At 44.3% G+C, this 72,089-nt stretch overlaps 1 protein-coding gene across 1 annotated transcript; it reads right to left on the bottom strand.

The window, feature by feature from the left end:
• Nucleotides 1–12,782: 12,782 nt before the first annotated feature.
• On the bottom strand, nucleotides 12,783–57,106 carry LOC129823550 (protein APCDD1-like). The gene is made up of 7 exons (XM_055882373.1): nucleotides 56,540–57,106; nucleotides 29,881–30,067; nucleotides 22,329–22,539; nucleotides 21,878–22,054; nucleotides 20,118–20,261; nucleotides 17,365–17,686; nucleotides 12,783–16,659 (listed from the first exon to the last, which is right to left on the bottom strand). The coding sequence occupies exons 1-7, from the start codon at nucleotides 56,577–56,579 to the stop codon at nucleotides 16,190–16,192; spliced, it is 1,551 nt and encodes a 516-aa protein (XP_055738348.1). The 5' UTR covers nucleotides 56,580–57,106; the 3' UTR covers nucleotides 12,783–16,189.
• Between the last annotated feature and the right edge of the window lie 14,983 nt (nucleotides 57,107–72,089).

Genomic DNA, 72,089 nt, shown 5'->3' with positions numbered 1-72,089 from the left:
AGTCCTCAACCCCAGGCCAGGATATAGTAGCCTGGCCCTAACCTCCAGTCCTCAGCCCCAGGCCAGGATATAGTAGCCTGGCCCTAACCTCCAGTCCTCAGCCCCAGGCCAGGATATAGTAGCCTGGTCCTAACCTCCAGTCCTCAGCCCCAGGCCAGGATATAGTAGCCTGGTCCTAACCTCCAGTCCTCAGCCCCAGGCCAGGATATAGTAGCCTGGTCCTAACCTCCAGTCCTCAGCCCCAGGCCAGGATATAGTAGCCTGGTCCTAACCTCCAGTCCTCAGCCCCAGGCCAGGATATAGTAGCCTGGTCCTAACCTCCAGGCCAGGATATAGTAGCCTGGTCCTAACCTCCAGTCCTCAGCCCCAGGCCAGGATATAGTAGCCTGGTCCTAACCTCCAGTCCTCAGCCCCAGGCCAGGATATAGTAGCCTGGTCCTAACCTCCAGTCCTCAGGCCCAGGCCAGGATATAGTAGCCTGGTCCTAACCTCCAGTCCTCAACCCCAGGCCAGGATATAGTAGCCTGGTCCTAACCTCCAGTCCTCAACCCCAGGCCAGGATATAGTAGCCTGGTCCTAACCTCCAGTCCTCAGCCCCAGGCCAGGATATAGTAGCCTGGTCCTAACCTCCAGTCCTCAGCCCCAGGCCAGGATATAGTAGCCTGGTCCTAACCTCCAGTCCTCAGCCCCAGGCCAGGATATAGTAGCCTGGTCCTAACCTCCAGTCCTCAGCCCCAGGCCAGGATATAGTAGCCTGTCTTGTCTGTTTGCGCTGTCTTGTTCTGGTCAAAAGTAGTGCCCTAGGGAGTAGTGCCCTAGGGAGTAGTGCCCTAGCGAGTAGTGTATCATTTGACACCTCGAGTCACCGTGGGCCTGAAGCAGTGGAGTAAACCAAGTGTTCTCTGTCTGTTGTGTTAATAGGAGTTGAATGGAACGTCTTTTGTCAATGTTATTTTAATCATTTTAAGATAAAAAGGAGCGCACTACTTCTTCAATCGTCAAATGCCGACCACCTTACTACCTGTTGCATGGCACCCTCTTTTATAGTGCGCTGCTTGTGACCAGAGCACTATGGACCCTAGTCAAAAGTAGTGCACTATACAGGGTCGCAGCCATAGACTACTTAATTTGTTCTGTTTGTAATTTCTCCACTTTTTTTCCCCTCTGGGGAATATTTCAGTTCCATCTGGGATATAATAGGTGCCTCTTTCCTCCCTTTCCTCCCTCCCTTTCCTACCTGTCTTTTCCTTCCTCCCTTTCCTACCTGTCCTTTCCTTCCTCCCTTTCCTACCTGTCTTTTCCTTCCTCCCTTTCCTACCTGCCCTTTCCTTCCTACCTGCCCTTTCCTTCCTACCTGCCCTTTCCTTCCTCCCTGTCCTTTCCTTCCTCCCTTTCCTACCTGTCCTTTCCTTCTTCCCTTTCCTACCTGTCCTTTCCTTCCTCCCTTTCCTACCTGTCCTTTCCTTCCTCCCTTTCCTTCCTCCCTTTCCTACCTGTCCTTTCCTATCCCTGACAATACAAGTGTAGACTTTATATTATTATTGTTGTTTTTCTCAGTACAAATCATATTATAATCCTTCCTTTCCATTTTTGAGTCCAATGAAAACCCAAGAAGGTCTCCTTCCAACCCTGTCCCTCCCACGGTTTTAAACATTTGAAGAAATAAAACTGAAAACAATGTGTGTTTTGATAGTGTTTCGTCTTCTTTCGTAGTCTCTGAGAATATACTGTACACTCCTCATACAACACGTCACCATGTAGCCAACATGTTTGTTTTGCAACGTGGAATTAACATTGTAGGGACCATAACCCAAACACCTAGCGACCTTTATCAAGAGGTTCGGATCTCTTGATGTTAAGGTCTTGGCTTGATAGTCGCTGGACCAGGGTTCGAATCCCAGTCCAGGCTATGCCCTGAATTCGCTACGTTGGTGTCAGTAGTGGGACTAATCATTACGCACATAAACTAATCATTATGCTCATAACCTAATCATTACGCTCATAAACTAATCATTACGTTTATAACAACCTAATCATTACGTTTATAACAACCTAATCATTACGCTCATAACCTAATCATTACAAAACTTATATTCCAGAAAATAAGCCATAACATTTTTGTTGACCAAATATGACACTCGTTGACCTCCATACAAAAACCACCACCTGCTGGAGGAGAGAGATTTTAGGTCTGGTTACCCCTCTCACTTCTCCTCTTCCTCTGACACACCACCTGCTGGAAGAGAGAGATTTTGGGCCTGGTTACCCCTCTCGCTTCCCCTCATCCTCTGACACACCACTTGCTGGAGGAGAGAGATTTTGGGCCTGGTTACCCCTCTCGGTTCCCCTCATCCTCTGACACACCACCTGCTGGAGGAGAGAGATTTTGGGCCTGGTTACCCCTCTCACTTCACCTCTTCCTCTGACACACATTGACCACCACTTGCTGGAGGAGAGAGATTTTGGGCCTGGTTACCCCTCTCGCTTCCCCTCATCCTCTGACACACCACCTGCTGGAGGAGAGAGATTTTGGGCCTGGTTACCCCTCTCACTTCTCCTCATCCTCTGACACACCACCTGCTGGAGGAGAGAGATTTTGGGCCTGGTTACCCCTCTCACTTCACCTCTTCCTCTGACACACCACCTGCTGGAGGAGAGAGATTTTGGGCCTGGTTACCCCTCTCACTTCACCTCATCCTCTTAGACTCTCCAGAAGGAAGGGGATAATGTAGCAACCTTAACCCAATACATAGCGAACTCGCGTCTAAAGGTTCGGACCTCTTGGCATAGCAGGTCAATTTGTTGGCTTGACAGTGTGATGGTCCTGCTGGTAGATTAGACTACTGGTGGATTAGACTGCTACAGGTGGTGTGACGGTCCTGCTGGTAGATTAGACTGCTACAGGTGGTGTGACGGTCCTGCTGGTAGATTAGACTACTGGTGGATTAGACTGCTACAGGTGGTGTGACGGTCCTGCTGGTAGATTAGACTGCTACAGATGGTGTGACGGTCCTGCTGGTAGATTAGACTACTGGTGGATTAGACTGCTACAGGTGGTGTGACGGTCCTGCTGGTGGATTAGACTGCTACAGGTGGTGTGACGGTCCTGCTGGTGGATTAGACTGCTACAGGTGGCGTGATGGTCCTGCTGGTGGATTAGACTGCTACAGGTGGTGTGACGGTCCTGCTGGTGGATTAGACTGCTACAGGTGGTGTGACGGTCCTGCTGGTGGATCAGACTGCTACAGGTGGTGTGACGGTCCTGCTGGTGGATTAGACTGCTACAGGTGGTGTGACGGTCCTGCTGGTGGATTAGACTGCTACAGGTGGCGTGATGGTCCTGCTGGTGGATTAGACTGCTACAGGTGGTGTGATGGTCCTGCTGGTAGATTAGACTGCTACAGGTGGTGTGATGGTCTGGCTGGTGGATTAGACTGCTACAGGTGGTGTGATGGTCCTGCTGGTAGATTAGACTGCTACAGGTGGTGTGATGGTCCTGCTGGTAGATTAGACTGCTACAGGTGGTGTGATGGTCCTGCTGGTGGATTAGACTGCTACAGGTGGTGTGATGGTCCTGCTGGTGGATTAGATTGCTACAGGTGGTGTGATGGTCCTGCTGGTGGATTAGACTGCTACAGGTGGTGTGATGGTCCTGCTGGTGGATTAGACTGCTACAGGTGGTGTGATGGTCCTGCTGGTGGATTAGACTGCTACAGGTGGTGTGATGGTCCTGCTGGTGTGACGGTCCTGCTGGTGGATTAGACTGCTACAGGTGGTGTGACGGTCCTGCTGGTGGATTAGACTGCTACAGGTGGTGTGATGGTCCTGCTGGTGGATTAGACTGCTACAGGTGGTGTGATGGTCCGGCTGGTGTGACGGTCCTGCTGGTGGATTAGACTGCTACAGGTGGTGTGATGGTCCTGCTGGTAGATTAGACTGCTACAGGCGGTGTGATGGTCTGGCTGGACCCGTGGGTCGCCAGTTACCAATCCCTGTTTTAGATAAATGTACAAAAAAAAAAAAACGATTGAATAAAAACTCCACAAGAAAGTCTGTTGGCCAGTAAAAGGATTCTTAGCAGTTGAATGACATTTATTCAGCGCGTGCAAGAAAACCACACCTGTTAAGCTGTTACCCAATGCTTCCCAGTCGAAACATTTAGCGAAACATATATTATGACATTTTGTGCCGTTTTTTTGTTGGTTTCGGTCTTCGGCAGGGTTTTCCTTTGTGGAGCGATGGGTAACGATGCTTCGTGGGCGACCGTCGTTGATGTGTGCAGAGGGTCCCTGGTTCGCGCCCGTGTCGGGGCGAGGGGACGGTTTAAAGTTATACTGTTACATCACTACTTCTAGTAAGAGTGAGAACATGAAGCGTTTTCTGTCGTTCAACGAGAGACGACTAGTTTTCGTGCACATTTTAATACTTGAGAATTACTGCACCGAACATCTTAGCAAGATGTAAAATTCGCACGACTAAGACTCTCGGCAGAAACGTGAGTGATTTCTTGATGTATCTTAGATTATTTTTGACTATTTTGAGGAAGTGTTTTTGGCTATGTGGTTCTACGGTGGCATAAGAGGGACAAAAAAAATGTAATATTATCTGAATATCAACTGCTGATTACAGACTCATAAGTTTAATAAATTGTGACAATAAAATAATAACAAAGCTCATAAGCAATAGAATGGCTAAAGTCTTACCAGATTTGATACATATCAACCAAACAGGGTTTTATTAAAAATAGACACAAACTAATACAAGAACATGGTAAAAACAATACGCGAAAATATATGGCTTTATCAACAATGGCTGTTGATGCCGAAAAGCCTTTCGACCATCTTGAATGACCATTTCTATTCAAAACTTTAGAAGCGTTGAACTTTACAGCTAAAATAATACATTTTATAAAAATATGATATAAATTTCCTAAATCAAAAGTATACACACATAATACACTGCTCAAAAAAATAAAGGGAACACTTATTAAACAACACAATGTAACTCCAAGTCAATCACACTTCTGTGAAATCAAACTGTCCACTTAGGAAGCAACACTGATTGACAATACATTTCACATGCTGTTGTGCAAATGGAATAGACAACAGCTGGAAATTATAGGCAATTAGCAAGACACTCCCAATAAAGGAGTGGTTCTGCAGGTGGTGACCACAGACCACTTCTCAGTTCCTATGCTTCCTGGCTGATGTTTTGGTCACTTTTGAATGCTGGCGGTGCTTTCACTCTAGTGGTAGCATGAGACGGAGTCTACAACCCACACAAGTGGCTCAGGTAGTGCAGTTCATCCAGGATGGCACATCAATGCGAGCTGTGGCAAGAAGGTTTGCTGTGTCTGCCAGCGTAGTGTCCAGAGCATGGAGGTGCTACCAAGAGACAGGCCAGTACATCAGGAGACGTGGAGGAGGCCGTAGGAGGGCAACAACCCAGCAGCAGGACCGCTACCTCCGCCTTTGTGCAAGGAGTAGCAGGAGGAGCACTGCCAGAGCCCTGCAAAATGACCTCCAGCAGGCCACAAATGTGCATGTGTCTGCTCAAACGGTCAGAAACAGACTCCATGAGGGTGGTATGAGGGCCCGACGTCCACAGGTGGGGGTTGTGCTTACAGCCCAACACCGTGCAGGAGAATTTGCCAAGATTGGCAAATTCGCCACTGGCGCCCTGTGCTCTTCACAGATGAAAGCAGGTTCACACTGAGCACATGTGAAAGACGTGACAGAGTCTGGAGACGCCGTGGAGAACGTTCTGCTGCCTGCAACATCCTCCAGCATGACCGGTTTGGCGGTGGGTCAGTCATGGTGTGGGGTGGCATTTCTTTGGGGGGCCGCACAGCCCTCCATGTGCTCGCCAGAGGTAGCCTGACTGCCATTAGGTACCGAGATGAGATCCTCAGAGCCCTTGTGAGACCATATGCTGGTGCGGTTGGCCCTGGGTTCCTCCTAATGCAAGACAATGCTAGACCTCATGTGGCTGGAGTGTGTCAGCAGTTCCTGCAAGAGGAAGGCATTGATGCTATGGACTGGCCCGCCCGTTCCCCAGACCTGAATCCAATTGAGCACATCTGGGACATCATGTCTCGCTCCATCCACCAAGGCCACATTGCACCACAGACTGTCCAGGAGTTGGCGGATGCTTTAGTCCAGGTCTGGGAGGAGATCCCTCAGGAGACCATCCGCCACCTCATCAGGAGTATGCCCAGGCGTTGTAGGGAGGTCATACAGGCACGTGGAGGCCACACACACTACTGAGCCTCATTTTGACTTGTTTTAAAGACATTACATCAAAGTTGGATCAGCTTGTAGTGTGGTTTTCCACTTTAATTTTGAGTGTGACTCCAAATCCAGACCTCCATGGGTTGATAAATTTGATTTCCATTGATAATTTTTGTGTGAATTTGTTGTCAGCACATTCAACCATGTAAAGAAAAAAGTATTTAATAAGAATATTTCATTCATTCAGATCTAGGATGTGTTATTTTAGTGTTCCCTTTATTTTTTTGAGCAGTGTACATTATCTGATGAAATTGCTTTAGAAAGAGGCACAAGACAGGGATGTCCCCTCGCCCCCTTCCTGTATGCACAGGCAATTGAACCGCTTGCAGAAAGAATTAGACAGGACCCAAACGTAACAGATATCAGTATTGGTAAACTTATTTGCCGATCTCCTGATATACCTGACCAATATTGAAAACTCAATTCCCCCTTGCTAAAAAATTATTTCAGAATACTCTTAAAATCTCAGGATATAAAAAAATGTACGTGGAAAAAAATCAGAAATAATGGCAATAGACAAAGGAATAACTCATGATGTATAGCAATCCTTTAAATGGACCACAAAACATAAGTACTTAGGATGGTTAATAAGTGACAAACAAATAAGATATAACTTCATCCCATTACTCAACAATATGAAAGCAGATCTAATCAAATGGAACAATCGTCCCATAAATCTTACAGGTAGAATAAACCTCTTCAGAATGCCATGACTCCCAAAGTTATTTTTTCTCGATAATACCAATTACCCCACTGAAAACATTATTTTTTTTAAGTATACTGGGTCTAAAGAGACTTTTTATGTGGACAAATAAAACTAAAATGGAGTAAAATGGAAAGTTTTGCATCTCCCTAAGTCGGACGGGGGATTTAACCTTCCAAGACTGTAGCAACTCGCTACCCAAGGCTTTTACTCGAGACATATAGTTAAATACACAAAAGAGGAACAATGCGTACCTATTGAAGATGTACATGCTCAACCTCAGAATCGTTTTATGTGTCTGTTTTCAAAGGATAAAGACAAGAAGAACTTCATAAATAGGAACCCTATAACAATCTGGGGGAAAAAATGAAATGTACTCTACAAGAACCAATATCACTCCCTAGAAACACAACCTCCTGGAACAATCCTTGAATAGTTTTTCAGAATTCACCGATAAATTGGTCCACATGAAAAAAACTAAAGGCATAGAAATCATAAATTACTTGGTAATAGGAAATACATTTATTTCCATGTGTTACGTTCCCCAGTTTCTATGTTCTGTTTTGTATTTGAGTGTGTGTTTCAGGAGGTGGCTTCCTGAAGTACTCCCCAACCAGCTGATTGGTCAACCCCAGGCTAATTGGTGATTGGAGCTGACCCCGCCCCCTCGTCAAGAAGCAGCTGACACTAATCACCATTGCCACCTGAAGATAAAAGCCAGTGTTCTGCCCCAAGAGAAAAGAAGAGAGGAGAGAGATGAGATTTGGAGTAGAGATTTGAAGATTGAGAGAGAATTGAATATTTTGGAAAGATCGAGAGAAATTAGATTGTGATATAGTGTTGGTTGTGTATCAGAAAGTGTGGTATGTACTGTTGTTGTTGGTAGCAGTTTTTCTATGTCCTGTGTTTGTGAAATTGTTAATAATTACTCTGTTTCGTTTGTTCCCAGGGGGGAAGGAGAAGGCACTTTGGGAGTGCTTAGGCAAGAGGCCCGAGGGCATACATATACCCGTAGTATATTTACTGTCTAGGCACACTAGGTAAGACCTGGGCGGACCACCCCCTGTATTTTGGTTAGGGCACCAGGCGGTGTTAAGTTAGGTAAGTTAAGTGGGTAGGCAGGTTAGATAGGAGAGGGGGAACTTTGATATTTACTTTCTTTGCTTTGGTTCCGTCCAGCCCCTTTTCCCCATATTACCGTGTAAGAAAATAAATTCTAGTAAACGGTAATTCTGCTTTTGTGTCATCCTTACTCGCACCTACAGTCCATACCTCTTGCACTTCAGAGAGTTGAGTTGTAGCAGGGAGTTGCGTTCCCTCTTCTCAGAGGCGTGCGTAACACCATGATAGAATTAAAAAGGTAATTCTAGATTGACTAAAATGTAGATATTTTCAAATACATGCAACTGAAAAGTTTCATATCAAGACATTTCGGTATGAAATCTTTTGATACCAGAGCAATCTTGAGGGAATCCTATTTGAGTCAAATTAGATTTAAATGATAGGTAAGCTATACAAAACCTTGCAGAGAGCCTATTCAATTGACAATCCCTTTCGTACTTACACAACATACACAAACACCGACTACATCTCATCTGCCCGAAATGCTCACGCTCCCATCCCTAGTGCCTGCATTATTGTTTGCCACATGGTATTAAATTGTAACAATTTGTCACCCATGCTATTTCAGTATTTAAATAATAAATCATTATTTTTATTTTGTGTTAATGATGGCGATTTGATTGAATTCCAGTTTTTTTTTGTACGATTTTTTTCAAGATGAGTGGTAAGAGAATCGTCCAACCAATTGGGTATCTCACTACACCCTCACATGCCATGTTTTGAAATAAGCAGACAGACAGACAGCTTACACTGTAATACTTCTGACAGCCAACTTTCTAGCTCCGCCCATAACTTTATGACGTCATAACATTCCCAGAAAGCATGCATTGAGTCATTGTTAGTTTTACACTTAAAACTTCTTGTCAATAGGGGGGCGCTGTTTTCACTTTGGAAAAAATTTGATGAGAAGGATCCCGGATCCGGGATGGGTATTAAGTAAATTAACTTGTCAGAAATATTACAATGTAAATATACTTTTTAATCAGTCTGCGTATTTCTCAACATGACATATGAGGGTGCAGTGAGATACCCGATGGGTCGTACGATACTTTTCTTGTCAATCATCTTGAAAAAAACGTACACTTAAAAAAAAAACTGGAAATCGACCAATCCGCCGTTAAGACAACGGAAAAGGTAAAATGCTTTATCTAAATGAATGAAAGTGGAGAGAAACACGGAGAGAAACAAAATGATGCAGTTTGAGGCCATGAGGTGGAGAGTGATGCGGGCGCTGGAGATGGAGGGTGGGGGGAGCAGGTGGGTCTGGGTAGGGGTGATGTTGTGGATTGTTTTGTGTGCCTCTGTATGCTGCTGTTTTGTATTGTTTAAAATGAATACCAACTACTGATAAGTACACAGGAAAGGCTTACATTTCTTATGTCTGAATCGGCCCCTTCATTAGAACTGGTGACCTTTCACTATATTGTACATGGATTACACAACGCCTAGTGTCCCAAATGACACCCTATTCCCATAAGAACATATCAAAAGTACTGCACTATATAGGGAATAGGGTGCCATAGGACTCTGGTCAAAAGTAGTGTACTATATAGGGAATAGGGTGCCATAGGGCCCTGGTCTAAAGTAGTGCACTATATAGGGAATAGGGTGCCAATTTGGGACTATTACAAGGTCATGCCCGTGACCAGGTTACTCCCCATTTTAAATCCAGAATATAAATTGGACAGATTAATATTCTGAATGGATGTCGAAGTGGATTGAACGTGAAAAGGGAAATAAAACCTATTCTGTTTCATGCTCGGCCTCGTCTTCCCCTTCAAGATCTTAATTTTATATATATATTTTAAAATATATATATATATATACATAAATAAATATATCAGGGGGGACCTGATCCTAGATCAGCACTCATTTCCCGAGGCGCTTTATGAGGCCCAGTGAATAACTCCCACAATCAGACGACCAGGTTTCAGGTCAGACCCAGATGCAGACTGGGTTGAAGTAACAATGTTTATTACAGCAACAACAAGGGGAAGGAAAACGACAGGTCAAAGCACGCAGGGGTCAATAATCAAGAGGACAAAGGCACAGGACTGCAGGCAGGCTCAGGGTCAGAACAGGCAAAGGTCAAAACCAGGAGAGCGAGAAAAAGAGAGACTGGGGAAAAGCAGGAGTAGAGAACAAAAACACCGGTTGACTTGAACAAACAAGACGAACTGGCAACAGACAAACAGAGAACACAGGTATAAGTATCCAGGGGATAATGGGGAAAATGGGTGACACCTGGAGGAGGGTGACAACGAGCACAAGGACAGGTGAAACAGATCAGGGCATGACACAGACAAGATAACCTTAAATGGTAAGGTAAGCGTTCTGGGTGGTCGTGGTGATAACATGGTGTAAAGGTATAAACCTCTCCAGCTGTAGAGGGTTTGATCCGGGCCAGCTGTCCCTAGATACCCTCTAGGCTGTAGAGGGTTTGGACCGGGCCAGCTGTCCCTAGATACCCTCTAGGCTGTAGAGGGTTTGGACTGGGCCAGCTGTCCCTAGATACCCTCTAGACTGTAGAGGGCTTGATCCGGGCCAGCTGTCCCTAGCTACCCTCTAGGCTGTAGAGGGCTTGATCCAGGCCAGCTGTCCCTAGCTACCCTCTGGGCTGTAGAGGGCTTGAACCGGACCAGCTGTCCCTAGCTACCCTCTAGGCTGTAGAGGGTTTGGACCGGGCCAGCTGTCCCTAGCTACCCTCTAGGCTGTAGAGGGTTTGGACCGGGCCAGCTGTCCCTAGCTACCCTCTAGAATGTAGAGGGTTTGAACCGGGCCAGCTGTAGAGGCCTTGAACTGGGCCAGCTGTCCCTAGCTACCCTCTAGGCTGTAGAGGGCTTGAACTGAGCCAGCTGTCCCTAGCTACCCTCTAGGCTGTAGAGGGCTTGAACTGGGCCAGCTGTCCCTAGCTACCCTCTAGGCTGTAGAGGGATTGAACCGGGCCAGCCGTCTCTAGCTACCCACTAGGCTGTAGAGGGCTTGGACCGGGCCAGCTGTCCCTAGCTACCCTCTAGGCTGTAGAGGGTTTGAACCGGGCCAGCTGTCCCTAGCTACCCTCTAGGCTGTAGAGGGTTTGGACCGGGCCAGCTGTCCCTAGCTACCCTCTAGGCTATAGAGGGTTTGAACCGGGCCAGCTGTCCCTAGCTACCCTCTAGGCTGTAGAGGGTTTGGACCGGGCCAGCTGTCCCTAGCTACCCTCTAGGCTGTAGAGGGTTTGAACCGGGCCAGCTGTAGAGGCCTTGAACTGGGCCAGCTGTCCCTAGCTACCATCTAGGCTGTAGAGGGTTTGGACCGGGCCAGCTGTCCCTAGCTACCATCTAGGCTGTAGAGGGTTTGGACCGGGCCAGCTGTCCCTAGCTACCCTCTAGGCTGTAGAGGGTTTGGACCGGGCCAGCTGTCCCTAGCTACCCTCTAGGCTGTAGAGGGTTTGAACCGGGCCAGCTGTCCCTAGCTACCCTCTAGGCTGTAGAGGGTTTGGACCGGGCCAGCTGTCCCTAGCTACCCTCTAGGCTGTAGAGGGTTTGAACCGGGCCAGCTGTAGAGGCCTTGAACTGGGCCAGCTGTCCCTAGCTACCATCTAGGCTGTAGAGGGTTTGGACCGGGCCAGCTGTCCCTAGCTACCCTCTAGGCTGTAGAGGGTTTGGACCGGGCCAGCTGTCCCTAGCTACCCACTAGGCTGTAGAGGGTTTGGACCGGGCCAGCTGTCCCTAGCTACCCTCTAGGCTGTAGAGGGTTTGAACCGGGCCAGCTGTAGAGGCCTTGAACTGGGCCAGCTGTCCCTAGCTACCATCTAGGCTGTAGAGGGTTTGGACCGGGCCAGCTGTCCCTAGCTACCATCTAGGCTGTAGAGGGTTTGGACCGGGCCAGCTGTCCCTAGCTACCCTCTAGGCTGTAGAGGGTTTGGACCGGGCCAGCTGTCCCTAGCTACCCTCTAGGCTGTAGAGGGTTTGAACCGGGCCAGCTGTCCCTAGCTACCCTCTAGGCTGTAGAGGGTTTGGACCGGGCCAGCTGTCCCTAGCTACCCTCTAGGCTGTAGAGGGTTTGAACCGGGCCAGCTGTAGAGGCCTTGAACTGGGCCAGCTGTCCCTAGCTACCATCTAGGCTGTAGAGGGTTTGGACCGGGCCAGCTGTCCCTAGCTACCCTCTAGGCTGTAGAGGGTTTGGACCGGGCCAGCTGTCCCTAGCTACCCACTAGGCTGTAGAGGGTTTGGACCGGGCCAGCTGTCCCTAGCTACCCTCTAGGCTGTAGAGAGTTTGAACCGGGCCAGCTGTCCCTAGCTACCCACTAGGCTGTAGAGGGTTTGAACCGGGCCAGCTGTCCCTAGCTACCCTATAGGCTGGTAGGCTGTCATTGTAAATAATAAATTGTTGTTAATTGACTTGCCTAGTTAAATAAAAAGGTTAAAAGCTCATAAAAATATAATGATATGTTGCTTGTACAGGGTCGGGGGAACATATGCCAGGGCTGATGTGTGGGTGCAGGCTTTGGTTCTAGCCAAGCAGGAATGCAACCAATTATTTGAATAACAGTCTGGCCTATTATCCGTTGATTAGTACAATCACGCGGCAACAAAATCCTGCAGGCACACAAACACTGGCACACCCCTGTGTGAACTTGGTGCTGTTTGTGCTTATGACAAAAACTCTGAAACAAAATGAGTCTGTTATTACCAGTGTACAGTATCAAATCTTTAATTGTTATACATACTGTATACCCTGTTATGAAGAGGTCGTTTAAGGACACGTAAAACTAGGTGGTTCTCAGGCTAAAACAGAGTACCGCACTTTACATATAAAAAGAAAAAAGACCATGATTTCTAAACGTGGCATAACTCCTGACCTGTAAACCATGAAGTGTTTGGTGTTTGTTTATGGGGTAGATTAGAGAAACAAGTGACATTTAATATGAAACGTTTTTTTTTTTTGGTATCAGGTTGAGGAGTCGAAACAGTAGCATATTGGTCATGTTATATTAGTCGAGGAAGTCTCTGTGATAATGTAGGTGATGTCGTTATCGGTAGTCCTATTGTACTGATAATGTAGGTGACGTCATTATCGGTAGTCCTATTGTACTGATAATGCAGGTGATGTCATTATCGGTAGTCCTTTTGTACTGGTAATGTAGGTGATGTCATTATCGGTAGTCCTACTGTACTGATAATGCAGGTGATGTCATTATCGGTAGTCCTATTGTACTGATAATGTAGGTGATGTCATTATCAGTAGGCATATTGTACTGATAATGTAGGTGATGTCATTATCAGTAGGCATATTGTACTGATCATGTAGGTGATGTCATTATCAGTAGTCCTATTGTACTGGTAATGTAGGCGATGTCATTATCAGTAGTCCTATTGTACTGGTAATGTAGGTGATGTCATTATCAATAGTCATATTGTACTGGTAATGTAGGTGATGTCATTATCGGTAGTCCTATTGTACTGATAATGTAGGTGATGTCATTATCGGTAGTCCTATTGTACTGGTAATGTAGGTGATGTCATTATCGGTAGTCCTATTGTACTGGTAATGTAGGTGATGTCATTATCGGTAGTCATATTGTACTGGTAATGTAGGTGATGTCATTATCGGTAGTCCTATTGTACTGATGATGTAGGTGATGTCATTATCGGTAGTCCTATTGTACTGGTAATGTAGGTGATGTCATTATCGGTAGTCTTATTGTACTGGTAATGTAGGTGATGTCATTATCGGTAGTCCTATTGTACTGATGATGTAGGTGATGTCATTATCGGTAGACCTATTGTACTGATAATGTAAGTGATGTCATTATCGGTAGTCCTATTGTACTGGTAATGTAGGTGATGTCATTATCGGTAGTCCTATTGTACTGGTAATGTAGGCGATGTCATTATCAGTAGTCCTATTGTACTGGTAATGTAGGTGATGTCATTATCAGTAGTCCTATTGTACTGATAATGTAGGTGATGTCATTATTGGTAGTTCTATTGTACTGGTAATGTAGGTGATGTCATTATCGGTAGTCCTATTGTACTGATAATGTAGGTGATGTCATTATCGGTAGTCCTATTGTACTGATAATGTAGGTGATGTCATTATCGGTAGTCCTATTGTACTGGTAATGTAGGTGATGTCATTATCAGTAGTCCTATTGTACTGGTAATGTAGGCGATGTCATTATCGGTAGTCCTATTGTACTGATAATGTAGGCGATGTCATTATCGGTAGTCCTATTGTACTGATAATGTAGGTGATGTCATTATCGGTAGTCCTTTTGTACTGGTAATGTAGGTGATGTCATTATCGGTAGTCCTATTGTACTGGTAATGTAGGTGATGTCATTATCGGTAGTCCTATTGTACTGGTAATGTAGGTGATGTCATTATCGGTAGTCCTATTGTACTGATAATGTAGGTGATGTCATTATCGGTAGTCCTATTGTACTGGTAATGTAGGTGATGTCATTATCGGTAGTCCTATTGTACTGATAATGTAGGTGATGTCATTATCGGTAGTCCTATTGTACTGGTAATGTAGGTGATGTCATTATCGGTAGTCCTATTGTACTGAATGTATTTCCCTTTAAACTCTGAACACATACATGGGAGCTCACGTTCATCTTCATTATTTTCTAACAATGAAATATAGTATATTATACTATAATAATGATTTTTTTACATAGAAATGTATCTTATTTAATCTACTTGTAGTACCAATAAGAATGTGATATTTGTAATATTGCTGTATAAGACATCTTCTGTCCGTGTGGACAGATATAAGGCGCGTCTGAAATGAACACAGTCATATACTTGTACAGTTAAGCAATAAGGCCCGAAAGGTGTGGTGTGTGTGTGTGTATATACTGTATATATATATATATATATATTGGCCATATACCACAAACCCCTGAGCTGCCTTAATGCTATTATAAACTGGTTACCAACGTAATTATAACAGTAAACAAGTAGTTATGCGTCATACCTGTTAGTACAGTATATTGTCTGATATACCACAGCTTTCAGCCAATCAGCATTCAGCGCTCGAACTACCCAGTTTATAATGTTCCACTGAATCACAGTTACGGTGGTGCAGCAGTGGTAATAATGGAGTTCAAAGTTACCCAGGCATCAATGGAACTAGTCTCCACTCGCCCTCCTCTCTCTTTCCTCTCTCCACTCGCTCTCCTCTCTCCACTCGCCCTCCTCTCTCCACTCGCCCTCCTCTCTCCACTCGCCCTCCTCTCTCTTTCCTCTCTCCACTCGCCCTCCTCTCTCCAATCGCCCTCCTCTCTCCACTCGCCCTCCTCTCTCCACTCGCCCTCCTCTCTCCACTCCCCCTCCTCTCTCCCTCCTCTCTCCACTCGCCTCCCTCTCTCCACTCGCCCTCCTCTCTCCACTCGCCCTCCTCTCTCCCTCCTCTCTCCACTCGCCCTCCTCTCTCCACTCGCCCTCCTCTCTCCACTCGCACTCCTCTCTCCACTCGCCCTCCTCTCTCCCTCCTCTCTCCAATCGCCCTCCTCTCTCCACTCGCCCTCCTCTCTCCACTTGCCCTCCTCTCTCCACTCGCCCTCCTCTCTCCACTCCTCTCTCCACTCCTCCTCCTCTCTCCACTCGCCCTCCTCTCTCCACTCCACTCTCCACTCTCCCTCCTCTATCCACTCGCCCTCTTCTCTCCTTCCTCTCTCCACTCGCCCTCCCTCTCTCAACTCGCACTCCTCTCTCCACTCTCCTTCCTCTCGCCACTCGCCCTCATCCTCTCCACTCGCCCTTCCTCTCTCCACTCGCCCTCTTCTCTCCACTCGCCCTCCTCTCTCCTTCCTCTCTTTTCTCTCCACTCGCTCTCCACCTTGTCAACCCCCAGCTTCCATAGCTTCCACAACGTTCAAGGAGCCAAAGAGAGCTTTCAAAAGTTCAAGTGCGTTAAGTCACCGAAGCAGTCTCCTTTCCCACAGGGTAGAAGCTACAGTAGGTCGTCATCTCAGGGGCAGAATAGAATCCTCTCTCACGTCCCCCCAGTACACATTCACCCTATAATGTCTCTCGTCAGTGTCTCTATGTAAAAAAAATACAGACTTTAGTCAGTCAGTTCCTTAACTACGGCAACGGAACAACAGAAGTGAAACCAACGATGCGAGAACCACAGCACCGTTCCTGCTTTTCTGGTTCCGCGGTGTTCCACCGGTTCCACCATTACTCAGCCTCAGGTGTCGGTCCTCATCCTCCTCTCCCATGCCCTCTGACCTCTGACTGCTAGCGGAACACTTGACCAGGGGCATCTGGTACGAGGTCGCTCGTTTATCCGGCCGGTTGGGGCTGGACCCGTCGGAGGGTCTCTGTCCGTTGTAGAGGAGGTATCGTCCATGGGTGTCCTGTTCCATCCGGAACAGCTCGTACTCTGTGTGCGGGAGGCGGATCCCCAACGCCACGCAGCCATTGGTCAGGGTGACGTCCTGTTCAACTCCGACCTCCCAGGAGCCCTGGGCGCCACACTCGTTACCGTTGAACACGTTGAGAAGAGAAGTGGTGGCCAGGTCCATGGGCATCACACGCATGTGGTTCACTGGAGGGGGGTGGGAGGGAGGGGTGGGAGGGAGGGAGAGTTGGAGGGTGGGAGGGAGTGAGGAAGAGTTGGAGGGGGGTTGAGGGGGGTTAGGAGGGAGTGAGGAAGAGTTGGAGGGTGGGAGGGAGTGAGGAAGAGTTGGAGGGGGGGTGGGAGTGAGGAAGAGTTGGAGGGGGGGTGGGAGGGAGTGAGGAAGAGTTGGATGGGTGTAGGAGGGAGGGAGGACGAGTTGGAGGGGGGGTGGGAGGGAGTGAGGAAGAGTTGGAGGGAGTGTAAGAGGTAGGAAGAGTTGGAGGGGGGTGGGAGGGAGTGAGGAAGAGTTGGAGGGAGTGTAAGAGGTAGGAAGAGTTGGAGGGGGGGTGGGAGGGAGTGAGGAAGAGTTGGAGGGAGTGTAAGAGGGAGGAAGAGTTGGAGGGGGTGCAGGAGGGAGGGAGGAAGAGTTGGAGGGGGGTGGGAGGGAGGGAGGAAGAGTTGGAGGGAGTGTAAGAGGGAGGAAGAGTTGGAGGGGGTGCAGGAGGGAGGGAGGAAGAGTTGGAGGGGGGTGGGAGGGAGGGAGGAAGAGTTGGGGGGGTGAGAGGGAGAGAATGCAAGAGACAAGAGTTCAAGATCAGTGATAATTTTTTCTGAAATACACAGATCAACATCTCAACCACACACTTCAAAATGAACCTCAACAGGGTTTAACCTCAACCTTTGACCCTTTACCTTTGAAGACGAACTCCGTGCCTCCCATAACTCTAGTAGAGTGCGTCCCTCGGCTGTACCTCCCTCTAGCGTAGATACTGAAGGAGGGGTGTTTGCAGATGGGGTCAGAGTAGTGGTAGTAGTGGCCCTCCCAGGTCTGGTTGTTGTCATGGAAGATGAAGTGACGGGTCAGGAAGAGGACCTCAGGGCGGACCTCACAGCGCTGGCTCACCCACTGGCCATAGAGCCCCACTGTCATGTCCGCCCGCGGCGCCAGGATGGGAGGGTGGAACTCATCCGACCGGGAGATGATACGACAGGCAGTGCAGCCGTGGTCATGGTTCTGGAAGAGGAGAGAAGATTCAGAGGGGTAAAGGAGCTTCTTCTCCCTCAAAAAGATTTGATATGGGTCCTCAGATCCTCCAAACGTTCTACAGCTGCACCATTGAGAGCATCTTGACTGGCTGTATCACCACCTGGTACGGCAACTGCAAGGCACCCGACCGCAAGGCTGTACAGAGGGTGGTGAGTACGGCCCAGTACATCACTGAGGCCGACCTCCCTGCCATCCAGGACCTCTATACCAGGCGGTGTCAGAGGAAGGCCCCAAAATATTGTTAAAGACTCCAGCCACCCAAGTCATAGACTGTTCTCTCTGCTACCGCACGGCAAGCGGTACCAATGTACCCACACACTGGACTCTACCCACACACACTGGACTCTACCCAACACACTGGACTCTACCCACACAACACTGGACTCTACCCAACACACTGGACTCTACCCAACACACTGGACTCTACCCAACACACTGGACTCTACCCAACACACTGGACTCTACCCACACAACACTGGACTCTACCCAACACACTGGACTCTACCCAACACACTGGACTCTACCCAACACACTGGACTCTACCCCACACACTGGACTCTACCCAACACACTGGACTCTACCCAACACACTGGACTCTACCCACACACTGGACTCTACCCACACACTGGACTCTACCCACACACTGGACTCTACCCAACACACTGGACTCTACCCACACACTGGACTCTACCCACACACTGGACTCTACCCACACACTGGACTCTACCCACACAACAGTGGACTCTACCCACACACTGGACTCTACCCACACACTGGACTCTACCCACACACTGGACTCTACCCCACACACTGGACTCTACCCACACACTGGACTCTACTCACACTGGACTGTACCCACACAACACTGGACTCTACTCACACTGGACTCTACCCACAACACTGGACTCTACCCCCACACTGGACTGTACCCACACAGCACTGGACTCTACACACACACTGGACTCTACCCAACACACTGGACTCTACCCACACACTGGACTCTACCCACACACTGGACTCTACCCACACACTGGACTCTACCCACACACTGGACTCTACCAACACACTGGACTCTACCAACACACTGGACTCTATCCAACACACTGGACTCTACCCACACACTGGACTCTACCCACACACTGGACTCTACCCACACAACAGTGGACTCTACCCACACACTGGACTCTACCCACACACTGGACTCTACCCACACACTGGACTCTACCCACACACTGGACTCTACCCACACACTGGACTCTACCCACACACTGGACTCTACCCACACACTGGACTCTACCCACACACTGGACTCTACCAACACACTGGACTCTACCCACACACTGGACTCTACCCACACACTGGACTCTACCCACACAACAGTGGACTCTACCCACACACTGGACTCTACCCACACACTGGACTCTACCCACACACTGGACTCTACCCACACACTGGACTCTACCAACACACTGGACTCTACCCACACACTGGACTCTACTCACACTGGACTCTACCCACACACTGGACTCTACTCACACTGGACTGTACCCACACAACAGTGGACTCTACCCACACACTGGACTCTACCCACACACTGGACTCTACCCACACACACTGGCATTTGGAAATTGCTCCCAAGGATGAACCAGACTTGTGGAGGTCAACAATTTTTTTTCTGAGGTCTTGGCTGATTTCTTTTGATTTTCCCATTATGTCAAGCAAAGAGGCATTGAGTTTGAAGGTAGGCCTTGAAATACATCCGCAGGTACACCTCCACGTGACTCAAATGATGTCAATTAGCCTATCAGAAGCTTCTAAAGCCATGACATCATTTTCTGGAATTTTCCAAGCTGTTTAAAGGCACAGTCAACTTACTGTATGTAAACTTCTGAACCACTGGAATTGTGATACAGTGAATTATAAGTGATATAATCTGTCTGTAAACAATTGTTGGAAAAATGACTTGTGTCATGCACGAAGTAGATGTCCTAACCGACTTGCCAAAACTATAGTTTGTTAATTAACAAACAAGAAATTTGTGGAGTGGTTGAAAAACGAGTTTTAATGACTCCAACCTAAGTGTATGTAAACTTCTGACTTCAACTGTATGTGTATTAAACTCAGTGGTCAGTTTATTAGGTACACCACCACCACCAACTGTACGTGTAGGAACAAACAGACCCTAGAATTGAACTGGCCAGCAACTGAAATTGTCAACTGAAGTCAGAGTCTGTTAAGCGGTGGACAACAGACAGATTATTACTCACCTTGGAGGTCTGGGAGACTTCCTGGTAGCTAGAAGGTCTGTAGCCTATCCTCTGGGCACGCTCAGTGTGGAAGTACCACACTACAGAGTACACGCTACCACACACACAACGATATACAGTAAAGTAGTAACCTTAGCATGTTGTAACGCAGCCTGATAGCTGGACGGCCTATAATAAATCCTCTGTGATTTCTCCGTGTGGATGTCTCCCAGGAACAGCTCCTCAACCAGGTGATCCACGTTATGATGGAGGTACTGTTTCTCCACACGCTGCAGCTGCAGGGGGGGGGAGGAGGAGGTGGGGTTGGGGGGGAGGAGGAGGTGGGGTTGGGGAGAAGAAGGAGGTGGGGTTGGGGGAAGAAGGAGGTGGGGTTGGGGAGAAGAAGGAGGTGGGGTTGGGGAGAAGAAGGAGGTGGGGTTGGGGAGAAGAAGGAGGTGGGGTTGGGGAGAAGAAGGAGGTGGGGTTGGGGGAAGAAGGAGGTGGGGTTGGGGAGAAGAAGGAGGTGGGGTTGGGGAGAAGAAGGAGGTGGGGTTGGGGGAAGAAGGAGGTGGGGTTGGGGAGAAGAAGGAGGTGGGGATGGGGAGAAGAAGGAGGTGGGGTTGGGGAGAAGAAGGAGGTGGGGTTGGGGAGAAGAAGGAGGTGGGGATGGGGAGAAGAAGGAGGTGGGGATGGGGAGAAGAAGGAGGTGGGGTTGGGGAGAAGAAGGAGGTGGGGTTGGGGGAAGAAGGAGGTGGGGTTGGGGGAAGAAGGAGGTGGGGTTGGGGAGAAGAAGGAGGTGGGGTTGGGGAGAAGAAGGAGGTGGGGATGGGGAGAAGAAGGAGGTGGGGATGGGGAGAAGAAGGAGGTGGGGTTGGGGAGAAGAAGGAGGTGGGGATGGGGAGAAGAAGGAGGTGGGGTTGGGGTGAAGAAGGAGGTGGGGTTGGGGTGAAGAAGGAGGTGGGGATGGGGAGAAGAAGGAGGTGGGGTTGGGGTGAAGAAGGAGGTGGGGTTGGGGTGAAGAAGGAGGTGGGGATGGGGAGAAGAAGGAGGTGGGGTTGGGGTGAAGAAGGAGGTGGGGATGGGGAGAAGAAGGAGGTGGGGTTGGGGAGAAGAAGGAGGTGGGGATGGGGAGAAGAAGGAGGTGGGGTTGGGGAGAAGAAGGAGGTGGGGTTGGGGTGAAGAAGGAGGTGGGGTTGGGGAGAAGAAGGAGGTGGGGTTGGGGAGAAGAAGGAGGTGGGGTTGGGGAGAAGAAGGAGGTGGGGTTGGGGGAAGAAGGAGGTGGGGATGGGGAGAAGAAGGAGGTGGGGATGGGGAGAAGAAGGAGGTGGGGATGGGGAGAAGAAGGAGGTGGGGTTGGGGAGAAGAAGGAGGTGGGGTTGGGGAGAAGAAGGAGGTGGGGATGGGGAGAAGAAGGAGGTGGGGTTGGGGAGAAGAAGGAGGTGGGGTTGGGGAGAAGAAGGAGGTGGGGTTGGGGAGAAGAAGGAGGTGGGGATGGGGAGAAGAAGGAGGTGGGGATGGGGAGAAGAAGGAGGTGGGGTTGGGGAGAAGAAGGAGGTGGGGTTGGGGAGAAGAAGGAGGTGGGGTTGGGGTGAAGAAGGAGGTGGGGTTGGGGAGAAGAAGGAGGTGGAGGCAGAGGGGGGAAGGAGAATACTTTAGTGTCCAATTTAGAAGAATGTCCAACAGAAATGTATTGTCTTCTACTTTCCCTTGGAAAGACAGACAGGTTGGTGTGGTCTGAGCAGAGGGCAGCCATGCTGCAATGCCCCCTGGGTAGTTTCTAAGGGGCAAGTGCCTTGCTCAAGAACACAACAACTGGATATGGCATCTAGCTGCCAACCCGCTGCCAACCAGATTTAGTCTGGCGTGGGATTTGAACCTGCCACCTTTCCGGTTAGGAGCCCTCCTCACTAACCTGGAGCTCGTGCATGGAGAAGTTGAGCTCCCTGGAGCAGTCACAGCCGCCCTCGTCACTCCACAGCTCATAGTTTACATTGGGTTCCCATGGTGCTTTGCTCCTCATGGCGCCCCGACAGCTCCGGTTCAACCGCTGGTTCAGGTCTTTGGCCACGTCTGCACTGTGACACACTACCTGGGTAATGGGATAGATACACATGTACTGTAGAAATACACACACACACACACACACACACACACACACACACACACACACACACACACACACACACACACACACACACACACACACACACACACACACACACACACACACACACACACACACACACACACACACACCACCTGGTAGTGGGATAGATACACACCTACTGTAGAAATATAGACACACACACACACACCTGGAGACACACACACACAGAGTCATGCTGGAAGAGACACCCTCCTACCTGTGTGCGGTGGAGCTGGTAGTCAGCCTCTGTTCCTCCTCTGATTATCCAGGAGGCCTGTCTGAGCCTCAGCCGTCCCCGGGCCACCAGGGTGTAGGTGGGGCTGGTGCAGTGGTTGTCCCTGTAGTAGAACTGGTTGGCCTTGAACGTGTTGTTGGGGAAGAACCGGTACGACCGCGTCAGGAACTCTGGGCCAGGACGCACCTCACAGCTGGCAGACGGAGAGAGAGATGGATGAGGAGAGGACTTAGAGAGGTGGATGGAGAGAGGACTTAGAGAGAGGTGGATGGAGAGAGGACTTAGAGAGAGATGGATGGAGAGAGGACTTAGACAGAGGTGGATGGGGACAGGACTTAGAGAGAGGTGGATGGGGACATGACTTAGAGAGAGGTGGATGGAGAGAGGACTTAGAGAGAGATGGATGGGGGACAGGACTTAGAGAGAGGTGGATGGAGGACAGGACTTAGAAAGAGGTGGATGGGGGACAGGACTTAGAGAGAGGTGGATGGGGACAGGACTTAGAGAGAGATGGATGGGGGACAGGACTTAGACAGAGGTGGATGGAGGACAGGACTTAGAGAGAGGTGGATGGGGACAGGACTTAGAGAGAGGTGGATGGGGGACGGGACTTAGAGAGAGGTGGATGGGGACAGGACTTAGAGAGAGGTGGATGGGGGACAGGACTTAGAGAGAGGTGGATGGGGACGGGGGTTAGACAGAGGTGGATGGGGGATAGGACTTAGAGAGAGGTGGATGGGGACAGGACTTAGAGAGAGGTGGATGGGGACAGGACTTAGACAGAGGTGGATGGAGGACAGGACTTAGAGAGAGGTGGATGGGGACAGGACTTAGACAGAGGTGGATGGGGGACAGGACTTAGAGAGAGGTGGATGGGGACAGGACTTAGAGAGAGGTGGATGGGGACAGGACTTAGAGAGAGGTGGATGGAGACAGGACTTAGATAGAGGTGGATGGGGACAGGACTTAGAGAGAGATGAATGGGGACAGGACTTAGAGAGGTGGATGGGGACAGGACTTAGAGAGAGGTGGATGGGGACAGGACTTAGAGAGAGGTGGATGGAGACAGGACTTAGAGAGAGGTGGATGGGGACGGGGGTAAGAGAGAGGTGGATGGGGACAGGACTTAGAGAGAGGTGGATGGGGGACAGGACTTAGACAGAGGTGGATGGGGACGGGGGTTAGAGAGAGGTGGATGGTGACGGGGGTTAGAGAGAGGTGGATGGGGACAGGACTTAGAGAGAGGTGGATGGGGACAGGACTTAGACAGAGGTGGATGGGGACGGGGGTTAGAGAGAGGTGGATGGGGACAGGACTTAGACAGAGGTGGATGGGGACAGGACAGACATAGGTGGATGGGGACAGGACTTAGAGAGAGGTGGATGGGGGACAGGACTTAGATAGAGGTGGATGGGGACAGGACTTAGAGAGAGATGGATGGGGGACAGGACTTAGAGAGGTGGATGGGGACAGGACTTAGAGAGAGGTGGATGGGGACAGGACTTAGAGAGAGGTGGATGGAGACAGGACTTAGAGAGAGGTGGATGGGGACAGGACTTAGAGAGAGGTGGATGGGGGACAGGACTTAGAGAGAGGTGGATGGAGACAGGACTTAGAGAGAGGTGGATGGGGACAGGACTTAGAGAGAGGTGGATGGGGACAGGACTTAGAGAGAGGTGGATGGGGACGGGGGTTAGAGAGAGGTGGATGGGGACAGGACTTAGAGAGAGGTGGATGGAGACAGGACTTAGACAGAGGTGGATGGAGACAGGACTTAGAGAGAGGTGGATGGGGACAGGACTTAGAGAGAGGTGGATGGGGACGGGGGTTAGAGAGAGTTGGATAGGGACAGGCCTTAGAGAGAGGTGGATGGAGACAGGACGTAGAGAGAGGTGGATGGAGACAGGATTTAGAGAGAGGTGGATGGGGACAGGACTTAGAGAGAGGTGGATGGGGACAGGACTTAGACAGAGGTGGATGGAGACAGGACTTAGAGAGAGGTGGATGGGGACGGGGGTTAGAGAGAGGTGGATGGGGACAGGACTTAGACAGAGGTGGATGGAGACAGGACTTAGAGAGAGGTGGATGGGGACAGGACTTAGAGAGGTGGATGGGGACAGGACTTAGAGAGAGGTGGATGGGGACAGGACTTAGAGAGAGGCGGATGGGGACAGGACTTAGAGAGAGGCGGATGGAGACGGGGGTTAGAGAGAGGTGGATGGGGACAGGACTTAGAGAGAGGTGGATGGGGACGGGGGTTAGAGAGAGGTGGATGGGGACAGGACTTAGAGAGAGGTGGATGGGGGACAGGACTTAGACAGAGGTGGATGGGGACAGGACTTAGAGAGAGGTGGATGGGGACGGGGGTTAGAGAGAGGTGGATGGGGGACGGGGGTTAGAGAGAGGTGGATGGGGGACAGGACTTAGAGAGAGGTGGATGGGGACGGGGGTTAGAGAGAGGTGGATGGTGACAGGACTTAGAGAGAGGTGGATGGGGACAGGACTTAGAGAGAGGTGGATGGAGACAGGACTTAGATAGAGGTGGATGGGGACAGGACTTAGAGAGAGATGGATGGGGGACAGGACTTAGAGAGGTGGATGGGGACAGGACTTAGAGAGAGGTGGATGGGGACAGGACTTAGAGAGAGGTGGATGGAGACAGGACTTAGAGAGAGGTGGATGGGGACGGGGGTTAGAGAGAGGTGGATGGGGACAGGACTTAGAGAGAGGTGGATGGGGGACAGGACTTAGACAGAGGTGGATGGGGACGGGGTTAGAGAGAGATGGATAGGTACGGGGGTTAGAGAGAGGTGGATGGGGACAGGACTTAGAGAGAGGTGGATGGGGACAGGACTTAGAGAGAGGTGGATGGGGGACAGGACTTAGACAGAGGTGGATGGGGGACAGGACTTAGACAGAGGTGGATGGGGACAGGACTTAGAGAGAGGTGGATGGGGACGGGGGTTAGAGAGAGGTGGATGGGGACAGGACTTAGAGAGAGGTGGATGGGGACAGGACTTAGAGAGAGGTGGATGGGGGACAGGACTTAGACAGAGGTGGATGGGGACGTGGGTTAGAGAGAGGTGGATGGGGACAGGACTTAGAGAGAGGTGGATGGGGACGGGGGTTAGAGAGAGGTGGATGGGGACAGGACTTAGAGAGAGGTGGATGGGGGACAGGACTTAGACAGAGGTGGATGGGGACAGGACTTAGAGAGAGGTGGATGGGGACAGGACTTAGAGAGAGGTGGATGGGGACGGGGGTTAGAGAGAGGTGGATGGTGGACGGGGGTTAGAGAGAGGTGGATGGGGGACAGGACTTAGAGAGAGGTGGATGGGGACAGGACTTAGAGAGAGTGGATGGGGACGGGGGTTAGACAGAGGTGGATGGGGGACAGGACTTAGAGAGAGGTGGATGGGGGACAGGACTTAGAGAGAGGTGGATGGGGACAGGACTTAGACAGAGGTGGATGGGGGACAGGACTTAGAGAGAGGTGGATGGGGGACAGGACTTAGAGAGAGGTGGATGGAGACAGGACTTAGAGAGAGGTGGATGGGGGACAGGACTTAGAGAGAGGTGGATGGGGGACAGGACTTAGAGAGAGGTGGATGGAGACAGGACTTAGAGAGAGGTGGATGGAGACAGGACTTAGAGAGAGGTGGATGGGGAGAGGACTTAGAGAGAGGCGGATGGAGACAGGACTTAGAGAGAGGTGGATGGAGACAGGACTTAGAGAGAGGTGGATGGGGGACAGGACTTAGAGAGAGATGGATGGGGACAGCACTTAGACAGAGATGGATGGGGACAGGACTTAGAGAGAGGTGGATGGGGACAGGACTTAGAGAGAGGTGGATGGAGACAGGACTTAGAGAGAGGTGGATGGGGACAGGACTTAGACAGAGGTGGATGGGGACAGGACTTAGAGAGAGGTGGATGGGGGACAGGACTTAGACAGAGGTGGATGGGGACAGGACTTAGAGAGAGGTGGATGGGGGACAGGACTTAGACAGAGGTGGATGGGGACGGGGGTTAGAGAGAGGTGGATGGGGACAGGACTTAGAGAGAGGTGGATGGGGACGGGGGTTAGAGAGAGGTGGATGGGGACAGGACTTAGAGAGAGGTGGATGGGGGACAGGACTTAGACAGAGGTGGATGGGGACAGGACTTAGAGAGAGGTGGATGGGGACAGGACTTAGAGAGAGGTGGATGGGGACGGGGGTTAGAGAGAGGTGGATGGGGGACGGGGGTTAGAGAGAGGTGGATGGGGGACAGGACTTAGAGAGAGGTGGATGGGGACGGGGGTTAGAGAGAGGTGGATGGGGACAGGACTTAGAGAGAGGTGGATGGGGACAGGACTTAGAGAGAGGTGAATGGAGACAGGACTTAGATAGAGGTGGATGGGGACAGGACTTAGAGAGAGATGGATGGGGGACAGGACTTAGAGAGGTGGATGGGGACAGGACTTAGAGAGAGGTGGATGGGGACAGGACTTAGAGAGAGGTGGATGGAGACAGGACTTAGAGAGAGGTGGATGGGGACGGGGGTTAGAGAGAGGTGGATGGGGACAGGACTTAGAGAGAGGTGGATGGGGGACAGGACTTAGAGAGAGGTGGATGGGGGACAGGACTTAGACAGAGGTGGATGGGGACAGGACTTAGAGAGAGGTGGATGGGGGACAGGACTTAGAGAGAGGTGGATGGGGGACAGGACTTAGACAGAGGTGGATGGGGACAGGACTTAGAGAGAGGTGGATGGGGACAGGACTTAGAGAGAGGTGGATGGGGACGGGGGTTAGAGAGAGGTGGATGGGGGACGGGGGTTAGAGAGAGGTGGATGGGGGACAGGACTTAGAGAGAGGTGGATGGGGACAGGACTTAGAGAGAGGTGGATGGGGACGGGGGTTAGACAGAGGTGGATGGGGGACAGGACTTAGAGAGAGGTGGATGGGGGACAGGACTTAGAGAGAGGTGGATGGAGACAGGACTTAGAGAGAGGTGGATGGGGGACAGGACTTAGAGAGAGGTGGATGGGGGACAGGACTTAGAGAGAGGTGGATGGAGACAGGACTTAGAGAGAGGTGGATGGAGACAGGACTTAGAGAGAGGTGGATGGGGACAGGACTTAGAGAGAGGCGGATGGAGACAGGACTTAGAGAGAGGTGGATGGGGGACAGGACTTAGAGAGAGATGGATGGGGACAGCACTTAGACAGAGATGGATGGGGACAGGACTTAGAGAGAGGTGGATGGGGGACAGGACTTAGAGAGAGGTGGATGGAGACAGGACTTAGAGAGAGGTGGATGGGGACAGGACTTAGACAGAGGTGGATGGGGACAGGACTTAGAGAGAGGTGGATGGGGGACAGGACTTAGACAGAGGTGGGTGGGGACAGGACTTAGAGAGAGGTGGATGGGGGACAGGACTTAGAGAGAGGTGGATGGAGACAGGACTTAGAGAGAGGTGGATGGGGACGGGGGTTAGAGAGAGGTGGATGGGGGACGGGGGTTAGAGAGAGGTGGATGGGGGACAGGACTTAGAGAGAGGTGGATGGGGACGGGGGTTAGAGAGAGGTGGATGGGGACAGGACTTAGAGAGAGGTGGATGGGGACAGGACTTAGAGAGAGGTGGATGGAGACAGGACTTAGATAGAGGTGGATGGGGACAGGACTTAGAGAGAGATGGATGGGGGACAGGACTTAGAGAGGTGGATGGGGACAGGACTTAGAGAGAGGTGGATGGAGACAGGACTTAGAGAGAGGTGGATGGGTACAGGACTTAGACAGAGGTGGGTGGGGACAGGACTTAGAGAGAGGTGGATGGGGGACAGGACTTAGAGAGAGGTGGATGGGGACAGGACTTAGACAGAGGTGGATGGGGACAGGACTTAGAGAGAGGTGGATGGGGGACAGGACTTAGACAGAGGTGGATGGGGACAGGACTTAGAGAGAGGCTGATGGGGGACAGGACTTAGAGAGAGGTGGATGGGGACAGGACTTAGAGAGAGGTGGATGGGGGACATGACTTAGAGAGAGGTGGATGGGGACAGGACTTAGAGAGAGGTGGATGGAGACAGGACTTAGAGAGAGGTGGATGGGGGACAGGACTTAGAGAGAGGTGGATGGGGGACAGGACTTAGACAGAGGTGGATGGGGACAGGACTTAGAGAGAGGTGGATGGGGGACAGGACTTAGACAGAGGTGGATGGGGACAGGACTTAGAGAGAGGTGGATGGGGGACAGGACTTAGACAGAGGTGGATGGGGACAGGACTTAGAGAGAGGTGGATGGGGGACAGGACTTAGAGAGAGGTGGATGGGGACAGGACTTAGAGAGAGCTGGATGGGGACAGGACTTAGACAGAGGTGGGTGGGGACAGGACTTAGAGAGAGGTGGATGGGGGACAGGACTTAGAGAGAGGTGGATGGAGACAGGACTTAGAGAGAGGTGGATGGGGACGGGGGTTAGAGAGAGGTGGATGGGGGACGGGGGTTAGAGAGAGGTGGATGGGGGACAGGACTTAGAGAGAGGTGGATGGGGACGGGGGTTAGAGAGAGGTGGATGGGGACAGGACTTAGAGAGAGGTGGATGGGGACAGGACTTAGAGAGAGGTGGATGGAGACAGGACTTAGATAGAGGTGGATGGGGACAGGACTTAGAGAGAGATGGATGGGGGACAGGACTTAGAGAGGTGGATGGGGACAGGACTTAGAGAGAGGTGGATGGAGACAGGACTTAGAGAGAGGTGGATGGGTACAGGACTTAGACAGAGGTGGGTGGGGACAGGACTTAGAGAGAGGTGGATGGGGGACAGGACTTAGAGAGAGGTGGATGGGGACAGGACTTAGACAGAGGTGGATGGGGACAGGACTTAGAGAGAGGTGGATGGGGGACAGGACTTAGACAGAGGTGGATGGGGACAGGACTTAGAGAGAGGCTGATGGGGGACAGGACTTAGAGAGAGGTGGATGGGGACAGGACTTAGAGAGAGGTGGATGGGGGACATGACTTAGAGAGAGGTGGATGGGGACAGGACTTAGAGAGAGGTGGATGGAGACAGGACTTAGAGAGAGGTGGATGGGGGACAGGACTTAGAGAGAGGTGGATGGGGGACAGGACTTAGACAGAGGTGGATGGGGACAGGACTTAGAGAGAGGTGGATGGGGGACAGGACTTAGACAGAGGTGGATGGGGACAGGACTTAGAGAGAGGTGGATGGGGGACAGGACTTAGACAGAGGTGGATGGGGACAGGACTTAGAGAGAGGTGGATGGGGGACAGGACTTAGAGAGAGGTGGATGGGGACAGGACTTAGAGAGAGCTGGATGGGGACAGGACTTAGAGAGAGGTGGATGGGGACAGGACTTAGAGAGAGGCGGATGGGGGACGGGGGTTAGAGTTAGGGTTGAGCCTAGGATTGGAGCCTGGTTTAGTCGTACCTGGTGGAGACCCAGTGGCCCTCTATGTTGGGGGGAGTGTGGTTAGGGGTAGGGTTAGAGTTAGGGTTGAGCCTAGGGCTGGAGCCTGGTTTAGTCGTACCTGGTGGAGACCCAGTGGCCCTCGATGTTGGGGGGCATCTGGACGGTGATCCGGGCCCCGTGGTGAAGATGCTTCAACATGTGTTGACACTGGGAGTGTTTAGCAGGACGACCAAACGTCTTCTCCAGGAACAGCAGGCGACTGGAGTGGCCCTCTGAGGAGTGGTGGGACGAACCCTCAGTCCAACCTAATGGGAGACAATAGAGACAATAGGTTACGAACCCTCAGTCCAACCTAATGGAAGACAATAGGTTACAAACCCTCAGTCCAACCTAATGGAAGACAATAGGTTACAAACCCTCAGTCCAACCTAATGGAAGACAATAGAGACAATAGGTTACAAACCCTCAGTCCAACCTAATGAGAGACAATAGAGACAATAGGTTACAAACCCTCAGTCCAACCTAATGGAAGACAATAGGTTACAAACCCTCAGTCCAACCTAATGGAAGACAATAGAGACAATAGGTTACAAACCCTCAGTCCAACCTAATGGAAGACAATAGGTTACAAACCCTCAGTCCAACCTAATGGAAGACAATAGAGACAATAGGTTACAAACCCTCAGTCCAACCTAATGGAAGACAATAGGTTACAAACCCTCAGTCCAACCTAATGGAAGACAATAGAGACAATAGGTTAAAAACCCTCAGTCCAACCTAATGGAAGACAATAGAGACACTAGGTTACAAACCCTCAGTCCAACCTAATGAGAGACAATAGAGACAATAGGTTACCAACCCTCAGTCCAACCTAATGGAAGACAATAGAGACAATAGGTTACCAACCCTCAGTCCAACCTAATGGAGGACAATAGAGACAATAGGTTACAAACCCTCAGTCCAACCTAATGAGAGACAATAGAGACAATAGGTTACAAACCCTCAGTCCAACCTAATGGAAGACAATAGAGACAATAGGTTACCAACCCTCAGTCCAACCTAATGGAGGACAATAGAGACAATAGGTTACAAACCCTCAGTCCAACCTAATGGAAGACAATAGAGACAATAGGTTACAAACCCTCAGTCCAACCTAATGGAAGACAATAGAGACAATAGGTTACAAACCCTCAGTCCAACCTAATGGAAGACAATAGGTTACAAACCCTCAGTCCAACCTAATGGAAGACAATAGGTTACAAACCCTCAGTCCAACCTAATGAGAGACAATAGAGACACTAAGTTACAAACCCTCAGTCCAACCTAATGAGAGACAATAGAGACAATAGGTTACAAACCCTCAGTCCAACGTAATGGAAGACAATAGAGACAATAGGTTACAAACCCTCAGTCCAACCTAATGGAAGACAATAGGTTACAAACCCTCAGTCCAACCTAATGAGAGACAATAGAGACAATAGGTTACAAACCCTCAGTCCAACCTAATGGAAGACAATAGGTTACAAACCCTCAGTCCAACCTAATGGAAGACAATAGAGACAATAGGTTACAAACCCTCAGTCCAACCTAATGGAAGACAATAGAGACACTAGGTTACAAACCCTCAGTCCAACCTAATGGAAGACAATAGAGACAATAGGTTACAAACCCTCAGTCCAACCTAATGAGAGACAATAGAGACAATAGGTTACCAACCCTCAGTCCAACCTAATGGAAGACAATAGAGACAATAGGTTACCAACCCTCAGTCCAACCTAATGGAGGACAATAGAGACAATAGGTTACAAACCCTCAGTCCAACCTAATGAGAGACAATAGAGACAATAGGTTACAAACCCTCAGTCCAACCTAATGGAAGACAATAGAGACAATAGGTTACAAACCCTCAGTCCAACCTAATGGAAGACAATAGAGACAATAGGTTACAAACCCTCAGTCCAACCTAATGGAAGACAATAGGTTACAAACCCTCAGTCCAACCTAATGGAAGACAATAGGTTACAAACCCTCAGTCCAACCTAATGAGAGACAATAGAGACACTAAGTTACAAACCCTCAGTCCAACCTAATGAGAGACAATAGAGACAATAGGTTACAAACCCTCAGTCCAACGTAATGGAAGACAATAGAGACAATAGGTTACAAGCCCTCAGTCCAACCTAATGGAAGACAATAGGTTACAAACCCTCAGTCCAACCTAATGAGAGACAATAGAGACAATAGGTTACAAACCCTCAGTCCAACCTAATGGAAGACAATAGGTTACAAACCCTCAGTCCAACCTAATGGAAGACAATAGAGACAATAGGTTACAAACCCTCAGTCCAACCTAATGGAAGACAATAGAGACAATAGGTTAAAAACCCTCAGTCCAACCTAATGGAAGACAATAGAGACAATAGGTTACAAACCCTCAGTCCAACCTAATGGAAGACAATAGGTTACAAACCCTCAGTCCAACCTAATGGAAGACAATAGAGACAATAGGTTACAAACCCTCAGTCCAACCTAATGGAGGACAATAGAGACAATAGGTTACAAACCCTCAGTCCAACCTAATGAGAGACAATAGAGACAATAGGTTACAAACCCTCAGTCCAACCTAATGAGAGACAATAGAGACACTAGGTTACAAACCCTCAGTCCAACCTAATGAGAGACAATAGAGACAATAGGTTAAAAACCCTCAGTCCAACCTAATGGAAGACAATAGAGACAATAGGTTACAAACCCTCAGTCCAACCTAATGAGAGACAATAGAGACAATAGGTTACAAACCCTCAGTCCAACCTAATGGAGGACAATAGAGACAATAGGTTACAAACCCTCAGTCCAACCTAATGAGAGACAATAGAGACAATAGGTTACAAACCCTCAGTCCAACCTAATGAGAGACAATAGAGACACTAGGTTACAAACCCTCAGTCCAACCTAATGGAAGACAATAGAGACAATAGGTTAAAAACCCTCAGTCCAACCTAATGGAAGACAATAGAGACAATAGGTTACAAACCCTCAGTCCAACCTAATGGAAGACAACAGGTTACATTTAGTAACTCAACATTGGCAACAAGAGTTGTTAGCACCAGTATATGTTATACTCACTTAAACAAAAAAAAACGTGCTTAGTAGGAGTCATTGTTTCCTGGGAACATTTTACACATAACATCAATGACTAAACCTTAGTTTAATAAGCCACAGTCTGAGATGTTCAGTACTTTAATGAAGCAATAACAACCGAGGGGGGTGGTATACGGCCAATGCACCACGGCTAAGAGCTGCTCTTAAGCATAACACAACGTGGAGTGCCTGAACACAGCCCTTGGTTAATTGGCCATATACCACAAACCCCTCGAGGTGCCTTATTGCCATTATAAACTGGTTACCAACGTAATTCGAGCAGTAAAACTATACGTTTTGTCATACCCGTGGTATAAGGTCTGATATACCACGGCTGTCAACCAATCAGCATTCAGGGCTCGAACCACCCAGTTTATAACAGCTAATTAGTAACTCATGTTATTGAAGTCTAGTCTAAAGCGGTCTGCGGTGTATTTCACAGCGTGTTACTTGGGTAAAACAGTGAAATACCTTCACATGCTTCCCAGGCCAGCACTCTGCTCGATTTCATACAGATGTAGCTCTTCAGTACGTTTAAACATTTAAAAGTGATAAGAGGTTTAATGTAGTCAATTTAACCCTCGTCATCACTATGGGATTAATAATCTAGTCAACTAGAATCTAGTTTAACCCCTCATTATCACCCAGGGATTAACTCAAGTTAATGAACCTGTGTGTCACACCTGGGAGACGTTTCCAGGACGGATTAAAGGCTTGATTCAGCACGTAGAGCTCTATAGCCTGAACACCTAATCAAATGGCTAAGCAGACTATTTGTGTTGCCATCCCCCTTTTACACCACTGCTACTCTCTGCTGTTATCATCTATGCATAGTCACTTTTGTACCGGTACCCCCCTGTATATAGCCTCCACATTGACTCTGTACCGTAACACCCTGTATATAGCCTCCACATTGACTCTGTACCGTAAAACCCTGTATATAGTCCCTCTATTGTTATTTTATTGCTGCTCTTTAATTACTTGTTACTTTTATTTCTTATTCTTATCATATTTTTTTTTAAACTGCATTGTTGGTTAGGGGCTTGTAAGTAAGCATTTCACTGTAAGGTCTACACTTGTTGTATTCGGCATATGTGACTAATAACATTTGATTTGATTTGATGATCTGTTCTATAACATGATGATCTGTTCTATAACATGATGATCTATTAGATGATGATCTGCTCTATAGCATGATCTGTTCTATAACAGGATGATCTGTTCTATAACATGATGATCTGTTCTATAACATGATGATATGTTCTATAACATGATGATCTGTTCTATAACATGATGATCTGTTCTATAACATGATGATCTGTTCTAAAACATGACGGTCTGTTCTATAACATGATGATCTATAACATGATGATCTGTTCTATAACATGATGATCTGTTCTATAACAGGATGATCTGTTCTATAACATGACGGTCTGTTCTATAACATGATGATCTATAACATGATGATCTGTTCTATAACATGATGATCTGTTCTATAACATGATGATCTGTTCTATAGCATGATGATCTGTTCTATAACATGACGGTCTGTTCTATAACATGATGATCTGCTCTATAACATGACAGTCTGTTCTATAACATGATGATCTGTTCTATAACATGATGATCTGTTCTATAACATGATGATCTGTTCTATAACATGATGATCTGCTCTATAACATGATGATCTGTTCTATAACATGATGATCTATTAGATGATGATATGTTCTATAACATGATGATCTATTCTATAACATGATGATCTGTTCTATAACATGATGATCTGTTCTATAACATGATGATCTATTAGATGATGATATGTTCTATAACATGATGATCTATTAGATGATGATCTGCTCTATAACAGGATGATCTGTTCTATAACATGATGATCTGCTCTATAACATGATGATCTATAACATGATGATCTGTTCTATAACATGATGATCTGTTCTATAACATGATGATCTATAACATGATGATCTGCTCTATAACATGATGATCTGTTCTATAACATGATGATCTGCTCTATAACATGATGATCTGCTCTATAACATGATGATCTGTTCTATAACATGATGATCTGTTAGATGATGATCTGTTCTATAACATGATGATCTGTTCTATAACATGATGATCTGTTCTATAACATGATGATCTGTTCTATAACATGATGATCTGTTCTATAACATGATGATCTGCTCTATAACATGATGATCTATTCTATAACATGATGATCTGTTCTATAACATGATGATCTGTTCTATAACATGGTGATCTGTTCTATAACATGATGATCTATTCTATAACATGATGATCTGTTCTATAACATGATGATGTGTTCTATAACATGATGATCTGCTCTATAACATGATGATCTGTTCTATAACATGATGATCTATTAGATGATGACCTGTTCTATAACATGATAATATGTTCTATAATATGATAATATGTTCGATAACATGATGATCTGTTCTATAACATGATGATCTGCTCTATAACATGACGATCTGTTCTATAACATGATGATCTGTTCTATAACATGATGATCTATTAGATGATGATCTGTTCTATAACATGATAATATGTTCTATAATATGATAATATGTTCTATAACATGATGATCTGTTCGATAACATGATGATCTGCTCTATAACATGACGATCTGTTCTATAACATGATGATCTATTAGATGATGATCTGCTCTATAACATGATGATCTATTAGATGATGATCTGTTCTATAACATGATGATCTGCTCTATAACATGATGATCTGTTCTATAACATGATGATCTGCTCTATAACATGATAATCTGTTCTATAACATGATGATCTATTAGATGATGATCTGCTCTATAACATGATGATCTCTTCTATAACATGATGATCTGTTCTATAACATGATGATCTGCTCTATAACATGATGATCTATTCTATAACATGATGATCTGTTCTATAACATGATGATCTGTTCTATAACATGGTGATCTGTTCTCTAACATGATGATCTATTCTATAACATGATGATCTGTTCTATAACATGATGATATGTTCTATAACATGATGATCTATAACATGATGATCTGTTCTATAACATGATGATCTGTTCTATAGCATGATGATCTGCTCTATAACATGATGATATGTTCTATAACATGATGATCTATTAGATGATGATCTGTTCTATAACATGATGTTCTATAACATGATGATCTGTTCAATAACATGATGATCTGTTCTATAACATGATGATCTGATCTGTAACATGATGATCTGTTCTATAACATGATGATCTGTTCTATAACATGATGATCTGCTCTATAACATGATGATCTGTTCTATAACATGATGATCTGTTCTATAACATGATGATATGTTCTATAACATGATGATCTATTAGATGATGATCTGTTCTATAACATGATGATCTGTTCTATAACATGACAATCTGTTCTATAACATGATGATCTATTAGATGATGATCTGCTCTATAACATGATGATCTATTAGATGATGATCTGCTCTATAACATGATGATCTGTTCTATAACATGATGATCTGTTCTATAACATGATGATCTGTTCTATAACATGATGATCTGTTCTATAACATGATGTTCTATAACATGATGATCTATAACATGATGATCTGCTCTATAACATGATGATCTGTTCTATAACATGATGATCTGTTCTATAACATGATGATCTGTTCTATAACATGATGATCTGTTCTATAACATGATGATCTGTTCTATAACATGATGATCTGTTCTATAACATGATGATCTGCTCTATAACATGATGATCTGCTCTATAACATGATGATCTGCTCTATAACATGATGATCTGTTCTATAACATGATGATCTGTTCTATAACATGATGATCTGCTCTATAACATGATGATCTGTTCTATAACATGATGATCTGCTCTATAACATGACGATCTGTTCTATAACATGATGATCTGTTCTATAACATGATGATCTATTAGATGATGATCTGCTCTATAACATGATGATCTGTTCTATAACATGATGATCTATTAGATGATGACCTGTTCTATAACATGATAATATGTTCTATAATATGATAATATGTTCGATAACATGATGATCTGTTCTATAACATGATGATCTGCTCTATAACATGACGATCTGTTCTATAACATGATGATCTGTTCTATAACATGATGATCTATTAGATGATGATCTGTTCTATAACATGATAATATGTTCTATAATATGATAATATGTTCTATAACATGATGATCTGTTCGATAACATGATGATCTGCTCTATAACATGACGATCTGTTCTATAACATGATGATCTATTAGATGATGATCTGCTCTATAACATGATGATCTATTAGATGATGATCTGTTCTATAACATGATGATCTGCTCTATAACATGATGATCTGTTCTATAACATGATGATCTGCTCTATAACATGATAATCTGTTCTATAACATGATGATCTATTAGATGATGATCTGCTCTATAACATGATGATCTCTTCTATAACATGATGATCTGTTCTATAACATGATGATCTGCTCTATAACATGATGATCTATTCTATAACATGATGATCTGTTCTATAACATGATGATCTGTTCTATAACATGGTGATCTGTTCTCTAACATGATGATCTATTCTATAACATGATGATCTGTTCTATAACATGATGATATGTTCTATAACATGATGATCTATAACATGATGATCTGTTCTATAACATGATGATCTGTTCTATAGCATGATGATCTGCTCTATAACATGATGATATGTTCTATAACATGATGATCTATTAGATGATGATCTGTTCTATAACATGATGTTCTATAACATGATGATCTGTTCAATAACATGATGATCTGTTCTATAACATGATGATCTGATCTGTAACATGATGATCTGTTCTATAACATGATGATCTGTTCTATAACATGATGATCTGCTCTATAACATGATGATCTGTTCTATAACATGATGATCTGTTCTATAACATGATGATATGTTCTATAACATGATGATCTATTAGATGATGATCTGTTCTATAACATGATGATCTGTTCTATAACATGACGATCTGTTCTATAACATGATGATCTATTAGATGATGATCTGCTCTATAACATGATGATCTATTAGATGATGATCTGCTCTATAACATGATGATCTGTTCTATAACATGATGATCTGTTCTATAACATGATGATCTGTTCTATAACATGATGATCTGTTCTATAACATGATGTTCTATAACATGATGATCTATAACATGATGATCTGCTCTATAACATGATGATCTGTTCTATAACATGATGATCTGTTCTATAACATGATGATCTGTTCTATAACATGATGATCTGTTCTATAACATGATGATCTGTTCTATAACATGATGATCTGTTCTATAACATGATGATCTGCTCTATAACATGATGATCTGCTCTATAACATGATGATCTGCTCTATAACATGATGATCTGTTCTATAACATGATGATCTGTTCTATAACATGATGATCTGCTCTATAACATGATGATCTGTTCTATAACATGATGATCTGCTCTATAACATGACGATCTGTTCTATAACATGATGATCTGTTCTATAACATGATGATCTATTAGATGATGATCTGCTCTATAACATGATGATCTGTTCTATAACATGATGATCTATTAGATGATGATCTGTTCTATAACATGATGATCTGCTCTATAACATGATGATCTGTTCTATAACACGATGATCTATAACATGATGATCTGTTCTATAACATGATGATCTGTTCTATAACATGATGATCTGCTCTATAACATGATGATCTGCTATATAACATGATGATCTGCTCTATAACATGATAATATGTTCTATAACATGACGGTCTGTTCTATAACATGATGATCTGCTCTATAACATGACAGTCTGTTCTATAACATGACGATCTGTTCTATAACATGATAATATGTTCTATAATATGATGATCTGCTCTATAACATGATGATCTGTTCTATAATATGATGATCTATTAGATGATGATATGTTCTATAACATGATGATCTGTTCTATAACATGATGATCTATTAGATGATGATCTGCTCTATAACATGATGATCTGTTCTATAACATGATGATCTGTTCTATAACATGACGATCTGCTCTATATCATGATGATCTGCTCTATAACATGATGATCTGTTCTATAATATGATAATATGTTCTATAACATGATGATCTGTTCTATAACATGATGATCTGTTCTATAACATGATGATCTGTTCTATAACATGATGATCTGTTCTATAACATGATGATCTATTAGATGATGATATGTTCTATAACATGATGATCTATTAGATGATGATCTGCTCTATAACATGATGATCTGTTCTATAACATGATGATCTGCTCTATAACATGATGATCTATAACATGATGATCTGTTCTATAACATGATGATCTGCTCTATAACATGATGATCTGCTCTATAACATGATGATCTATTCTATAACATGATGATCTGTTCTATAACATGATGATATGTTCTATAACATGATGTTCTATAACATGATGATCTGCTCTATAACATGATGATCTATAACATGATGATCTATTCTATAACATGATGATATGTTCTATAACATGATGATCTGTTCTATAACATGATGATATATTCTATAACATGATGATCTATAACATGATGATCTGTTCTATAACATGATGATCTATTCTATAACATGATGATCTATAACATGATGATCTGTTCTATAACATGATGATCTGCTCTATAACATGATGATATGTTCTATAACATGATGATCTATAACATGATGATCTGCTCTATAACATGGTGATCTGTTCTATAACATGATGATCTATTAGATGATGATCTGTTCTATAACATGATGATCTATTAGATGATGACCTGTTCTATAACATGATAATATGTTCTATAATATGATAATATGTTCTATAACATGATGATCTGTTCTATAACATGATGATCTGCTCTATAACATGACGATCTGTTCTATAACATGATGATCTGTTCTATAACATGATGATCTATTAGATGATGATCTGTTCTATAACATGATAATATGTTCTATAATATGATAATATGTTCTATAACATGATGATCTGTTCGATAACATGATGATCTGCTCTATAACATGACGATCTGTTCTATAACATGATGATCTATTAGATGATGATCTGCTCTATAACATGATGATCTATTAGATGATGATCTGTTCTATAACATGATGATCTGCTCTATAACATGATGATCTGTTCTATAACATGATGATCTGCTCTATAACATGATAATCTGTTCTATAACATGATGATCTATTAGATGATGATCTGCTCTATAACATGATGATCTCTTCTATAACATGATGATCTGTTCTATAACATGATGATCTGCTCTATAACATGATGATCTATTCTATAACATGATGATCTGTTCTATAACATGATGATCTGTTCTATAACATGGTGATCTGTTCTCTAACATGATGATCTATTCTATAACATGATGATCTGTTCTATAACATGATGATATGTTCTATAACATGATGATCTATAACATGATGATCTGTTCTATAACATGATGATCTGTTCTATAGCATGATGATCTGCTCTATAACATGATGATATGTTCTATAACATGATGTTCTATTAGATGATGATCTGTTCTATAACATGATGTTCTATAACATGATGATCTGTTCTATAACATGATGATCTGTTCTATAACATGATGATCTGATCTGTAACATGATGATCTGTTCTATAACATGATGATCTGTTCTATAACATGATGATCTGCTCTATAACATGATGATCTGTTCTATAACATGATGATCTGTTCTATAACATGATGATATGTTCTATAACATGATGATCTATTAGATGATGATCTGTTCTATAACATGATGATCTGTTCTATAACATGACGATCTGTTCTATAACATGATGATCTATTAGATGATGATCTGCTCTATAACATGATGATCTATTAGATGATGATCTGCTCTATAACATGATGATCTGTTCTATAACATGATGATCTGTTCTATAACATGATGATCTGTTCTATAACATGATGATCTGTTCTATAACATGATGTTCTATAACATGATGATCTATAACATGATGATCTGCTCTATAACATGATGATCTGTTCTATAACATGATGATCTGTTCTATAACATGATGATCTGTTCTATAACATGATGATCTGTTCTATAACATGATGATCTGTTCTATAACATGATGATCTGTTCTATAACATGATGATCTGCTCTATAACATGATGATCTGCTCTATAACATGATGATCTGCTCTATAACATGATGATCTGTTCTATAACATGATGATCTGTTCTATAACATGATGATCTGCTCTATAACATGATGATCTGTTCTATAACATGATGATCTGCTCTATAACATGACGATCTGTTCTATAACATGATGATCTGTTCTATAACATGATGATCTATTAGATGATGATCTGCTCTATAACATGATGATCTGTTCTATAACATGATGATCTGTTCTATAACATGATGATCTATAACATGATGATCTATTAGATGATGATCTGTTCTATAACATGATGATCTGCTCTATAACATGACGATCTGTTCTATAACATGATGATCTATTAGATGATGATCTGCTCTATAACATGATGATCTATTAGATGATGATCTGTTCTATAACATGATGATCTGCTCTATAACATGATGATCTGTTCTATAACATGATGATCTGCTCTATAACATGACGATCTGTTCTATAACATGATGATCTGTTCTATAACATGATGATCTATTAGATGATGATCTGCTCTATAACATGATGATCTGTTCTATAACATGATGATCTATTAGATGATGATCTGTTCTATAACATGATGATCTGCTCTATAACATGATGATCTGTTCTATAACACGATGATCTATAACATGATGATCTGTTCTATAACATGATGATCTGTTCTATAACATGATGATCTGCTCTATAACATGATGATCTGCTATATAACATGATGATCTGCTCTATAACATGATAATATGTTCTATAACATGACGGTCTGTTCTATAACATGATGATCTGCTCTATAACATGACAGTCTGTTCTATAACATGACGATCTGTTCTATAACATGATAATATGTTCTATAATATGATGATCTGCTCTATAACATGATGATCTGTTCTATAATATGATGATCTATTAGATGATGATATGTTCTATAACATGATGATCTGTTCTATAACATGATGATCTATTAGATGATGATCTGCTCTATAACATGATGATCTGTTCTATAACATGATGATCTGTTCTATAACATGACGATCTGCTCTATATCATGATGATCTGCTCTATAACATGATGATCTGTTCTATAATATGATAATATGTTCTATAACATGATGATCTGTTCTATAACATGATGATCTGTTCTATAACATGATGATCTGTTCTATAACATGATGATCTGTTCTATAACATGATGATCTATTAGATGATGATATGTTCTATAACATGATGATCTATTAGATGATGATCTGCTCTATAACATGATGATCTGTTCTATAACATGATGATCTGCTCTATAACATGATGATCTATAACATGATGATCTGTTCTATAACATGATGATCTGCTCTATAACATGATGATCTGCTCTATAACATGATGATCTATTCTATAACATGATGATCTGTTCTATAACATGATGATATGTTCTATAACATGATGTTCTATAACATGATGATCTGCTCTATAACATGATGATCTATAACATGATGATCTATTCTATAACATGATGATATGTTCTATAACATGATGATCTGTTCTATAACATGATGATATATTCTATAACATGATGATCTATAACATGATGATCTGTTCTATAACATGATGATCTATTCTATAACATGATGATCTATAACATGATGATCTGTTCTATAACATGATGATCTGCTCTATAACATGATGATATGTTCTATAACATGATGATCTATAACATGATGATCTGCTCTATAACATGGTGATCTGTTCTATAACATGATGATCTATTAGATGATGATCTGTTCTATAACATGATGATCTATTAGATGATGACCTGTTCTATAACATGATAATATGTTCTATAATATGATAATATGTTCTATAACATGATGATCTGTTCTATAACATGATGATCTGCTCTATAACATGACGATCTGTTCTATAACATGATGATCTGTTCTATAACATGATGATCTATTAGATGATGATCTGTTCTATAACATGATAATATGTTCTATAATATGATAATATGTTCTATAACATGATGATCTGTTCGATAACATGATGATCTGCTCTATAACATGACGATCTGTTCTATAACATGATGATCTATTAGATGATGATCTGCTCTATAACATGATGATCTATTAGATGATGATCTGTTCTATAACATGATGATCTGCTCTATAACATGATGATCTGTTCTATAACATGATGATCTGCTCTATAACATGATAATCTGTTCTATAACATGATGATCTATTAGATGATGATCTGCTCTATAACATGATGATCTCTTCTATAACATGATGATCTGTTCTATAACATGATGATCTGCTCTATAACATGATGATCTATTCTATAACATGATGATCTGTTCTATAACATGATGATCTGTTCTATAACATGGTGATCTGTTCTCTAACATGATGATCTATTCTATAACATGATGATCTGTTCTATAACATGATGATATGTTCTATAACATGATGATCTATAACATGATGATCTGTTCTATAACATGATGATCTGTTCTATAGCATGATGATCTGCTCTATAACATGATGATATGTTCTATAACATGATGTTCTATTAGATGATGATCTGTTCTATAACATGATGTTCTATAACATGATGATCTGTTCTATAACATGATGATCTGTTCTATAACATGATGATCTGATCTGTAACATGATGATCTGTTCTATAACATGATGATCTGTTCTATAACATGATGATCTGCTCTATAACATGATGATCTGTTCTATAACATGATGATCTGTTCTATAACATGATGATATGTTCTATAACATGATGATCTATTAGATGATGATCTGTTCTATAACATGATGATCTGTTCTATAACATGACGATCTGTTCTATAACATGATGATCTATTAGATGATGATCTGCTCTATAACATGATGATCTATTAGATGATGATCTGCTCTATAACATGATGATCTGTTCTATAACATGATGATCTGTTCTATAACATGATGATCTGTTCTATAACATGATGATCTGTTCTATAACATGATGTTCTATAACATGATGATCTATAACATGATGATCTGCTCTATAACATGATGATCTGTTCTATAACATGATGATCTGTTCTATAACATGATGATCTGTTCTATAACATGAAGATCTGTTCTATAACATGATGATCTGTTCTATAACATGATGATCTGTTCTATAACATGATGATCTGCTCTATAACATGATGATCTGCTCTATAACATGATGATCTGCTCTATAACATGATGATCTGTTCTATAACATGATGATCTGTTCTATAACATGATGATCTGCTCTATAACATGATGATCTGTTCTATAACATGATGATCTGCTCTATAACATGACGATCTGTTCTATAACATGATGATCTGTTCTATAACATGATGATCTATTAGATGATGATCTGCTCTATAACATGATGATCTGTTCTATAACATGATGATCTGTTCTATAACATGATGATCTATAACATGATGATCTATTAGATGATGATCTGTTCTATAACATGATGATCTGTTCTATAACATGATGATCTGTTCTATAACATGATGATCTGTTCTATAACATGATGATCTGTTCTATAACATGATGATCTGCTCTATAACATGATGATCTGTTCTATAACATGATGATCTATTCTATAACATGATGTTCTATAACATGATGATCTGCTCTATAACATGATGATCTATAACATGATGATCTATTCTATAACATGATGATATGTTCTATAACATGATGATCTGTTCTATAACATGATGATCTATAACATGATGATCTGTTCTATAACATGATGATCTGTTCTATAACATGATGATCTGTTCTATAACATGATGATCTATTCTATAACATGATGATATGTTCTATAACATGATGATCTATTCTATAACATGATGATCTATAACATGATGATCTATTCTATAACATGATGATATGTTCTATAACATGATGATCTGTTCTATAACATGATGATATATTCTATAACATGATGATCTGTTCTATAACATGATGATCTATAACATGATGATCTGTTCTATAACATGATGATCTGCTCTATAACATGATGATATGTTCTATAACATGATGATCTATAACATGATGATCTGCTCTATAACATGGTGATCTGTTCTATAACATGATGATCTATTAGATGATGATCTGTTCTATAACATGATGATCTGTTCTATAACATGATGATCTGTTCTATAACATGATGATCTGTTCTATAACATGATGATCTGTTCTATAACATGATGATCTGCTCTATAACATGATGATCTGTTCTATAACATGATGATCTATTCTATAACATGATGATCTGCTCTATAACATGATGATCTGTTCTATAACATGATGATCTATTCTATAACATGATGATCTGTTCTTTAACATGATGATATATTAGATGATGATCTGTTCTATAACATGATGATCTGCTCTATAACATGATGATCTATTAGATGATGATCTGTTCTATAACATGATGATCTGTTCTATAACATGATGATCTGTTCTATAACATGATGATCTGCTCTATAACATGATGATCTATTAGATGATGATCTGTTCTATAACATGATGATCTGTTCTATAACATGATGATCTGTTCTATAACATGATGATCTGTTCTATAACATGATGATCTGTTCTATAACATGATGATCTGCTCTATAACATGATGATCTATTAGATGATGATCTGTTCTATAACATGATGATCTGTTCTATAACATGATGATCTGTTCTATAACATGATCTGTTCTATAACATGGTGTTCTATAACATGATGATCTATTAGATGATGATCTGCTCTATAACATGATGATCTGTTCTATAACATGATGATCTATAACATGATGATCTGCTCTATAACATGATGATCTGTTCTATAACATGATGATCTGCTCTATAACATGATGATCTGTTCTATAACATGATGATCTGCTCTATAACATGACGATCTGTTCTATAACATGATGATCTGTTCTATAACATGATGATCTATAACATGATGATCTATTAGATGATGATCTGCTCTATAACATGATGATCTGTTCTATAACATGACGATCTGCTCTATATCATGATGATCTGCTCTATAACATGATGATCTGCTCTATAACATGATGATCTGTTCTATAACATGATGATCTGCTCTATAACATGATGATCTGCTCTATAACATGATGATCTGTTCTATAACATGATGATCTATAACATGATGATCTGTTCTATAACATGATGATCTGTTCTATAACATGATGATCTGCTCTATAACATGATGATCTGTTCTATAACATGATGATCTATAACATGACGATCTGTTCTATAACATGATGATCTGCTATATAACATGATGATCTGTTCTATAACATGATGATCTGTTCTATAACATGATGATCTGTTCTATAACATGATGATCTGTTCTATAACATGATGATCTGCTCTATAACATGATGATCTGTTCTATAACATGATGATCTGTTCTATAACATGTTGATCTATTAGATGATGATCTGTTCTATAACATGATGATCTGTTCTATAACATGATGATCTGTTCTATAACATGATGATCTATAACATGATGATCTATTAGATGATGATCTGTTCTATAACATGATGATCTGTTCTATAACATGATGATCTGTTCTATAACATGATGATCTATAACATGATGATCTGTTCTATAACATGATGATCTGTTCTATAACATGATGATCTGCTCTATAACATGATGATCTGTTCTATAACATGATGATCTGCTCTATAACATGATGATCTGTTCTATAACATGATGATCTATTAGATGATGATCTGCTCTATAACATGGTGATCTGCTCTATAACATGATGTTCTATAACATGGTGATCTGTTCTATAACATGATGATCTGCTCTATAACATGATGATATGTTCTATAACATGATGATCTGCTCTATAACATGATGATCTGTTCTATAACATGATGATCTGCTCTATAACATGATGATCTGCTCTATAACATGATGATCTGTTCTATAACATGACGATCTGCTCTATAACATGATGATCTGTTCTATAAAATGATGATCTATAACATGATGATCTGCTCTATAACATGATGATCTGCTCTATAACATGATGATCTATAACATGATGATCTATTAGATGATGATCTGTTCTATAACATGATGATCTGCTCTATAACATGATGATCTATAACATGATGATCTGTTCTATAACATGATGATCTGTTCTATAACATGATGATCTGTTCTATAACATGATGATCTGCTCTATAACATGATGATCTATAACATGATGATCTATTAGATGATGATCTGTTCTATAACATGATGATCTGCTCTATAACATGATGATCTATAACATGTTGATCTATTAGATGATGATCTGTTCTATAACATGATGATCTGCTCTATAACATGATGTTCTATAACATGATGATCTGTTCTATAACATGACGATCTGTTCTATAACATGATGTTCTATAACATGATGATCTATAACATGATGATCTGTTCTATAACATGATGATCTGTTCTATAACATGATGATCTGTTCTATAACATGATGTTCTATAACATGATGATCTATAACATGATGATCTGTTCTATAACATGATGTTCTATAACATGATGATCTATAACATGATGATCTGCTCTATAACATGATGATCTATAACATGCTGATCTATAACATGATGATCTGTTCTATAACATGATGATCTATTAGATGATGATCTATAACATGATGATCTGCTCTATAACATGATGATCTGTTCTATAACATGATGATCTGCTCTATAACATGACGATCTGTTCTATAACATGATGATCTATAACATGATGATCTGTTCTATAACATGATGATCTGTTCTATAACATGATGATCTGTTCTATAGCATGACGATCTGCTCTATAAAATGATTTAAATGTAAATGTTCTTTTCGATCGAACCAACATTTACCGTGAATTCAGTCTCCGTTAACGTGGCAACGCTGCCTTCAAATTTCAATCTCGCTATATAGTGAGGATCTTCAGTGCTATGGATGAATCTGGGCCTAAACCTACTACTGGATTGAAGAGAGATTGACTATTGAGTGGGTTTTTTTCAGTCTCGCTGACATTAAATGGCCATAAACATAGAGTTAGATCATATACAGTGGCTTCAAAAAGTATTCAGACCCCTGGACTTTTGTTATGTTACAGCCTTGTCCCGAAGCCACACATGCGTTGTCTTGGCTGTGTGCTTAGGGTCGTTGAGCCTGTTGGAAGGTGATCCTTCGCCCCAGTCTGAGGTCCTGAGTGGACGGCAGGTAGCCTAGTGGTTAGAGTGTAGGGGGGCAGGTAGCCTAGTGGTTAGAGTGTAGGGGGGGCAGGTAGCCTAGTGGTTAGAGTGTAGGGGGGAAAGGTAGCCTAGTGGTTAGAGTTACAGGTACGGCAAGTAGCCTAGTGGTTAGAGTGTAGGGGGGGCAGGTAGCCTAGTGGTTAGAGTGTAGGGGGGGGGCAGGTAGACTAGTGGTTAGAGCGTTGGGGAGGCAGGTAGCCTAGTTGTTAGAGTGTTGGGGCGGCAGGTAACCTAGTGGTTAGAGTGTAGGGGCGGCAGGTAGCCTAGTGGTTAGAGTGTAGGGGGGCAGGTAGCCTAGTGGTTAGAGTGTAGGGGAGGCAGGTAGCCTAGTGGTTAGAGTGTAGGGAGGCAGGTAGTCTAGTGGTTAGAGTGTAGGGGAGGCAGGTAGCCTAGTGGTTAGAGTGTAGAGGGGGCAGGTAGCCTAGTGGTTAGAGTGTAGAGGGGGCAGGTAGCCTAGTGGTTAGAGGCAGGTAGCCTAGTGGTTAGAGTGTAGAGGTGGCAGGTAGTCTAGTGGTTAGAGTGTAGGGGTGGCAGGTAGCCCAGTGGTTACAGTGTAGGGGGGCAGGTAGCCTAGTGGTTAGAGTGTAGGGGGGGCAGGTAGTCTAGTGGTTAGGGTGTAAGGGGGGCAGGTAGCCTAGTGGTTAGAGTGTAGGTACGGCAGGTAGCCTAGTGGTTAGAGTGTAGGGGGGGCAGGTAGCCTAGTGGTTAGAGTGTAGGGGGGGCAGGTAGCCTAGTGGTTAGAGTGTAGGGACGGCAGGTAGTCTAGTGGTTAGAGTGTAGGGGGAGCAGGTAGCCTAGTGGTTAGAGTGTAGGGGTGGCAGGTAGCCTAGTGGTTAGAGTGTAGGGGGAGCAGGTAGCCTAGTGGTTAGAGTGTAGGGGTGGCAGGTAGCCTAGTGGTTAGAGTGTAGGGGGGGCAGGTAGCCTAGTGGTTAGAGTGTATGGGGAGCAGGTAGCCTAGTGGTTAGAGTGTAGGGGCGGCAGGTAGTCTAGTGGTTAGAGTGTAGGGGGAGCAGGTAGCCTAGTGGTTAGAGTGTAGGGGCGGCAGGTAGTCTAGTGGTTAGAGTGTAGGGGCGGCAGGTAGTCTAGTGGTTAGAGTGTAGGGGGAGCAGGTAGCCTAGTGGTTAGAGTGTAGGGGCGGCAGGTAGTCTAGTGGTTAGAGTGTAGGGGGAGCAGGTAGCCTAGTGGTTAGAGTGTAGGGGGGGCAGGTAGCCTAGTGGTTAGAGTGTAGGGGGAGCAGGTAGCCTAGTGGTTAGAGTGTAGGGGCGGCAGGTAGTCTAGTGGTTAGAGTGTAGGGGGAGCAGGTAGCCTAGTGGTTAGAGTGTAGGGGTGGCAGGTAGCCTAGTGGTTAGAGTGTAGGGGGAGCAGGTAGCCTAGTGGTTAGAGTGTAGGGGTGGCAGGTAGCCTAGTGGTTAGAGTGTAGGGGTGGCAGGTAGCCTAGTGGTTAGAGTGTAGGGGGAGCAGGTAGCCTAGTGGTTAGAGTGTAGGGGTGGCAGGTAGTCTAGTGGTTAGAGTGTGGGTACGGCAGGTAGCCTAGTGGTTAGAGTGTAGGGCGGCAGGTAGCCTAGTGGTTAGAGTGTAGGGGGGCAGGTAGCCTAGTGGTTAGAGTGTAGGGGCGGCAGGTAGCCTAGTGTTTAGAGTGTAGGTACGGCAGGTAGCCTAGTGGTTAGAGTGTAGGGCGGCAGGTAGCCTAGTGGTTAGAGTGTAGGGGGGCAGGTAGCCTAGTGGTTAGAGTGTAGGGGCGGCAGGTAGCCTAGTGGTTAGAGTGTAGGGGCGGCAGGTAGCCTAGTGGTTAGAGTGTGGAGGTGTCAGGTAGCCTAGTGGTTAGAGTGTAGGGGCGGCAGGTAGTCTAGTGGTTAGAGTGTAGGGGTGGCAGGTAGCCTAGTGGTTAGAGTGTGGAGGTGTCAGGTAGCCTAGTGGTTAGAGTGTAGGGGCGGCAGGTAGCCTAGTGGTTAGAGTGTAGGGACGGCAGGTAGCCTAGTGGTTAGAGTGTAGGGGCGGCAGGTAGCCTGGTGGTTAGAGTGTAGAGGGGCAGGTAGCCTAGTGGTTAGAGCGTTGGGGCGGCAGGTAGCCTAGTGGTTAGAGTGTAGAGGGGGCAGGTAGCCTAGTGGTTAGAGTGTGGAGGTGGCAGGTAGCCTAGTGGTTAGAGTGTGGAGGCGGCAGGTAGCCTAGTGGTTAGAGTGTAGGGGCGGCAGGTAGCCTAGTGGTTAGAGTGTAGAGGGGGCAGGTAGCCTAGTGGTTAGAGCGTTGGGGCGGCAGGTAGCCTAGTGGTTAGAGTGTAGAGGGGGCAGGTAGCCTAGTGGTTAGAGTGTGGAGGTGTCAGGTAGCCTAGTGGTTAGAGTGTAGGGGTGGCAGGTAGCCTAGTGGTTAGAGTGTAGGGGTGGCAGGTAGCCTAGTGGTTAGAGTGTGGAGGTGGCAGGTAGCCTAGTGGTTAGAGTGTATGGGGAGCAGGTAGCCTAGTGGTTAGAGTGTAGGGGCGGCAGGTAGTCTAGTGGTTAGAGTGTAGGGGGAGCAGGTAGCCTAGTGGTTAGAGTGTAGGGGCGGCAGGTAGTCTAGTGGTTAGAGTGTAGGGGCGGCAGGTAGTCTAGTGGTTAGAGTGTAGGGGGAGCAGGTAGCCTAGTGGTTAGAGTGTAGGGGCGGCAGGTAGTCTAGTGGTTAGAGTGTAGGGGGAGCAGGTAGCCTAGTGGTTAGAGTGTAGGGGGGGCAGGTAGCCTAGTGGTTAGAGTGTAGGGGGAGCAGGTAGCCTAGTGGTTAGAGTGTAGGGGCGGCAGGTAGTCTAGTGGTTAGAGTGTAGGGGGAGCAGGTAGCCTAGTGGTTAGAGTGTAGGGGTGGCAGGTAGCCTAGTGGTTAGAGTGTAGGGGGAGCAGGTAGCCTAGTGGTTAGAGTGTAGGGGTGGCAGGTAGCCTAGTGGTTAGAGTGTAGGGGTGGCAGGTAGCCTAGTGGTTAGAGTGTAGGGGGAGCAGGTAGCCTAGTGGTTAGAGTGTAGGGGTGGCAGGTAGTCTAGTGGTTAGAGTGTGGGTACGGCAGGTAGCCTAGTGGTTAGAGTGTAGGGCGGCAGGTAGCCTAGTGGTTAGAGTGTAGGGGGGCAGGTAGCCTAGTGGTTAGAGTGTAGGGGCGGCAGGTAGCCTAGTGTTTAGAGTGTAGGTACGGCAGGTAGCCTAGTGGTTAGAGTGTAGGGCGGCAGGTAGCCTAGTGGTTAGAGTGTAGGGGGGCAGGTAGCCTAGTGGTTAGAGTGTAGGGGCGGCAGGTAGCCTAGTGGTTAGAGTGTAGGGGCGGCAGGTAGCCTAGTGGTTAGAGTGTGGAGGTGTCAGGTAGCCTAGTGGTTAGAGTGTAGGGGCGGCAGGTAGTCTAGTGGTTAGAGTGTAGGGGTGGCAGGTAGCCTAGTGGTTAGAGTGTGGAGGTGTCAGGTAGCCTAGTGGTTAGAGTGTAGGGGCGGCAGGTAGCCTAGTGGTTAGAGTGTAGGGACGGCAGGTAGCCTAGTGGTTAGAGTGTAGGGGCGGCAGGTAGCCTGGTGGTTAGAGTGTAGAGGGGCAGGTAGCCTAGTGGTTAGAGCGTTGGGGCGGCAGGTAGCCTAGTGGTTAGAGTGTAGAGGGGGCAGGTAGCCTAGTGGTTAGAGTGTGGAGGTGGCAGGTAGCCTAGTGGTTAGAGTGTGGAGGCGGCAGGTAGCCTAGTGGTTAGAGTGTAGGGGCGGCAGGTAGCCTAGTGGTTAGAGTGTAGAGGGGGCAGGTAGCCTAGTGGTTAGAGCGTTGGGGCGGCAGGTAGCCTAGTGGTTAGAGTGTAGAGGGGGCAGGTAGCCTAGTGGTTAGAGTGTGGAGGTGTCAGGTAGCCTAGTGGTTAGAGTGTAGGGGTGGCAGGTAGCCTAGTGGTTAGAGTGTAGGGGTGGCAGGTAGCCTAGTGGTTAGAGTGTGGAGGTGGCAGGTAGCCTAGTGGTTAGAGTGTAGGGGTGGCAGGTAGCCTAGTGGTTAGAGTGTGGAGGTGTCAGGTAGCCTAGTGGTTAGAGTGTAGGGGCGGCAGGTAGCCTAGTGGTTAGAGTGTAGGGGGGGGCAGGTAGCCTAGTGGTTAGAGTGTAGGGGGGGGCAGGTAGTCTAGTGGTTAGAGTGTAGGGGTGGCAGGTAGCCTAGTGGTTAGAGTGTGGAGGTGTCAGGTAGCCTAGTGGTTAGAGTGTAGGGGTGGCAGGTAGCCTAGTGGTTACAGCGTTGGACCAGTAACCAAAAGGTTGCTGGATTAAATTCCCGAGCTGACCAGGTAAAAAAATCTGTCGATCTGCCCCTGAACAAGGCAGTTAACCCACTGTTCCCTGATAGGCCGTCATTGTAAGTAAGAATTTGTTCTTAATTGACTTGCCTAGTTAAATGAAGGTTACATTTAATATATATTTGTTATTGTATATAACTGCCAGCCTGGTTTAACAGCCTCCACAGATCCAGTCTGACAGCCTGGTTTTACAGCCTACACAGATCCAGTCTGACAGCCTGGTTTAACAGCCGACCCTGATCCAGTCTGACAGCCTGGTTTTACAGCCTACACAGATCCAGTCTGACAGCCTGGTTTTACAGCCTACACGGATCCAGTCTGACAGCCTGGTTTTACAGCCTCCAGTCTGACAGCCTGGTTTTACAGCCTACACAGATCCAGTCTGACAGCCTGGTTTTACAGCCTCCAGTCTGACAGCCTGGTTTTACAGCCTCCAGTCTGGCAGCCTGGTTTTACAGCCGACCCTGATCCAGCCTGAGAGCCTGGTGTCACTGCTGTAGGGATAGGCTGCGATAAAGGCCCACTTAATTGAATGTTAGATTTGTTTAAAGACACTTATGGGTAAGTGGATTCCAAAAGGTATTTTTTATCTCGTAGCTCATTGGAAGTGGTGGTCAAGTCATTTAAACAGGTCAGTTGAAGCCCAGTAATCTAATGTTAGAGAGAGAGAGAGCGAGTGTGTGTGTGTGTGTGTGTGTGTGTGTGTGTGTGTGTGTGTGTGTGTGTGTGTGTGTGTGTGTGTGTGTGTGTGTGTGTGTGTGTGTGTGTGTGTGTGTGTGTGTGTATGTGTGTGTGTGTGTGTGTGTGTGTGTGTGTGTGTGTGTGTGTGTGTCTGTGTGGAGTGGTGTGTGTCTGTGTGGAGTGGTGTGTGTCTGTGTGGAGTGGTGTGGGTTGTGTGTGTAGTGGTGTGTGTAGTGTGTGTGTGTGTGTGTAGTGGTGTGTGTAGTGTGTGTGTGTGTGTGATTAGTGGTGTGTGCAGTGTGTTGTGTGTGTAGTGGTGTGTGTAGTGTGTGTGTGTAGTGGTGTTTGTGTGTGGTGTGTGTGTAGTGTGTGTAGTGGTGTTTGTGTGTGTGTAGTGTGTAGTGGTGTGTCTAGTGTGTGTGTGTAGTGTGTGTGTGTTTGTAGTGGTGTGTGTGTGAGCTAGTAGAAAGGTTTAGAGTAGTCGGGCCCTGTCTCCCACTGTGTTGCCATGGCTACGCTTTGATTACTTTCTTTGCCTCAAATACGTCCAGCAACACATAAGTCATTACGAAATACTCTGTTCAATTCTGGTGACAACTTTTCAACTCATGGGTATTTTTTTTCATATTATACAATTATCAGACCAATAGAGAAAAAATAGTTTGAAAATAGGTTACAGTCCAACTGTATGTACATGAAGCCCAAACCAGGCTGTATCACAACCGACCGCGATTGGGGATCGCATAGGGCGGCGCACAATTGGCCCAGCGTCGTCCGGGTTTGGCCGGTGTAGGCCCGTCATTGTAAATAAGAATTTGTTCTTAATTGACGTGACTAGTTAAATAAAGGTTAAACAAGACTATGGCCTAATGAGGTATAGTTTAACCCTATATGGAGGGTCTATAACATCTAGTAATATATGGAGGGCATGTAACATCTAGTAATATATGGAGGGTCTGTAACATCTAGTAATATATGGAGGGTCTATAACATCTAGTAATATATGGAGGGCATGTAACATCTAGTAATATATGGAGGGTCTATAACATCTAGTAATATATGGAGGGTCTATAACATCTAGTAATATATGGAGGGTCTATAACATCTAGTAATATATGGAGGGTCTATAACATCTAGTAATATATGGAGGGTCTATAACATCTAGTAATATATGGAGGGTCTATAACATCTAGTAATATATGGAGGGTCTATAACATCTAGTAATATATGGAGGGTCTATAACATCTAGTAATATATGGAGGGTCTATAACATCTAGTAATATATGGAGGGTCTATAACATCTAGTAATATATGGAGGGTCTATAACATCTAGTAATATATGGAGGGTCTATAACATCTAGTAATATATGGAGGGTCTATAACATCTAGTAATATATGGAGGGTCTATAACATCCTTGTAATATATGGAGGGTCTATAACATCTAGTAATATATGGAGGGTCTATAACATCTAGTAATATATGGAGGGTCTATAACATCTAGTAATATATGGAGGGTCTATAACATCTAGTAATATATGGAGGGTCTATAACATCTAGTAATATATGGAGGGGCAATAACATGCAGTAATATATGGTCTATAACATCTAGTAATATATGGAGGGTCTATAACATCTAGTAATATATGGAGGGTCTATAACATCTAGTAATATATGGAGGGTCTATAACATCTAGTAATATATGGTCTATAACATCTAGTAATATATGGAGGGTCTATAACATCTAGTAATATATGGAGGGTCTATAACATCTAGTAATATATGGAGGGGCAATAACATGCAGTAATATATGGTCTATAACATCTAGTAATATATGGAGGGTCTATAACATCTAGTAATATATGGAGGGTCTATAACATCTAGTAATATATGGAGGGGCAATAACATCTAGTAATATATGGAGGGGCAATAACATGCAGTAATATATGGTCTATAACATCTGGTAATATATGGAGGGTCTATAACATCTAGTAATATATGGAGGGTCTATAACATCTAGTAATATATGGAGGGTTTATAACATCTAGTAATATATGGAGGGTCTATAACATCTAGTAATATATGGAGGGTCTATAACATCTAGTAATATATGGAGGGTTTATAACATCTAGTAATATATGGAGGGTTTATAACATCTAGTAATATATGGAGGGTCTATAACATCTAGTAATATACAGAGGGTCTATAACATCTAGTAATATATGGAGGGTATGTAACATCTAGTAATATGTGGAGGGTCTATAACATCTAGTAATATACAGAGGGGCAATAACATCTAGTAATATATGGAGGGGCAATAACATCTAGTAATATATGGAGGGTCTATAACATCTAGTAATATATGGAGGGCATGTAACATCTAGTAATATATGGAGGGTCTATAACATCTAGTAATATGTGGAGGGTCTATAACATCTAGTAATATACAGAGGGGCAATAACATCTAGTAATATATGGAGGGTCTATAACATCTAGTAATATATGGAGGGTCTATAACATCTAGTAATATATGGAGGGTCTATAACATCTAGTAATATATGGAGGGTCTATAACATCTAGTAATATATGGTCTATAACATCTAGTAATATATGGAGGGTCTATAACATCTAGTAATATATGGAGGGTCTATAACATCTAGTAATATATGGAGGGTCTATAACATCTAGTAATATATGGAGGGTCTATAACATCTAGTAATATATGGAGGGTCTATAACATCTAGTAATATATGGAGGGTCTATAACATCTAGTAATAATAATTGCGGAAATCAAATTGATTAACTAACATCCTAATTATGTGTGCGTGCGCTTGTGCACACTATTGCTAAGGCGTATTTCATTTCATATGGATTCCTATTAAAAGGAATATTCCATTTAAAAAGGAACATTTCTATTTTCAAAGTTACTTGAAGAGTATAATTAGATAGCGAACACCACTATTACAATTTGAGTAAACACATATTGTAATGTCTCTTACCGAAAACCGCAACGAGGAGTATCACTACGGAAGGCCCCATTCCTGCAGACTTTGGGAAGCGTGATGAGCTGTTTCTATGGAGTGTTAATGTTCCTCAACATTAATACTTGATGTCAATCCAACCTTCTGTGTCCATACTGTGTCTCAATGATATCCAGCAAACATCAGAGGATGTTGGAATAATGAGTAGAATGGTTATTAAACTGAATTTTCGGCAACGCAAGGACTCATTTCATGACTTGTTTGTAAGATTTCGAAGAAGCGAACGACATACTCCGATCCTTTTAAAGTTTATTAAGTGCGCCTTGTCTTCTATTCCACAACAAGCAATGTTCCGGCTACAGAAGTTGGCGACATGTTTTTTCTTTGTCTCTCTAAAACTAAATAGAACAACAAGTCTGCAACGGAATATAGACTTGTGTAGAGACGCTCATGTTCCTGCATCACCACCGAGAATCCCACTTCATTCTACCAGCGTTATTTCATTACGGTAATCTCTGCGTCCGAGTAGGAACTCCCGTGCGTCTTCGTGTGTGTAGAGAGGAGAGCGCTAGCAGAGAACGCCCTCCGGTCTCCATCCGATGACTTTGTAGGGGCGTGCGGGTGGAGTGTAATCATGTGTATCTTAGAGCTTGCCACATGATTCTAATCAACACTTTGATTTTTGAAGAATAGGCTACAATTTATGCATATGGCTAACATACAAATGAATAGGGTCGTTTTTTCCCCACGTTTTTCACGATTTTTTAATGTATGTAAAGTCAACACAAATGCATAATATATTATATAATATATTATATGATTATATTATAATAATATTAAACACTTTTTGGAATTGATCAACAATTTCCATAATATCCAACATAATCATTTTTTAACATATTTTTTTCATTGTGTATGCTATCGATAGATTCTTCCTGCTGCATGTATTCCTGTCACGCCCTGGCCTTAGTTATCTTTGTTTTCTTTATTATTTTAGTTAGGTCAGGGTGTGACATGGGGGATGTTTGTGGTTTTCGATTGTCTAGGGGTTTGTATGTTAAATGGGTCAGTGTCTTGTCTAAGGGTTTGTATGTCTATGGCTGCCTAGATTGATTCTCAATTAGAGGCAGCTGTGGTTCATTGTCTCTGATTGAGAGCCATATTTAAGGCAGCCATAGGCATTTGGGTTTTGTGGGTAATTGTCTATGTAGAACGTTTGTAGCTTGTGTATTGCACTTACGTTTGTAGCTTCACGGTTGTTTAGTTTTGTTTTAAGTGTTCGTTTCGTGTTTTCACTCTTCTCTAATAAAAGAGAATGTATTTTTCATACGCTGCGCCTTGGTCCTCTCTCTCACCGCAAGACGATCGTGACAATTTCATACACCCTCTCCCTGGTGAGATTGTAAGGGTGTGGAATGGGAATCTCTTCTTATTCCACATGGGAGTATTTACCCAATGGGAGTCTCTTCGTATTCCACATGGGAGTCTCTTCTCATTACACATGGGAGTATTTACCCAATGGGAGTCTCTTCTTATTCCACATGGGACTATTTACCCAATGGGAGTCTCTTCTTATTCCACATGGGAGTATTTACCCAATGGGAGTCTCTTCTTATTCTACATGGGAGTATTTACCCAATGGAAGTCTCTTCTTATTCCACATGGGACTATTTACCCAATGGGAGTCTCTTCTTATTCTACATGGGACTATTTACCCAATGGGAGTCTCTTCTTATTCCACATGGGAGTATTTACCCAATGGGAGTCTCTTCTTATTCTACATGGGAGTATTTACCCAATGGGAGTCTCTTCTTATTCCACATGGGACTATTTACCCAATGGGAGTCTCTTCTTATTCTACATGGGACTATTTACCCAATGGGAGTCTCTTCTTATTCCACATGGGAGTATTTACCCAATGGGAGTCTCTTCTTATTCCACATGGGAGTCTCTTCTTATTCCACATGGGACTATTACCCAATGGGAGTCTCTTCTTATTCTACATGGGACTATTTACCCAATGGGAGTCTCTTCTTATTCTACATGGGACTATTTACCCAATGGGAATCTCTTCTTATTCTACATGGGACTATTTACCCAATGGGAGTCTCTTCTTATTCCACATGGGAGTCTCTTCTTATTCCACATGGGAGTATTTACCCAATGAGACTCCCAATGAGACTCCCATTGGGTAAATAGTCCCATGTGGAATAAGAAGAGACTCCCAATTTGTGGAATCCTTCTGAAATTCCATGCTGGCTCTAAAGAAGCCATTTTGGATCTGTAAATGCTCGAGGGTATGTCCCAAATGACACCCTATTCCCTATATAGTGCACTACGTTAGATCATAGCCCTAGGGCTAGCCATAGTGTAGTGCACTATATGAAGGGAACTGAGTTCCATTTGGAAGGCAGTTTAACCCTCAACTCCTCTCCTGATGTGGATACGCAGACCCGCATGATGAGTTTGGATGTTTTGTGCCCCCCCCTCCCCCCCCCCCCCACTTCCTATCCCCATCAAACTGGCCCATCCCTGGTCTAGGGGATAATGGCTTGGGTCCATGAGGAAGAGACCATTGATTATCTCTGGACGATATAGTACTGCCCAACAGTAGACTTTCCTTCCTGTGTCTTAGGCCTTGATTCAAACCGTAGCGCCGAAGATCCCTGCTATATCAAGATTGAAATTTAAATGCGTTTGTTCGCGCATTCGTGGGACATACTGCATACGTTTGGCTCAATCGGGGAAATTACCCTTTTACATTTAAATCGTGCTATAACGCAGATCTTCAACGCTACAGATTAAATCTATCCCTAAAGTTTGGTTCTAGGGTCTGACAAGTGTGTCTCAGGTCTAGACAGCACACGTACGTATGTCAAGATCAAAGCCTCTAGCGTTGAGAAAGATACTCTGAATGCTCCAGAATGCTCGGGAATATTTTACACACAGGTGTCAAGAGTTTGAGATGGAACCCAGCCCCGAACCAATCAGAATTGGCTCGGTCAGAACAACGACAGAATTCTGATGACACTAGAGATTAAAATTCTATTGATCTCCAACTAGGGGCTGAATTCAATCTGTATTGCAGAAGTACGGTGGAAGAGATCCGCGTTATAGCGCCATTGAAATTTAAAGGCAAAGTTCACGGTAAATTGCTGCGTATGACGACACAATCGGAAAGTACTGCACCTTTCACATTTTAACATGACATTTTTAATACGGATTGAATCCAGGCCTAGCAAACCCAAGTCATGGTGTTTCAAGTGACTATACTCATATTCGTCCTATCAGAAAGACAAACGTTCCACCTGATGCAAACGCTTGTTCCTATAGGGCGAACCTGAAAAAGACCAATATCCTCAACCTAAGGTTTTATCTTGTTCTCTCTACAATCCCACAGATTTAAATTGAGCAGGCATGTTCTCTCCTGTGTGTGTGTGTGTGTGTGTGTGTGTGTGTGTGTGTGTGTGTGTGTGTGTGTGTGTGTGTGTGTGTGTGTGTGTGTGTGTGTGTGTGTGTGTGTGTGTGTGTGTGTGTGTGTGTGTGTGTGTGTGTGCGTGCGTGCGTGCGTGCGTGCGTGCGTGCGTGCGTGCGTGTGTGTGTGTGTGCGTGCGTGCGTGCGTGCGTGCGTGCGTGTGTGTGTGTGTTGTGGTCGACCTGATTGACGTGAAAATGCCTACTGGATCACGTTACACAACACTGCAGCCAACCACTCAACCTGTTTGATCTATGTTGTATATGGTGTGTGTGTGTGTGTGTGTGCGTGTGTGTGTGTGTGTGCGTGTTCAGACAGCTGGAGCAGCCGTTGAGAAGGGTTTAAACTAACACGGTTTCATACCGTGGGGATTTTTGTTGTTGTTGTTTGATGTGAGACTTTAAAGCAGACACATAAGACAGTGTCAGAGTTTAAAGTCTTTCTTTAAAGTGTTTCTTATCTTCCTCTTTTAATATACAGATGAACAGAACAATAATAGGACATCTTTTCTTTCTTTAAAACATTTAGCATCTTTTACCAATTAAACTAAATCTTGGATCGTAAAGACTACGCAAGTATGTCCTACATGTCACCACCATTTTGAATTGATGGTGATTATAAAGAGTTATTGGCACAGCTGTCTGATATCAACATCGTCGGCAGATCCAGAAACTATTTCGGGGGGTGGTTGTCACTGTATCGTTCCGTTGCCACAGAAACAAACACTTTACGCCAAACGACAACACGTGCAACAAAACTCCACCCAACGTGTTACGCCTCAGATAGCGCCTCTGTAAGCAGAGCTGGGTCCAAACAGTATTCGGAAGCATTTAAATTTTTTTTTTAGCTAGTCTTGATTGAGCCTGGTGGAATGGAATCAATAGAATAATCACAAAAGAGGAAAAGGTGTCCACTCCAGACAGGCAAAAGGAATCTCAAGGCAGGATAAATACTTCAAATAGTATTTGAACCCCGGTCTGCTCTACAGTGGAGATGAGTGAGAGAGAGCAGAAAGAGATGGCTCTTAAAAGACTGATCTGTACTAGTCAAGCAGTCAGAGGCTGTGTAGATTTATTGAATATCAATGTCCGTGCAACCCAAATGATGTGTAGAGCTGGAAGTGTTTTTCCATGACTGAACTGAAGTCAGATTGTGGTTTGTGTGTGAAATAGAATTTGTCCCAGACTTTTATTTAATCTTCTCCTTCATCATCTCTCTCTCTCTCTCTCTCTCTCTCTCTCTCTCTCTCTCTCTCTCTCTCTCTCTCTCTCTCTCTCTCTCTCTCTCTCTCTCTCTCTCTCTCTCTCTCTCTCTCTCTCTCTCTCTCTCTCTCTCTCTCTCTCTCTCTCTCTCTCTCTCTCTGTCTCTCTGTCTCTCTGTCTCTCTCTCTACCCCCTCCCCCCCCTCTCTCTCTCTCGGCCACAGGCCAGAGCAGAACCAGATGGGACTAGGAAGACTGGCTTGTGGTTGAGGGAGGGAGCAATTTACAGTACCAGTCAAAAGTTTGGACACACCTACTCATTAAAGGGTTTTTCTTAATTTTTTTACTATTTACTACATTGTAGAATAATAGCGAAGACATCAAAACTATAAAATAACACACATGGAATCACGTAGTAACCAAAAAAGTGTTAAACAAATCCAAATGTATTTTATATTTGACATTCTTCAAAAAAGCCACCCTTTGCCTTGATGACAGATATGCACACTCTTGGCATTCTCTCAACCAGCTTCATGAGGTAGTCACCTGGAATGCATTTCAATTAACATCTGTGCCTTGTTAAAAGTACATTTTTGGAATTTCTTGCCTTCGAGCCAATCAGTTGTGTTGTGACAAGGTAGGGGAGGAATACAGAAGATAGCTCTATTTGGTGAAAGACCAAGTACATATTATGGCAAGAACAGCTCAAATAATCAAAGAGAAACGACAGTCCATCATTGCTTTAAGACATGAACGTCAGTCAATTCAGAAAATGTCAAGACTTTTTAAATTTTCTTCAAGTGCAGTCACAAAAAACATCAAGCGCAATGATGAAACTGGCTCTCATGACGACCGCCACAGGAAAGGAAGACGCAGAGTTACCTCTGCTGCAGAGGATACGTTCATTAGAGTTAACTGCACCTCAGATTGCAGCCAAATAAATGTTTCACAGAGTTCAAGTAACAGACTGATCTCAACATCAACTGTTCAGAGGAGACTGCGTGAATCAGGTCTTCATGGTCAAATTGCTGCGACGAAACCACTACTAAAGGACACCAATAATAAGAAGAGACTTGCTTGGGCCAAGAAACACAAGCAATGGATATTATACTGGTGGAAATCTGTCCTTTGGTCTGATGAGTCCAAATCTGAGATTTTTGGTTCCAACCGCCGGGTCTTTGTAAGACCCAGAGTAGGTGAACAGATGATCTCCACATGTGTGGTTCCCATCGTTCCCACCGTGAAGCATGGAGGAGGAGGTGTGATGGTGTGGGGGTGCTTTTCTGGTGACACTGTCAGTGATTTATTTAGACTTCAAGGCACACTTAACCAGCATGGCTAACACAGCATTCTGCAGCGATACGCCATCCCATCTGGTTTGCGCTTAGTGAGATTATCATTTGTTTTTCAACAGGACAATGACCAAAAACACATCTCCAGGCTGTGTAAGGGCTATTTGACCAATGAGAGTGATGGAGTGCTTCATCAGATGACCTGGCCTGCACAATCACCCGACCTCAACCCAATTGAGATGGTTTGGGAAGAGTTGGACGACAGAGTGAAGGAAAAGCAGCCAACAAGTGCTCAGCATATTTGGGAACTCCTTCAGGACAATTGGAAAAGCATTCCTCATGAAGCTGGTTGAGAGAATGCCAAGAGTGTGCAAAGCTGTCAAAGGGTGGCTATTTTGAAGAATCTCAAATCTCAAATATATTTCTATTTGTTTAACACTTTTTTGGTTACTACATGATACCATATGTGTTAGTTCATAGTTTTGATGTCTTCACTACAATGTAGAAAATAGTAAAAATAGGTGAGTCCAAACTTTTGACTGATACTGTGTATGTAAAGAATATATACATTATAGCCAGAGGAAAACTGCCTCAATGCTATGAAGTTCCCCCGACGAACGCAGACAGACAGACACTCAGACAGACAGACACTCAGACAGACAGACACTCAGACAGACAGACACGCAGACAGACAGACACTCAGACAGACAGACAGACACTCAGACAGACACTCAGACAGACAGACAGACACGCAGACAGACAGACAGAAAAACACTCAGACACTCAGACAGACAGACAGACAGACAGACAAACAGACAGACAGACAGACAGACAGACAGACAGACAGACAGACAGACACTCAGACAGACAGACAGAGGGACAGACGGACGGACGGACGGACGGACAGACAGACAGACAGACACGCAGACAGACAGACACTCAGACAGACAGACACTCAGACAGACAGACAGACAGACAGACAGACAGACAGAGACAGAACCGACACTGCCATCTTCTATTTGAGAAGGCGAAATAACGCCATGGGAAGAATCAAGCTAATAATGTTTACTGTGTTAATGTTTATGTTTACACCTTCAAGCGACTGCTCTGTCTTACAGCAGCAACATATCTGTGTTGTTTAGTGGGAGATCATCTAGCCAATTGTGTTTTGTTGTTCTTTAAAACTTATGGCTGCAAGGCAAAGTGTTGAGTAGCCAGTGAAATCGTGCCCATTTCAAACGGCCTCCTACTCAAATCTTGCTCGTACAATATGGATATTATTATTATTTTTGGATAGAAAACACTTTCTAGTTTCTAAAACAGTTGGAATTATTTCTCTGAGTGAAACAGAAGTCCTTCTGCAGCACTTTTCCTGACCAGGAAGTGAAATGTCAGAAATCGATGCTCTTTTCAACTTGATGCCTATACATGGTCTTGACACTTAGGAGTCTACTTACACTCTATACGCCTTCCTATTGGTGTAAAGAGGATGTGAGAGAAGACATTTTTGTGCTCCTCTTGGTCTGTGGTGGAAAAAAAACTATTTCTTTGACGTGACCATCCACTTCCGGTACTCTGAAGGAAGTGGGATTGACTTCTGTTTTGCTGCCGTAACGAACGGCTAACATCTCCGGCTCGAATTTTTTTTGATACATGTGACCATATCATCGTAATGTATGTTTTTTCAATATAGTTTAATCAGATTATTGAAACTTTTTTCGGGAGTTTTGTCGTGTTCCGTCCTCTGACTGAATTTGTGCCACTCGGCTAGTGCCAATGCTAATTGAAGAGGGAAATTTGCCATTCTGAATCCAAACAACGACTCATCTGGACAGAGGACACCTTCTTCAACATTCTGATGAAAGATCAGCAAAAGTAAGACCCATTTTATGATGTTATTTCATATATCTGTCGTGCATGTGAACTGGCCGTGGGCGCCCAATTATTTCTGTCTATTGTAGCTACGCTAATATAGCGATACATTTTGTTTTCGCTGTAAAACATTTAATAAATCGGAAATATTGTTTGGAATCACAAGATGCCCGTCTTTCAATTGCTGCAGACTATGTATTTTTCAGAAATGTTTTATGGTGAGTAATTAGCTATTTGACGTTGGTGTCTGTAAATATTATGGCTGCTTTCGGTGCAATTTCGGATTGTAGCTGAAATGTAAACTATGGTTTATACATGAAATATGCAAATTTTTCAAACAAAACATATGCTATACAATAAATATGTTATCAGACTGTCATCTGATGAATTTGTTTCTTGGTTAGTGGCTATTTATATCTTTATTTGGTCGAAATTGTGATAGCACCTGATGGAGTAAGAAACTGATGGAGTTAGAAAAGTTGTGTCTTTTGCTACCGTGGTTAGCTAATAGATTTACATATTTTGTCTTCCCTGTAAAACATTTTAAAAATCGGACATTTTGGCTTGATTCACAAGATGTGTACCTTTCATATGCTGTATTGGACTTGTTAATGTGTGAAAGTTAAATATAAAAATAAAAAATCTTTTGAATTTCGCGCCCTGCACTTTGAGCTGGATGTTGTCATAAGTGTACCGGTGTCGGGCTGCCCCCCTAAAAGGTTAAAGTGACTGTTCTGGAACACGTAATAAATATTGTTACAAAGAATTGCTTCAAGATAGATTACTGTGGATCTGTTTGAAATACTATATCAGCTTATACTATACCACTAACCCAGCTATAACTTGGAAGAGACAGAAACCCTAACAGAGTTTAACGTCCACCCAGCTAACCACTAACCCAGCTAACCACTAACCCAGCTAACCACTAACCCAGCTAACCACTAACCCAGCTATAACCTGGAAGAGACAGAAACTGTAGCAGGGTTTAACACCCACCCAGCTAACCACTAACCCAGCTAACCACTAACCCAGCTAACCACTAACCCAGCTAACCACTAACCCAGCTAACCACTAACCCAGCTACTCACTAACCCAGCTAACCACTAACCCAGCTAACCACTAACCCAGCTAACCACTAACCCAGCTAACCACTAACCCAGCTAACCACTGACCCAGCTAACCACTAACCCAGCTAACCACTAACCCAGCTATGACCTGGAAGAGACAGAAACCGTAACAGGGTTTAACACCCAACAAGCTGCAGAGAAAAAAAGAAAGCGGACATTTATTTATTATTTTCTCTCTACTGTCCAAACCACCCTGGTACTACTCCTCCAGAGGTACAATCTCATTAGTTTGTGATGATGTCATATTATGTGATTATGTAATAATTTATGTCCCTCACGTGATACCGTAGGGCTTGGCTCTTGGCAGGAAGCCCCAGAGTTCCATCCTGGTTTGACCACATAAACATGAAGCTGCACATTAAGAATGTTTCCTCTGGTCAGGAAGGACCGTACGGAACCACAACCTGCTTGCTGGGCCAACCAGGGTTTATAAGGGCAGGGAGGTCTATGTACCAATCCAGAATCAACCCCTAGCCCTTTACCCAGAAACAACCCCTAGCCCTTTACTCAGAAACAACCCCTAGTCCTTTACCCAGAAACAACCCCTAGCCCTTTACCCAGAAACAACCTCTAGCCCTTTACCCAGAAACAACCCCTAGCCCTTTACCCAGAAACAACCCCTAGTCCTTTACCCAGAAACAACCCCTAGCCCTTTACCCAGAAACAACCCCTAGCCCTTTACCCAGAAACAACCCCTAACCCTTTACCCAGAATCAACCCCTAGCCCTTTACCCAGAAACAACCCCTAGCCCTTTACCCAACTCTCCTTCTGTGGCCTCCAACTGCTCTTAAATACAAATAAAACTAAATGCATGCTATTCAACCGATCACTGCCCGCACCCCCCTGCCCGTCCAGCATCACTACTCTGGACGGCTCTGACTTAGAATACGTGGACAACTACAAATACCTAGGTGTCTGGATAGACTGTAAACTCTCCTTCCAGACTCACATTTAGCATCTCCAATCCAAAATTAAATCTAGAATCGTCTTCCTATTTCGCAACAAAGCATCTTTCACTCATGCTGCCAAACATACCCTCGTAAAACTGACCATCCTACCGATCCTCGACTTCGGTGATGTCATTTACAAAATAGCCTCCAACACTCTACTCAACAAATTGGATGCAGTCTATCACAGTGCCATCCGTTTTGTCACCAAAGCCCCATACACTACCCACCATTGCGACCTGTACGCTCTCGTTGGTTGGCCCTCGCTTCATACTCGTAGCCAAACCCACTGGCTACAGGTCATCTACAAGTCTTTGCTAGGTAAAGCCCAGCCTTATCTCAGCTCACTGGTCACCATAGCAGCACCCACTCATAGCACGCGCTCCAGCAGGTATATCTCACTGGTCACCCCCAAAGCCAAATCCTCCTTTGGTTGTCTTTCCTTCCAGTTCTCTGCTGCCAATGACTGGAACGAACTGCAAAAACCTCTGAAGCTGGAGACTCATATCTCCCTCACTAGCTTTAAGCGCCAGCTGTCAGAGCAGCTCACAGATCACTGCACCTGTACATAGCCCATCTATAAACAGCCCATCTATCTACCTACCTCATCCCCATACTCTATTTATTTATTTATCTTGCTCCTTTGCACCCCAGTATCTCTACGTGCACATTAATCTTCTGCACATCTACCATTCCAGTGTTTAATTGCTATATTGTAATTACTTCGCCACCATGGCCTACTTATTGCCTTAACTCACTTATCTTACCTCATTTGCACAGGCTGTATATAGACTTTTTGTTTTCTTTTGTTCTACTGTATTATTGACTATGTTTTGTTTATTCCATGTGTAACTCTGTGTTGTTGTATGTGTCAAATTGCTATGCTTTATTTGGCCAGGTCGCAGTTGCAAATGAGAACTTGTTCTCAACTAGCTTAGCTGGTGAAAAAAAAAAAATATATATATATATATATAGGGAATAGGGTGCCATAGGGCTCTGGTCTAAAGTAGTGCACTATATAGGGAATAGGGTGCCATAGGGCTCTGGTCTAAAGTAGTACACTATATAGGGAATGTCAAATCAAATTATATTTGTCACATACACATGGTTAGCAGATGTTAATGTGAGTGTAGTGAAATGCTTGTGCTTCTCGTTTCAACAGTGCAGCAAGAGCAGCTGATATATGAAGGCTGTCAGGGTGAGGAGCAGCTGATATATGAAGGCTGTCAGGGTGAGGAGCAGCTGATATATGAAGGCTGTCAGGGAGAGGAGCAGCTGATATATGAAGGCTGTCAGGGAGAGGAGCAGCTGATATATGAAGGCTGTCAGGGAGAGGAGCAGCTGATATATGAAGGCTGTCAGGGAGAGGGGCAGCTGATATATGAAGGCTGTCAGGGAGAGGAGCAGCTGATATATGAAGGCTGTCAGGGAGAGGAGCAGCTGATATATGAAGGCTGTCAGGGAGAGGAGCAGCTGATATATGAAGGCTGTCAGGGAGAGGAGCAGCTGATATATGAAGGCTGTCAGGGAGAGAAGTAGCTGATATATGAAGGCTGTCAGGGAGAGGAGCAGCTGATATATGAAGGCTGTTCGGGAGAGGAGCAGCTGATATATGAAGGCTGTTCGGGTGAGGAGCAGCTGATATCTGAAGGCTGTCAGGGAGAGGGGCAGCTGATATATGAAGGCTGTCAGGGAGAGGAGCAGCTGATATATGAAGGCCGTCAGGGAGAGGTGCAGCTGATATATGAAGGTCTGAGTTTCCTGAACCCACATTAATAATGTTCCAACTGAAAACCATGACCAAAGAAGATTCTCCTTGGGGAACGTTGGTAACAATTTCTATAGCATATGCATAACAATAGCATGATGCATTATACATCATTATAATACTCATACAGTACTTATAATGCATTATACAGCATTATAATACATTATACAGCATTATAATATCCATAATGCATTATAAAGCATTATAATATCCATAATACATTATACAGCATTATAATATCCATAATGCATTATAAAGCATTATAATACTCATACAGTACTTATAATGCATTATACAGCATTATAATATTTATACAGTACTTATAATGCATTATACAGCATTATAATATTTATACAGTACTTATAATGCATTATACAGCATTATAATATCCATAATGCATTATACAGCATTATAATACTCATACAGTACTTATAATGCATTATACAGCATTATAATATTTATACAGTACTTATAATGCATTATACAGCATTATAATATTTATACAGTACTTATAATGCATTATACAGCATTATAATATCCATAATGCATTATACAGCATTATAATATCCATAATGCATTATACAGCATTACAATACTCATACAGTACTTATAATGCATTATACAGCATTATAATATTTATACAGTACTTATAATGCATTATACAGCATTATAATATTTATACAGTACTTATAATGCATTATACAGCATTATAATATCCATAATGCATTATACAGCATTATAATACTCATACAGTACTTATAATGCATTATACAGCATTATAATACTCATACAGTACTTATAATGCATTATACAGCATTATAATATTTATACAGTACTTATAATGCATTATACAGCATTATAATATCTATAATGCATTATACAGCATTATAATATCCATACTGCATTATACACTATTATAATACTAATTTAATACTTATAATGGTGATACGGTAATAATGCCCTATAAGCATCGTTATAGAAGCCCATGAAGACTCATATAGACTAATAAACCTTATAACAATACTCCCAATGCATTAGAAGTATAATCACAATGGGGGTGGAGGCCCCTGGTCACGTAATCTGGCCACGACAACTCTACCACATATCAATGGGGGTGGAGGCCCCTGGTCACGTAATCTGGCCACGACAACTCTACCACATATCAATGGGGGTGGAGGCCCCTGGTCACGTAATCTGGCCACGACAACTACCACATATCAATGGGGGTGGAGGCCCCTGGTCACGTAATCTGGCCACGACAACTCTACCACATATCAATGGGGGTGGAGGCCCCTGGTCACATAATCTGACCACGAGAACTACAACATTATAAATAACTGCCTAATTTACCTATCTAGCTTTCTGTTTCTTTAAAAAAAATGTAATCTTTATTTAACTAGTCAAGCCAGTTAAAGAACATATTCGTATTTACCATGACGACCTACATGGGCTAGTTAATCAACTGGACATCTCTACTGGACATTTCTGACAGGTTCCAAATAAATAGCTCTTCAAGGTTTGGGCTATAAACTAATGTGACCCCCCCCCCCCCCCCTTTGGAAAGGGGAGATTCTCACGAACACTATGTAGCAACAACGGTTCAGCCGCGAAGTGGTAGGCCACACAAGCTCACAGAACAGGACCGCTGAAGTGGTAGGCCACACAAGCTCACAGAACAGGACCGCTGAAGTGGTAGGCCACACAAGCTCAGAGAACGGGACCGTGAAGTGGTAGGCCACACAAGCTCACAGAACAGGACCGCTGAAGTGGTAGGCCACACAAGCTCAGATAACGGGACCGTGAAGTGGTAGGCCACACAAGCTCAGAGAACGGGACCGTGAAGTGGTAGGCCACACAAGCTCAGAGAACGGGACCGTGAAGTGGTAGGCCACACAAGCTCAGATAACGGGACCGTGAAGTGGTAGGCCACACAAGTTCACAGAACGGGACCGCAAAGTGGTAGGCCACACAAGCGCAGATAACGGGACCGTGAAGTGGTAGGCCACACAAGCTCAGATAACGGGACCGTGAAGTGGTAGGCCACACAAGCTCAGATAACGGGACCGTGAAGTGGTAGGCCACACAAGCTCAGATAACGGGACCGTGAAGTGGTAGGCCACACAAGCTCAGAGAACGGGACCGTGAAGTGGTAGGCCACACAAGCTCAGAGAACGGGACCGTGAAGTGGTAGGCCACACAAGCTCAGATAACGGGACCGTGAAGTGGTAGGCCACACAAGCTCAGATAACGGGACCGTGAAGTGGTAGGCCACACTAGCTCACAGAACAGGACCGCGAAGTGGTAGGCCACACAAGCTCACAAAACGGGACCGAGAAGTGGTAGGCCACACAAGCTCACAGAACGGGACCGCGAAGTGGTAGTCCACACAAGCTCACAGACCGGGACCGCGAAGTGGTAGGCCACACAAGCTCACAGAACGGGACCGTGAAGTGGTAGGCCACACAAGCTCACAGAACGGGACCGCAAAGTGGTAGGCCACACAAGCTCACAGAACGGGACCGCGAAGTGGTAGGCCACACAAGCTCACAGACCGGGACCGCGAAGTGGTAGGCCACACAAGCTCACAGAACGGGACCGTGAAGTGGTAGGCCACACAAGTTCACAGAACGGGACCGCGAAGTGGTAGGCCACAAGCTCACAGAACGGGACCGCGAAGTGGTAGGCCACACAAGCTCACAGAACGGGACCGCCGAGTGCTGAAGCTCACTACCGAGTTCCAAAATGGCCTCTGGAAGCAACGTCAGCAGAGTAACTGTTCGTCGGGAGCTTCATGAAATGGGTTGCCATGGCCGAGCAGCCGCACACAAGCCTAAGATCCCCATGCGCAATTTAATGAGTCGGCTGGAGTGGTGTAAAGCTCGCCGCCATTGGACTCTGGAGCAGTGGAAACGCATTCTCTGGAGTGATGAATCACGCTTCACCATCTGGCAGTCCGACGGACGAATCTGAGTTTGGGTGGATGCCAGGAGAACGCTACCTGCCCCAATGCATAGTGCCAACTGTAAAGTTTGGTGGAAGAGTGAAGAGGCCCTGTTTGGAGGCGCATCAGAGACAGTGAAGAGGCCCTGTTTGGAGGCGCATCAGAGACAGTGAAGAGGCCCTGTTTGGAGGGGCATCAGAGACGGTGAAGAGGCCCTGTTTGGAGGGGCATCAGAGACAGTGAAAAGGCCCTGTTTGGAGGGGCATCAGAGACAGTGAAGAGGCCCTGTTTGGAGGGGCATCAGAGACAGTGAAGAGGCCCTGTTTGGAGGCGCATCAGAGAGAGTGAAGAGGCCCTGTTTGGAGGGGCATCAGAGACAGTGAAGTGGCCCTGTTTGGAGGGGCATCAGAGACAGTGAAGAGGCCCTGTTTGGAGGGGCATCAGAGACAGTGAAGAGGCCCTGTTTGGAGGGGCATCAGAGACAGTGAAGAGGCCCTGTTTGGAGGGGCATCAGAGAGAGGCCCTGTTTGGAGGGGCATCAGAGAGAGGCCCTGTTTGGAGGGGCATCAGAGACAGTGAAGTGGCCCTGTTTGGAGGGGCATCAGAGAGAGAGAGAGGCCCTGTTTGGAGGGGCATCATAGAGAGAGAGAGGCCCTGTTTGGAGGGGCATCAGAGAGAGAGATGCCCTGTTTGGAGGGGCATCCGAGAGAGAGAGGCCCTGTTTGGAGGGGCATCAGAGACATTGAAGAGGCCCTGTTTGGAGGGGCATCAGAGACAGTGAAGAGGCCCTGTTTGGAGGGGCATCAGAGACAGTGAAGAGGCCCTGTTTGGAGGGGCATCAGAGACAGTGAAGAGGCCCTGTTTGGAGGGGCATCAGAGACAGTGAAGAGGCCTTGTTTGGAGGGGCATCAGAGACAGTGAAGAGGCCCTGTTTGGAGGGGCAT

The sequence above is a fragment of the Salvelinus fontinalis genome, chromosome 26, assembly GCF_029448725.1.
Source record: "Salvelinus fontinalis isolate EN_2023a chromosome 26, ASM2944872v1, whole genome shotgun sequence".
Taxonomy (NCBI): Eukaryota; Metazoa; Chordata; class Actinopteri; order Salmoniformes; family Salmonidae; genus Salvelinus; species Salvelinus fontinalis.
The sequence above is the reverse complement of the archived record's forward strand: the minus strand, read 5'-3'. Positions and strand labels throughout refer to the sequence as shown.

Bases quoted from the DNA above. Each gene is read 5' to 3' on its own strand.
- LOC129823550 (XM_055882373.1), bottom strand. From the start codon at position 56,579: ATGGGGCCTTCCGTAGTGATACTCCTCGTTGCGGTTTTCG. The intron at 20,262-21,877 runs GTTAGTGAGGAG...CCCCCCCTGCAG, and splicing joins TCTCCATGCACGAGCTCCAG to CTGCAGCGTGTGGAGAAACA. The intron at 16,660-17,364 runs GTAAAGGGTCAA...ACCCCCCTCCAG, and splicing joins CACGGAGTTCGTCTTCAAAG to TGAACCACATGCGTGTGATG.